This window comes from Triticum aestivum, chromosome 6B (genome assembly GCF_018294505.1).
Source record: "Triticum aestivum cultivar Chinese Spring chromosome 6B, IWGSC CS RefSeq v2.1, whole genome shotgun sequence".
In the NCBI taxonomy this organism is placed as follows: Eukaryota; Viridiplantae; Streptophyta; class Magnoliopsida; order Poales; family Poaceae; genus Triticum; species Triticum aestivum.
In genome coordinates, this window is record NC_057810.1 from 205906508 (window position 1) to 205977610 (window position 71103).

General features: G+C 46.2%; 4 protein-coding genes across 7 annotated transcripts; 3 read left to right on the forward strand and 1 right to left on the reverse strand.

Moving 5' to 3' along the window:
• Window positions 1-10961: 10961 nt before the first annotated feature.
• Window positions 10962-14356, forward strand: LOC123136583 (MEIOTIC F-BOX protein MOF). Its single transcript, XM_044555995.1, has 4 exons — window positions 10962-11467; window positions 12554-13429; window positions 13537-13689; window positions 13796-14356. Exons 1-4 carry the CDS (start codon window positions 11462-11464, stop codon window positions 14165-14167), a joined length of 1407 nt encoding a protein of 468 aa, XP_044411930.1. The 5' UTR covers window positions 10962-11461; the 3' UTR covers window positions 14168-14356.
• Window positions 14357-17170: 2814 nt separating this feature from the next.
• LOC123136585 (FGGY carbohydrate kinase domain-containing protein-like) lies at window positions 17171-27822 on the reverse strand. 4 transcript variants are annotated; one of them, XM_044556000.1, is made up of 16 exons: window positions 27676-27821; window positions 27091-27170; window positions 26879-26996; window positions 26588-26766; window positions 26162-26244; window positions 25935-26068; window positions 25777-25838; window positions 25465-25573; window positions 24986-25105; window positions 24707-24826; window positions 24504-24624; window positions 23639-23795; window positions 23480-23552; window positions 23327-23400; window positions 18703-18777; window positions 17171-17663 (listed from the first exon to the last, which is right to left on the reverse strand). In XM_044556000.1, exons 1-16 carry the CDS (start codon window positions 27731-27733, stop codon window positions 17541-17543), a joined length of 1686 nt encoding a protein of 561 aa, XP_044411935.1. In that variant the 5' UTR covers window positions 27734-27821; the 3' UTR covers window positions 17171-17540. The 4 variants fall into 4 exon arrangements, with proteins under 4 accessions (XP_044411935.1, XP_044411934.1, XP_044411933.1 ...); XM_044555999.1 differs by lacking the exons at window positions 17171-17663; window positions 18703-18777 and having other exon boundaries at window positions 23149-23400; window positions 27153-27170; window positions 27676-27822; XM_044555998.1 differs by lacking the exons at window positions 17171-17663; window positions 18703-18777 and having other exon boundaries at window positions 23149-23400; window positions 23480-23526.
• A 2612-nt stretch (window positions 27823-30434) lies between these two features.
• Window positions 30435-36838, forward strand: LOC123136584 (calmodulin-binding protein 60 B). Its single transcript, XM_044555996.1, has 8 exons — window positions 30435-30791; window positions 32088-32163; window positions 32285-32343; window positions 33756-34249; window positions 34324-34484; window positions 34562-34765; window positions 35645-35834; window positions 36061-36838. Exons 1-8 carry the CDS (start codon window positions 30706-30708, stop codon window positions 36627-36629), a joined length of 1839 nt encoding a protein of 612 aa, XP_044411931.1. The 5' UTR covers window positions 30435-30705; the 3' UTR covers window positions 36630-36838.
• A 1792-nt stretch (window positions 36839-38630) lies between these two features.
• Window positions 38631-42433, forward strand: LOC123136586 (CASP-like protein 2C4). Its single transcript, XM_044556001.1, has 3 exons — window positions 38631-38974; window positions 39071-39218; window positions 42012-42433. The coding sequence occupies exons 1-3, from the start codon at window positions 38796-38798 to the stop codon at window positions 42330-42332; spliced, it is 648 nt and encodes a 215-aa protein (XP_044411936.1). The 5' UTR covers window positions 38631-38795; the 3' UTR covers window positions 42333-42433.
• Window positions 42434-71103: the final 28670 nt, after the last annotated feature.

The following is a 71103-nucleotide window of genomic DNA, read 5'->3' on the forward strand; positions in this document are numbered from 1 at the left end:
TTTGGAGAACTTGGCATAAAGTTGATGCTCTCGTAGCTTTTCCAGCACGAGGCGAAGATGTTCAGCATGTTCCTCTTCGTTCTTGGAAAATACCAGAATATCATCCAGATAAACCACGACGAACTTGTCGAGGTAATCCATGAATATATAGTTCATCAGGCGAGAGAAGGTGGCTGGAGCATTGGTTAAGCCGAAAGACATGACGGTGTACTCGTATGAACCATAACGAGTCACGAATGCGGTCTTGGGGATATCTTCCTCACGAACACGGATCTGGTGGTAACCCAACCTCAAGTCGAGTTTAGAGAACACTGATGATCCAGCCAATTGATCATACAGATCATTGATCCGAGGAAGAGGATACTTATTCTGAATGGTAGCTTGATTTATAGGACGGTAGTCTTGGACCAATCGGTTTGTCCCATCTTTCTTCTTGACAAAGAGAGAAGGTGCTCCCCAAGGAGAGCAACTTGGGCGAATGAAACCACTTTGAAGAGATTTATCGATTTCCTCCTTAAGCTCAAGGAGTTCATGCGGCGGCATCTTATAGGGTCGCTTGGCGATAGGAGTGGTGCCCGGTTTCAAGTCGATGACGAATTCGACAGCTCTAGCAGGGGGAATCCCTGGGAGTTCTTCAGGAAAGACGTCTAGGAATTCACGCACGACGGGAATGTTTTCAATGCCTTTGAGTGGTGTAACGTTCAAGGCGTTTAAGGCATAAAGTCTGGCCTCGGCATTCCGAACCAGATGAGCATCATAGCTAATTATTTCATCGGAAGGGTGTAGCAGATGGACGGTCTTAGTGGCGCAAACGATAGAAGCAGTATGCGCCTTTAACCAATCCATTCCCAGAATGAGGTCGATGTTAGACGATTTCAGTATAATGGGCGAGGCACGAAACTCCAACCCTTCGATTTCCACAGGGACGTCAATGCCAACCATGGAGGTCTGACATTGTCCCGCGGGGGTTTTTACCACTACCGAAGTGTTCATCTGCTCAAATTTAACATCGTGCTTGTATGCAAATTCTTCTGACATGAATGAATGCGATGCACCTGTATCAAATAAAACGGATGCTGGTACTGAATTTACGAGGAGTGTACCCATCACAGTAGCAGGCTGGTCTTGAGCTTCATTCAGATCAATGTGGTTGGCATGAACACGGCCATAAGACTTGGCAATGTTGTTGCGGGCCTGGTTGTTTCCACGGCCAGTAGCTGGAAGGGCCAGTTGATTCTGTTTTTGATTCTGATAGCAGTTCCTGGCAAGGTGACCTGGTTGACCACACTTGTAGCACAGGCCATTATTGGGAGTGGGAACAGGAGCTTGGGGTGGCGGAGCTGGAAGCCTTGGCAGCCTAGTTGGAGCAGTAGGCAGACGAGGTGCAGCGTAAGACTGCCTTAGGGCTGGTGCATTTGGACGGTACATGCTGTTCGGGATCCATATCTTACGCTTCTGCGAGGGCGGGCCCGAAGATGAGCCCGTGTCACGGTTGCGCCTTTGAGAGCTATGGTGTTCTTGAAGACCAGTCTCAACATTGATGGCCTTGTTCACCAAGGTGGCGAAATCGGCAAAGTCATGCACTAGAAGTGCGAGCTTGATGTCAGCTTGAAGGCCTTCACGGAACTTCTCCTGTCTGCGAGCATCAGTTGCAATGTCTTCTTCAGCATAGCGGGATAAATCCAGAAACTCTCGCTGATAAGCTTCAACAGTCTTGTTGCCTTGGGTGAGGTTTCGAAACTCACGCTTCTTCTTGTCCATGATTCCCTGAGGAATGAAGCGGGCACGGAAGGCAGCCTGAAAGTCTGGCCAGGAGATGATTGTCCCAACTGGCAGAGTACGCCTGTGGCTGTCCCACCATTGAGCTGCGGGTCCCTTCAGGAAGAAGGAAGCAAAAGTGACATAGCTGGCAGGGGCTACATCAGCAGACTCCATCTCATAGGTGATGTCACGGAGCCAGTCATCAGCATCCAGCGGCTGGGTTGAGCTGCGGTACACACTTGGGTTGAGGCGTATGAAATCCTGCAGAGTTGTTGTGTTTGGATGCTGGTTCATATTGGGGCGAGGAAACTGAGCCATCATGTTTTCCATGAACTGGCGATTCATCTCAAGCTGTTGGATCATACCAGCCATGTACTCAGGCGGTGGTGGGAAGTTGCCACCACGACCACGACCAGCTGGTCTAACCATCCTGCTAATATATAACAGGGGTAGTTCAGTATTGAGAAATTTGCATAGACAAGAGTCATTCATGATGAAACATGCATAATGAAAGGAGCACGACAGATACCACATAGATAGTCGGCATAACTTACAAAAGGGGTCGGACATAGAGTTCAGTACACAGAGTTCCGTACATAGACTAAGTCATCATAGGCGGCACGCAGGCTCGCGAGTGCATCTAAGACTAATGAACAAGACTACATCAGTCCCAGGAGGTACTGTGAAGGTAGCTGTAACCTGACAGCTGGTAGTGAGGCAACGGATAGTCCTCCACGTCAGTGGCCTGGGGGCCGCGGATACTCTGGTGTAGAACCCGACGCTCAGGTGGCAGAAGAGGACCAAGTGCGGGAGAGTAGCCTCCCACCTCTGGCCATCCGACACCGTGGGGCATTACGGTCCTGGCTGGGTAGATCGCAGAACGCGGCAGCTGTCCAGACCGGACAAAGGGGTGCAACCGCGTCAGAGCCCTATAAAGGTGCTGACGAGTGGTGTACAACTCGTGGCGAAGAGCTCTGTTAGCTCGGTCCAGCCCATCAGCATGCAGGACCAGGCGCTGATGGTGGAAAGGCTCTCGGGTGACGGTGGAGTAGGCGGCAGTGTAGTATCCCTCCGCACCAACGTCAGATGCGATAGGAATGTGCCTGAAAGGGGAAGTGTCCAATGCCTGGTACTCTCCACGAAGACGTGTCAGAGCAGCATGAGCCGCATCGTGGACTGCCATCTCGATGGTCACTCCAACACCATGAGCGGTGTGCAGCACGGTAGTGGACTCATACTCCCGAGTGTAGAGGTGGACGATGGCACGGTACTGCTCCTGGTTAAAGTCCTGGTACTCCTCGTAGACGGTGTACTCAGGGTGCCAGCGATAACCCAGATAGGTCATCATATCAGCTAGCACAGCAGGTGATCCTGAGGCACCAATGGCCGCAGTGTGGCGCACGACCTGCCTCGCGGGTTCCATCTGAAAACAAAGATGTTTCAATGGAGTCAAATGACAACATGGGCACTATTCAAAATGCTATCCTACAGAATAACTATGGCTTATCCAACTTTGGGGTGAGTGTGGTAACGGGATCCTAATGTCAGAGTTAGTAAATTCGTTTAACCCGAGTAGAAAAGAGTTCAGAGTCCCAGAGTAAAGGTCGAGGAGTAAAAGATCCTAGTACCACCCAATGGCGACGTGGGCCCGTAAGGCTCACAGCCATGTTAGTAAAAGTTTTGTAGTGACTAGACTCGACTTCGGCCAAGGAGTGTGGAAGGGGGATTCCTACAGGCAGTCGGCTCTGATACCAACTTGTGACGCCCCCGATTTAATCGTACACTAATCATGCACGCAAATGTGTACGATCAAGATCAGGGACTCACGGGAAGATATCACAACACAACTCTACAAATAAAATAAGTCATACAAGCATCATAATACAAGCCAGGGGCCTCGAGGGCTCGAATACAAGTGCTCGATCATAGACGAGTCAGCGGAAGCAACAATATCTGAGTACAGACATAAGTTAAACAAGTTTGCCTTAAGAAGGCTAGCACAAACTGGGATACAGATCGAAAGAGGCGCAGGCCTCCTGCCTGGGATCCTCCTAACTACTCCAGGTCGTCGTCAGCGGGCAGCACGTAGTAGTAGGCACCTCCGGTGTAGTAGGGGTCGTCGTCGACGGTGGCGTCTGGCTCCTGGGCTCCAGCATCTGGTTGCGACAACCAGAAAGAAAGGAAAGGGGGAAAAAGGGGGGAGAAAGCAACCGTGAGTACTCATCCAAAGTACTCGCAAGCAAGGAACTACACTACATATGCATGGGTATATGTGTAAGGAGGCCATATCAGTGGACTGAACTGCAGAATGCCAGAATAAGAGGGGGATAGCTAGTCCTGTCGAAGACTACGCTTCTGGTCACCTTCGTCTTGCATCAAGTATAAGAGAGTAGATTGAAGTCCTCCAAGTAGCATCTCCCAATAACATCTCATAGCATAATCCTACCCGGCGATCCCCTCCTCATATCCCTGAGGTAGAGCGACCACCGGTTGTATCTGGCACTTGGAAGGGTGTGTTTTATTAAGTATCCGGTTCTAGTTGTCATAAGGTCAAGGTACAACTCCAAGTCGTCCTGTTACCGAAGATCACGGCTATTCGAATAGATTAACTTCCCTGCAGGGGTGCACCACATAGCCCAACACGCTCGATCCCATTTGGCCGGACACACTTTCCTGGGTCATGCCCGGCCTCGGAAGATCAACACGTCGCAGCCCCACCTAGGCTCAACAGAGAGGCCAGCACGCCGGTCTAAACCTAAGCGCGCAGGGGTCTGGGCCCATCGCCCTGAGCACACCTGCACGTTGCGTACGCGGCCGGTGAGCAGACCTAGCAACCTCCATTACAAAGGAAGTTGCGTTAACGCAGTCCAACCCGGCGCGCGCCGCTCCGTCGCTGACGTCTGAAGTGCTTCGGCTGATACCACGACGTCGGGATACCCATAACTACTCCCACGTAGATGGTTAGTGCGTATAGGCTCGTAGCCAGACTCAGATCAAATACCAAGATCTCGTTAAGCGTGTTAAGTGTCTGCGAACGCCGAACAGGGCCAGGCCCACCTCTCTCCTAGGCGGTCTCAACCTGTCCTGTCGCTCCGCCACAAAGATCCACACAGAGGGCCGTCGGGACAAAGGTCCTTTCAGCCCCCAATCCGTGAATCACTCGCGGGTACTCTTCGAGCTGACCCGACTTTAGTCACCATCTGTATAGTATGTATGTATGTATAGTATATACCCGTGATCACCTCCCGAGTGATCACGGCCCAATATTATAGCAAGGCAGACTGACACGAAGGTAGGGCCAACAATGATAAACTAGCATCCTATACTAAGTATTTAGGATTGCAGGTAAGGTATCAACAGGTGTAGCGACAATGTCAGGCTATGCATCAGAATAGGATTAATGAAAGCAGTAACATGCTACACTACTCTAATGCAAGCAGTATAGAGGAGAATAGGCGATATCTGGTGATCAAAGGGGGGGGCTTGCCTGGTTGCTCTGGCAAGAGAGAGGGGTCGTCAACTCCGTAGTCGAACTGGGCAGCAGCAGCGTCGGTCTCGTAGTCTACCGGAGAGAAGAGGGGGAAGAAACAATGAATACCAAGTAAACAGATGCATATCGATGCATGACATGTCAAGAAGCGATGCTAGGCGTGCCCTAACGCGGTATGAGGTGGTACTGGTTAAGGGGGGAAACATCCGGGAAAGTATTCCCGGTGTTTCGCGTTTTCGGACAGATGAACCAGAGGGGGAAAGTTGCGTGTTTGATATGTTAGGGGTGTGTGGTGGACGAACGGGCTGCGTATCCGGGTTCGTCTCGTCGTTCTGAGCAACTTTCATGTTGAAAATATTTTAATCCGAGTTACGGATTAAAAGATATGATTTTTAAAAGATTTTAACAATTTTGGAATTTAATTATTTATTTAATTAATTCGAAAAAATGTATTTATGACGTCAGCATGATGTCATGCTGACGTCAGCAGTCAACAGGGGTTGACTGAGTCAACCCTGACATGTGGGTCCAGTGGGACCCACCTGTCATTCTCTATTTAGGTTAATTAGGGTTTAGGTTAATCTAATTACAGTTTAATTAAACTTAACTAGTTAATTAATTTAATTAAACCAGATTAATTAACTTAATTAATTAATTAATTAATTAATAATTTTATTAAATCATTTTAATTTAATTATTTATATTTATTGTTTTATTTATTTTATTATTTATTTATTTTATTATTTTTTTTTAAGCGTTCTGGGCGTGGGGCCCCCACGTCATTGGCCCCAGGGGGCCTTGCGGTTTTTCGGGCGCATGGACGCGCGGTTGTTGCCCGAACGGGCGCGGGCGCAACGGTGCCCAGCACCCGCTCTTTCGGGCGCACCACCGGGGCGGGCGGAGCCGGCAGATCGCCGGAGCAGGGGGGTTGGTGACCACGGCGGGGCTCGCCGGGCGCCAACCGGGCGAAGGACGGGGAGTGCGACGGCGCACGGAACAGGGGCGGACGGAGGAAGGAGCGGCCTCGGCAGGGGCGCCGCTGTGAGCGCGGCCGAGGCGCGGGCCCGGCGCGTCGAGCGCGCACGCGGGCGCAGGCCGATGGCCGCAGGGGGTAGAGGGGTCCGGGGTGCCGGAGCCCGGCAACGAGCGGGCGAGGCGGTGTGGTCCGATGACCAAAACGCGGCCACGGCGGGTGCGGTGGGGAACGAGGGGGAAGAGGAGGGGGGACGCGGGCGCGGTGAGCCGGCGCGAGCCGGAGCGCGGCAAGCGCGGCACCGGAGCGGGCTCCGGCCACGGCGACCGAGCGCGCGGGGGGGGGGGGGGAGATGGGATCGATCCCAGGGGGGTCGGGGAAGCGAAGGGGGGGAAAGCTCACGGTGGGGGGGGGCGCGTAGGGTCTAGGAGGCGGGCGCGGTGGAGGTTGGAGGCGACCGGCGAGGAGGGAGTCGGGGAGGCGGCCGCCGGCGTCGGGGAGAGGGGTCCGGTGAGGCGGGGGAGGTCGGGGACGATCCCGCGGCGGCGGGTGCCCCGCGCGGGGGGGGGCGACGGTGTGGAGGGGGGGTTCGGACGGCGGCGAGGGGCGCAGGGGGGGGGCGGAAAGGCGACGGCGACCCGGGGCGGTGGCGTGGTCGCCCCGATCTCGATCCAGATCGGGGGAGTGAGGGGAGAGTGGGGATCGGGAGTGGGCTAGGGTTTCGGGGTCTCACCGGTGGGGGGGGGATAAGGAGAGAGTGGGGGGGGCGGGGCCTGGTGGGTGGCCCAGTGGGGCCTGTGGTCAGCTGGGCCGAAGCCCAGGGGGGTTTCTCTTCTCCTTTTTTTTTTATTGTTTTCTGTTTTCTTTTTATTTATTTTCTTTTCTGTTTTTATTTATTTATAAACACTTAGGCATTTTATAAAATTGTGAACCTTACACCATAATTATCTTTGTAATATTTGGCAACCACCGAACATTTTTATTTTAAATTTTTAAAACTTTTATTGTTTTCATCAATTTAAATTTTGAATTTGAACGGTTTCGAATTATTGCGAGGATAGCAACAGTAATCGGGATGTCGTACCATGATTAGCATGGGATTACTGTAGCAAGATCATCCGGGCGTTACATTAAGTATGGCAAAACTTTCAGATTTGTAAAGAGTAACATCATACTTTTCAATCAAAAAAGCAATTTCATAGGCACCCTTAAAAGCAACAAATTCTTAAATTTGCTCAATATCATAGTAATTATAAACACCCTTGGCATAAGAAGGTACGATTCCATTATCCTTAAACTCACATTGGTAGGGAAGGTGTTTCTAGGGTCTTCAGAACAACAAGTAAAATCATGTATTTCGCAAAAATTCCAAGCATAGCAATGCATAGTATTAATATGATGCCATAATAAGCGGTGTCGCACATAATAAGCATGCTCATTTAATGATTTTACCTCGACTATTCAACACAAGCACAAATGGATCAAAGATGATCCAAGTAAAAAGCTTCAACAATGTGATATATTTTGGCTGGTTCTTCAACCATTGGTGTAGTAGGTACAACTATTTTTTTGGTATTTTACGTTTCCTACCCATAACTAAAGATAGAAAACAACTTAGAATAGAAAATAAAATCTACTTAGTGATAAAGAAAACAAGCACACACGAGAATATTCACCCCACGCTATTGCTCCCCGGCAATAGCGTCAAAGGTCTTGATAACCCACAAGTATAGGGGATAAGTTGTAGCCTCTTTCGATAAGTAAGAGTTTCCAACCCAACGAGGAGCTAAAGGTAGAACAAATATTCCCTCAAGTTCTATCGACCATCGATACAACTCTACACACGCTTAACGTTCGCTTTACCTAGAATAAGTATGAAATTAGAAGTACTTTGTAGGTGTTGTAGGATAAGTTTGCAAGATAATAAAGAGTATGTAAATAAAAATTAGGGGCTGTTTAAATAAAGAAGCAATTAAGTTAGTTTAACGAGTGTGGAAAAGTGGTGGTAGGAGTTGCGAAATTGTCCCTAAGCAATTGACTACGTTATTAGACCGATAACAAGTTTTATGCGGGAGGCCACTCCTAGGATGCCATCCCTTACTTGGAATTCTATGCACTTATGATTGAAACTATTAGCAAAGCATCCGCAACTACTAACGTTCATTAAGGTAAAACTCAACTATAGCATTAAGATATATTGGCCCCCCTTCAATCCCGTATGCATCAATTTCTATGCTAGGCTGAAGATGCTATCACCCTTGCCCTCCAATACATAGTCCTATAAACATACAACTAATCCTATGGTGTGATCCACGCGCGCGCTCATATGATGGGCACCAAAGAATAGCAACATAACCACAAGCAAACTAAACCAATCATAGCAATTCACCAATCACCGATAGGACAACAAAAATCTACTCAGGCATCATAGGATGGCAACACATCATTGGATAATAATATGAAGTATAAAGCACCATGTTCAAGTAGAGAGTACAACGGGTTGTGGGAGAGTGGGCCGCTACATATAGATGGGGGAAGGTGATGAAGATGTTGGGGAAGATGACGAAAGTGTTGGTGTAGATCGCCGTCACATGATGATTGCCCCGGCGGTGTTCCTACGCCACCGGGAGAGAGGAGGAGAGAGCCCCCCTTCTTCTTCTTCCTTGCCCCCCCCTATATGGGATGAGGGTTTCCCCTCTGGTCCATGGCCTCCATGGTGGCGGAGGGGCGGGAGCCCCTCCGAGATTGGATCTCTCTCTCTCTCTCTCTCTCTCTCTCTCTCTCTCTCTCTCCGCGCTCCCCGATTTTGGCCTTTCACCATTTCTTTTCTCAAAGATCCGTAACTCTGATTAGGCTGAAATTTTAACACGATTTTATCCGGATATTAGCTTTCTTGTGTCCGAAGGACACCTCCAACCGACCTTCGGGGTGGCCACAAGCCCCCTGGCCGCGCCCTGGGTAGGGGGCGCACCTTAAGGGTTTGTGGGCTCCTCGAGCATCGCCTTGCGTTGATTCCACTTTCCAAAATTCACATATATTCCATAAAAAATCTCCATAAGTTTTTATCACGTTTGGACTTCGTTTGATATGGATTTTCTGCGAAACAAAAAACATGCAACAAATAGGAACTGGCACTGGGCAACGGATCAATATGTTAGTCCCAAAAATAATATAAAAAGTTATCAAAAGTATATGAAAGTTGTAGAATATTGGCATGAAATAATCAAAAATTATAGATACGATAGAGACGTATCAGGGAGCTACTCGATGGCGCGGGGTGGCCAAGGGCAGCAGGAATCGACATCGAGATGTGACGATGACGGCAGCGGAATGGAGGGTGCGAGCTGAAACTTCCGCCCCTCCAAAATTTCCTAGTGATTGGGAAGACAGAAAATAGGGCGGCAAAAACTGGACATATGCAGCAGTAGGTCGAAATATTCCACTTCCCCAATTTTTTTCTAGATCTGGCCATTTTTCCGGAACCTATGCATGTCAATTTTTCGGCCCCAAAATGTAAAATCGACTGTTATCGTAATGGGGCGGACATTTATCATAAGGTTGGTCATAGTGGGAATAACTTATACTAGTGTCATGCATATGACACTAGTCTAAGTTATTATAGTGCAAAGTAACATAATAGTAGTGTCATACATGGTTTCATTTATTAGTTTGTGGACTCACCTCGTCTTGGAAAGCGCTATGTTACATTAACATATTATGTTACTCTAAACACATCTCTCCTCATTAAATACATGCCACATAGCAAATTTGTCTTAGAACGCGCTATGTTACTACTTCCTCCGTCCGAGTTTATTAGGCCTAAAGACAACCTCTCTTAGACCAAGACACATAGTAATTTGCTCACATTAATTTTTTCATTTCACTTCCAATGCACTCTCTCGCATGCATGCAACCAATGAAAAAACACGCATGAAGTGTATTAATTTCCCAGTCATGGCATCAACAACAATGACTTTCAATGCAACCAATGAAATGGTTACATGCATGCACCTTTCCAAAGCGAGGCCTTATAAAAAGGGACATGCTTGTGACGCTGAGAGGCCTAATTAAACCCGAACGGAGGGAGTAGATAAGTACCCCGCTATGGCCCTCCTAAGACTAGCCACAATGGAGAATAATATACAGTAGTAACACACACATATCTCTAGACCATGTTACTATCTTCATAGTCTGTAGTAATATAAGTGTGGTATTATGCAAAGCTTCATTTATTAGGTTATAGACTCATATTGTATTGGGACATGTGATGTCACAATAACTAGCTAAGGGCATCTTGAATGATTGTAAGATAGTTGTTGGTATACTTCCAACAGTTTGTATGTTAGCTTGTTGGTAAAATATGTCATGTTCTCAACCAACAGCTTAACATACAACTCCAATAGGTTGTATCTAGTTTGCCCAATAGGATGTGAGATAATAAATAAGGTGTTCTCTCATTTTACATTGGAGCTTGTGCAAGGGGTGTTGGTTCATGTACATACAACTTTTCTTTCTTCCCTCATCTATTGTATGACACATCATCAAAAATCCTATATAGCAAAGTTACCAACAACTATCTTACAACCATTGAAAATGTCCTAAATTACTCAAACAACCTCTCTCATTAACTCATTGTTACATATTTCTTTTTGAATTGTTTCGATTGCTTATCGCATGTGTCAGGTAAGCCAACTTACGGAGTTGACTTCATCTTACTCCCACCGTGGCTGGCTTTTGGCCACTCAAACGGACTAATTTTGTGCGTGTTTAGGTCGGCCGTTGGAGTGCCCTAAAGTGGATCGAAGATCAGATATGCGCCGGTTCCCCCCGCCGCCTGCTGTGTACCGTCGCCATCGCCGTTGAGGTCCTCATACGAGGATCGAGTGGTGCTTGAGAAGAGACGACCAAATAAGAGCTGCAATCCCGAATCGACGCAACAGCTCCTTGTCGAGCTGCGATCCAAAATCGAGCGGCTCCTATCGGAATCGCAGTCCGCGATCAAAGCGGCCACCCGTTTAGCCGCAATCCGCAATCGAAGCACCGCAATCAGAAACAGGTCCTCTTTCGATTTCATTCTCCGAGTTGCCACCGGAGGCGGGATCCAAGCCGCCGCATATCTGCCCAAGCGGACACCGCGGGAAGCCACTTGTTTTTAGTGGAGATCAGCAACTCCCCTTGGACATTTGGCGACCGGTGGCCAACCCATCCGTCTCGGCCCTCGGCAAGTCCTCATCTTCATGGTGGTGAGTTTCTCCTCCTGATCTTCTTCCTTTCGCTAGGTTCTCTTACAACATCACCCGTAAAATAAATTACTATCAGCAATGATAATATGTACTCCCTCCGTAAACTAATATAAGAGCGTTTAGATCACTAAAGTAGTGATCTATATGCTCTTATATTAGTTTACGGAGGGAGTAGTAACCATAATCAGAAGTCGTGTTCAAAATTGTGTCTTTACTGTGAAAATTATAAAATCTGTTTGATTAAAATTGTTTTTTTTCCTGTGGGTAAGTACAAAAATTGCATTTTTTATGAGTAATTATTACCTATATAAATCTAAGACAAGCTTTTTGGGATGGACGGATTATAAAATTCATACAATCAAATTTCCATCTTTTTGTTGTAAGTACTCCCTCCGTTTCTAAATATAAGCCTTTTTAGATATTTTATTTAATACGGATTACATACGGATGTATATAGATGTATTTTAGAGTGTAGATTCACTCATTTTGCTCCGTATGTAGTCCATATTGGAATCTCTAAAAAGGCTCATATTTAGTAACGGAGAGAGTAGTTGTATAAACACTGTACAATCGAAACTGTATCTTTCTTTGGTAAAGTATAAAAATTGTATTGTCAAAACTGTGTCTTTCGGTGCGTAAGTATAAACAAAATTTGTGTATTTCTATTGGGTAGTACTCCTAAATTGTACACTAAAAATTACTCCTTTTGGAGTATTAATTTTGTATAATCAAAATTGCATCTTTCTGTGCGGTAGTATAAAAATTGTACACTAAAAATTGCGCCTTTCCATCGGGAAGTATTAATTTTGTGTCTTTCTATTGGGGTAGTATAAACAAAATTTGTGTCTTTCTACTGGGAAGTACTCTCTCCCCACGTCACTTATTTTGGGACGGAAGGGAGTATGAATTTTGTATAATCAAAATTGCATCTTTCTTTATGGTAGTATATAAAATTTATACACTAAAACTTGCGTCATCCATGGGAAAGTATAAACTTTTTATCTTTGTTTGTGGGAAATATCAAAATTGCATCTGTGATGAGGCTAATTAGAAATCAACTCTGATTCCTTTCCGTATGAAATGTAGGAGGGCCATGAAGATGATAGGCTCAGCAAGTTGCCTGATGACCTTTTGCTCAACATTGTCGAGCGACTTGATATTGCTGACGCCGCACGAACCACCATCCTCTCCAGACGTTGGAAGGACGTCCTTGCTAGACTCTCAAAAGTCGTAATAAGGGCAGGTTCTTTTGAGTCCAAGCATACAACGAGCAAGAAAGATGATATAGTTCGGTCCAACACCACCATTCTGGATGCAACCCGGAGCATACTGGAAAGGAGGGCTGGAAGTCTATACACCATTCAGCTGTTGTGCATGCAATTCTACTTGGGAGATGAGTCCATTTTCATTGGCCAGACTGTTGCCAACAGCATAGCAACACAAAAGGTTGCTTCAGTTGACTTTACAATCTTGACGAAGGTGCGTAGAAATTGTACCAAGGATGAGCTGCTCACAAATGGGAGGCAGTTCATGTCATTCTTTGATTCATGTCCAAACACATTTGGTTGTCTTGCACGCCTCACGCTAGAGAATTTGAGGTTAGGAGAATCGGCGTTCCCCAAATTTTTTAGTATATGCAAGCAACTGGAGTTCCTCTTCCTCCACAATTGTGACATGGGTATTCAGTCTTTGCTGGAAGTGGAACACCCTCAGCTCAGTGAACTAGTGATTGCCAGCGGCTGCTTTAAGAGGGTTCATCTGAAGTGGGCACCAAAGCTCACAATACTGAAATTTAGTATTTTTAGATCAAAAGATGATCCCTTCTGTCTTGGCTATGTCCCACTGCTCCAGACTGTGAGCATCATTAATACTGCTCTCTCTTGGCACAAGATGCTCAAGTTAAGTGAGTTGCTTGGTAAGACTGCCATAAGCAACCTGCATTTGAACTTCAGAAGCGAAAAGGTTAGTTAAAAGGTCCTCAATGTTGTCGGTGATGTGTGTATGTTTGGCTGGCATGTTGTAATCATTATTTGTGGATAAAATAATTCTGGATTATCCCCCTTTTGCAGATTTGGGTCAAACCGGAAGGTCGAAGGCAATTGTTACCTGTGTTCCACAAACTTAGGATTGTGAATTTGCTTAACATTCCTGAAGAATGCGATCTGACTTGGACAATGTTCCTACTCCAAGGTGCACCCAACCTTAAGGAACTACGCATCGTGGTGAACTCTTGTACCGATTCTCCTTTTCATTGTCTCATTTTCGAAGTTCAAACTTTTTTTAATAGTTAGGAATTAAATTATTATTTTTTGACCTGATTGAGTGCAGGTGCGGGATCATTTATGTTTAATGGTAACAGGGGAGGAGAGGAAGAATGGTGCATTTAGTGAGGAGAAGGACAAGGGACTGGAGTTGGAACCATCTGCATCTGATTTCAAGCACCACAACCTCGCTGGGCTCAGTATCTATGGGAGGTTTCAAGCAGAAGACAAACTCGTGAGCTATGCCAGGAGCATCATGCAAGCAGCAGTGAATCTGGAGGACATAAAGCTATACAAGAGTCCAGTGTGTCAAAGGTGCAAGCACATGCGCCAGGAGTGGACATTGGAGGAGAAGTCATCGCTTAGCTACAAAATAAAAGAGGGGATGCCCTCGCTTGTCCGGATTCACTTCCCGAGTTTAGGGGAAGTCTATTTTTAGAAAAAAAATGCTCTTGGGCTGCAAGCTGCAGATGACAGGAACTGTTGTACTATGCATGGATTAATTGTTGCAGTTGAACCTTTTCAGTCAGATGGTACTGGGTCGAGGAGGATAAGGTGTACTCTTATCCTTATTATTAAGTATATTTTGTCCAGTGGAAATTGTGGATATTTCTCTTATTCGTTTTCATTGTGAAATCTCTTAAAACACTGGATGTGGTTGCCGTGCTTGATGGATGTGGTTGCCGGCGATCTCCAGTGTGAGAGCATCTCCAGCCGTTCGGCCCCCCAGGGCGCATAAAAATCGCCCCCTGGGGGCGAGCCGGCGATTCTTTCGGTGCTGGGGGCGGTTTTGCGCCCAGTCGTCGCCCCAAGCTCGCCCCCAGTCGCCGATTTTGACCCCCTTTTGAAGCCCCATTTCGGCGAAAAAGGCCCATATGGGCGAGAATAGGCCCATATTCGGCATGGTTCGCCGTGGCTCTGCATTCAATTATCAACATTAATTACCCTAAAAAAATCAACATAAATAATTTTTTATCACATATTTCATCATAGAAATTTCAAGGACTTCAACAAAATAGTACAACAACAAATAGTTCAATACAAATTATATAGTTCAACAAATAAAAACTCATATTTCATCACACGTCGCGCCCGGTGTCGCCCTTGAGCCTCCATAGGTGCTCTATCAGATCTTGCTGCAGTTGATGATGCACCTGTGGGTCTCGGATCTCCTGACGCATACTGAGATAGGCAGTCCAGGTTGCCGGTAGCTGGTGATCAACTTGGGCAAGAGGACCCTGCCGGTGGTATGCTTCAGTGTCAAACATTGGCTCCTCCTGCTCGCTCTCAATGATCATGTTGTGCAAGATGACACAGCAAGTCATGATCTCCCACATTTGATCTTTCGACCAGGTCTGAGCGGGGTCCTCGTCATCCGAGTCCATCGCCGAGGCAGGCAAATCGCCGAACACCTTGCGCGCGGTGGGCGTGCACCTGCCGCCAAACTGCCCCTCCGAGGCCGGAAAGGGCGGCCGGAAACGCCCAGTTGGTGCCGGAGGGGTTGTCGCCGGGATATACCTACTTGCGGCCGAGAGCGCGGGGGGTGGGAGGCGGTCGAGGAAGAAAATCTTGACTTTTCACCTGACGGCGTGGGCCAGCCGCGCTTTTCCCTTGCGCCGGAGCCCCCAGGCGCCCCCAGCGCGCCGGGTTCGGCCTGCGGCCGCCGGGCAAAAAAAGGGCCGAACCGGCGCTTTTTGTCGTCCTGGGGGCGCGACTGGGCCGCTTTTTTTGCGCCGGCGCCGAAAAAGTGGCCTGGAGGGCCTGTTGGGGGCGCGGCTGGAGATGCTCTGATGGAGCAATGCCAAGACGCCATATCTTGCATGTACTACTTGTTGCAGCGTTACCCTTCTAAGTTTACCGCTCGATAAGGCATTAAGTGTCTTTAAGATTGCTGTTAGGACAATACTGCAATTCAGGTTGTGAGCTTAATCACTTATTCCTGAGCAGAATGGTAGTATTTGCTTTAAGCAGAGTAGAAAAATGTTCAGTGTTTATTTTTGTGTATATACGAGTAGCTCAAAACTTGTTGCCAAAAATAGAATAACTCATGTCTTGCTCGAACTAGACAAGACCCATTGATCTTTCCTTGAGATAGATTGTCTTTGTCGCGTAAGGACTATAGAAAATTTGGATTAAGACATGGCAAAGCTACAGGATATAGAGTACAGTTTTATTTGGTCTAAAATAAATACACGGACAAACTTTTTCACATATGTAATTTGTATGTACTGCCTCATAAATCATTTATGTTTCGTAGAATGGATGGTCCATCGTGTGGAAGCATCACGCGGAATTGTAGTCATCGATGAAGGACTTATGATGGTGTCCAATGACTCTGACAATATGAAAAATTAATCTATTTTGCAGTTGGTTATTGATTGCTGGTTAGAGAGGAACAACTACAATGGTTGTCTACAAGATGTTTCTAGTTCATATTTCCTGGTTGATGTATTCAAACCCCTCTTTTCTCCGTGAACGTCTGCAATTATCGAACATGTAAAAGTTTCTGGAACTTCAGCCAGGTACTCCCTCCGTCCGGAAATACTTGTCATCAAAATGGATAAAAGGGGGTGTATTTAAACGTATTTTCGGACGGAGGGAGTATGTATTTAAGAGGTACTAATATTTAGGCCACCCATTAGTAGTGCATATAAAGGCATGGTCCTCAACCAGACAAACAAACAATTTTTTAATCGATATATACGCAGGACTACACTGAGCTAAAACCACTATGATACAGTTAACATAGCTGCAATCTAGGACATGCTGTTGTAGATTGATGTGTTTAGAAACATAAACAAATACAATTTCCTGATGCGCCCTATGAGCCTTCCCCAACCCTGCCCATGTTATTTGGGCATCACAATTGCTACAAACCCCTTTCTTTTAGAACAGTTGCCGATTTCGTTTGCAGCCTAGAGAAGTTGATCACCATAGCATCTGTGATAACAGTGAACTGTAAATAGCATACCGAGGAAGCATATTATTGGATATATTTGTTTTGGTGCTATCTCTATGAATAGACGAATACTAATCCTCATCGAGTAAAATAATAATGACCATATTGTCTTTATTTCTTTTGTCATATTGGATTTATAGCTGACCGTCTCCCATAAGTAAAAACAGATGAACCTGAAGCATTATGTACAATAAATTGTTGTCATCCTTCAGATGAACACACTGCATGTTTTGGTTGGATTTATTCAACAATCTGTCCTGATAATTGCCAAAATCGTGTGACATATGTCATGTTTGGTAGATGTGACCATCTATTTGGTTATCCATATGTTGGTCTCCAATTCTTCTATTTCGGCAGTAGTTCCGAATAACTAATAATGATGAACATCTGTATGGCAGATTGAAAGTACCGGGTTTTAGTTATTTGATTTTGTTTCCTACAGTTAAAAAGCAGCAGGAATCATGAGAAACTAAAACATCCCAGTGTCAATTAGGTTTCGCGGAGCTTCAGGGACCTGTTTATAGGTACTACTTCAAAGCAGGAGTGATTGTTCCATACAGCAGGAATCATGTTGCTTTATATGAATATATATATCAAGACAGGAGTGGATTGTTCCATACTTGGTGGTAATGACGTGGTCATTTTTGTTTATTTATAAGCTAGACAACCTTCCAAAACCCACAAAGGGGCTAATATGTTGGTCCACTAATAATTCGTCGCTACCACCAAAACCCACAAAGGGGCTAAGATGTCTTTCCACAAATACATGGTTTTGAATACCAAGGATGCAAAAAAAGAGTACCAAGGATGCAGCCTCCAGCTCATTGGCCACCTCATTGGTCACATATCCCTTCTAGTGCAATGCCTGCGCCATGGTTGAGCGATGGGAGAGCTGTTGCTCATACAGGGACCTAAATATCTTATACTTGGCGTCATGGTATTTCTTCACCCTAGGATCCGAAGACGGGCGCACAACCTGGAAAGAGCATTTTTGTGATTCATCAGATAAATCTTGTAATAAAACAAGAGAATTCCATCCGGTTTCGCCAGGCCGACTCAGACATGCACGCGAAGCTAGCAATATCTATCTATTCCGACTAATAAATGAAATATGTATTCTTGGTCCGTCATGCTATTTTATAGAAAAAAAACCTGATGTCCCCGGAAGCAACCCACAGTTCAGTTTTAAGTCAGATTTTTTATTTTTCCAAGCGCCTGATGGTCGAGCGGAGCGAGCTGGAGGCGGCACAATGCGTCCGCAACGACTACATCACATGAGGTGCACCCTCACATTCTTCGACGAGAAGAAGCACAAGAGGCAGCAGCGGGCTGCGGCCAGGGCCGAGTGGTGCCGCCGGCTCAAAAGAAAAATCTTCGACAGTAGTAATCTTATTAATCTTAATCTGGGGCTGGTACTACCAAAGTGCCACTCCTCCAGGTCAACAAGCTTGGAGTCCAAGGCCGACAAGGTCCGGCCAGGCCCGGTAATGTTTCTCGACACCAAGGAGCAACATCAGCGAGAAGAGACGAAGAAGATAACAACAATGGTGGAGGAGATGGCGTGGGCCTGCACACCGCCAACAAGTCAGATTCTGTAGCGTGGGCCTGCGCACCGCCAACAAGTCAGATTCTGTCTTCCAAACCGCGCGGACAAATCTCCTAGTACTCATGCTGTGTGCAATACATATTTGTTTCAGAAGATTCGCTTAATGTAAAGATGTTATGCTATATCAACTGTATCACATCACTAGAATTCAAGGTAAATTGTGTTGCACACCTTGTTCTGCGTACGTGATCCAAGACAATCAAAATGTTCAACGAATTTGGGTGGATTTCTTAGCCAAAATCAAGAGCTTCAAGTCAAGAATTCTCAAAATTACTGAGTCCTTTTCTACTTTCTCTTTTAGTTTTTTTGGCTGTTGTCTTTTTTTCTGTTCGCATACCTTTGTCATTTGGACATGCTTCAAATACAAACAAACCTGCATTTTTTATGCATATTCGAGAAAAGAATATACCTTCCCCGCTGCATTCAGTGCTTTCATTGCGTCACGAACACCAGCAAACTTCTTTGCAGCAACACCACCCAGATCCTACCGGAACAGGGCCATACCCCGACGGCCAGAACAATGCCGACGGCCCCCGTCGGCTTCTCCGGAGATATGCCGACAACCTGGTTCTGGCCGTCGGCGTACAAAGGCCGTCGGGTTACGCAGAGATAAGCCGACGGCACCCGTCGGCATAGAACGGCCGTCGGCCTAGCTACATACACGCCGACAGCTCCCGTCGGCTTACGAAGGCCGTCGGCATACACGTGGGGCCCGGCCACCCCCTGGCAAACGGCGTCAGAGCTATGTCGACGGCCTAGACGGGGGGCCGTCGGCATAGGTCCGCAGGCCACGTCATTGATCCAGGCCGCACCATGCAGAGGCTATGCCGACGGCTGCCGTCGGCATATCTGCCACGTCAGTGATCCGCGGCACGCTGGTTGGATCTATGCCGACGGCTAGGCCGTCGGCATAGTTAGATTTTTTTCCGTACATATTTTTTAATGCTTTTTTGTGTATTATTATATCAACTAACATGTAGCATGTTAAATATAAACATACATATGAATATATATGTAGTTTGTATTTTTTTCATATATTATGAATATATATATATATAGTTTGTATTTTTTCGAGCACGTTAATAATGTGCGGTCATGTTCTTTTAAATATAGATCCTTATATTTTATTAAAATCAAAAACAGCTATGCCGACAGAAGTTTTGTGGCAGTTGCAAACGCCCGACACCCGTCTCCAGAGAGCGACCCCCCTCACATCCGCGGTGTGCCCCCCCTCATGGACGGCGCCGCCGCCGGCACCTGGAGGGGGGAAACGGACGCGTCGGGTCTACACGGAGTGGATGTAGCTGTGGTTTTGGCCCGGATGTTGCTCCCGGGTGTCCCTCTGGGCCGACCTAACACAACCGGGTGGAGAGGTCCACTGGTCAAAGCCCGTCCGTGGGAAGTCAAAAGGCTAGATCTCGTGGTCAACCGCTCCAGGGTTAGGCGGGACGGGGGCCCTGGGGGGTAGCAATGCCACCAGAGCGTCGTAGCGGGCCCTCATACATGCGGGTGGTGTTGTGGCATGTCCGAAGAGGCGGCACGCGTCTCCGGTGCGTGCCCCCCCCCCCCCACGGACAGCGCCGCCGCCGGCACCTGGAAGGGGGAAACGGACGCGTCGGGTCTACACGGAGTGGATGTAGCTGTGGGTTTGCCCCGGATGTTGCTTCCCGGTGTCCCTCTGGGCCGACCCGACACAACCGGGTGGAGAGGTCCACTGGTCAAAGCCCGTCCGTGCAAAGTCAAAGGGCTAGATCCCGTGGTCAAACGCTACAGGGTTAGCCGGGACGGGGGCCCTGGGGGGTAGCAATGCCACCGGAGCGTCGTACCGGGCCCTCATACATGCGGGGTGGTGTTGTGGCATGTTCGAAGAGGCGGCACGCGTCTCCGGGTTGTGGCCCCCCTCACGGACGGCAATGAAACGGTAGTAGACATTCTGCGGTAACGATGCAGCGTGAATATTATTAAATACTTGGAGCGCGATAAAATCATGAGTTTTTTACACAACGTGGGCACATGTGCTATAGGACTGATGGTAATTTTTCATAATTTTTTGTGATGGAGAAGTATCTGAACACTTCCCTCTACGCGGATTGCTCTTCGCACGTCTACGACTGTGGCCGGCGGCCTCCGGGGGCTAGCATACCGTCAAATCTTGCGTAGGCGGCCTCTTACAAATCTGGAAGTGTTGAGGCGGTTGCAAATGCCCAGCACGCGTCTCCGGTGCGTGCCCCCCCCCCCTCACGGACGCCGCCGCCGCCGGCACCTGGAGGGGGGAAACGGACGCGTCGGGTCTACACGGAGTGGATGTAGCTGTGGGTTTGGCCCGAATGTTGCTCCAAAGTGTTCCTCTGGGCCGACCTAACACAACCGGGTGGAGAGGTCCACTGGTCAAAGCCCGTCCGTGCAAAGTCAAAGGGCTAGATCCCGTGGTCAAACGCTACAGGGTTAGGCGGGACGGGGGCCCTGGGGGGTAGCAATGCCACCGGAGCGTCGTACCGGGCCCTCATACATGCGGGGTGGTGTTGTGGCATGTCCGAAGAGGCGGCACGCGTCTCCGGGTTGTGGCCCCCCCTCACGGACGGCAATGAAACGGTAGTAGACGTTCTGCGGTAACGATGCAGCGTGAATATTATTAAATACTTGGAGCGCGATAAAATCATGAGTTTTTTACACAACGTGGGCACATGTGCTATAGGACTGATGGTAATTTTTCATAATTTTTTGTGATGGAGAAGTATCTGAACACTTCCCTCTACGCGGATTGCTCTTCGCACGTCTACGACTGTGGCCGGCGGCCTCCGGGGGCTAGCATACCGTCAAATCTTGCGTAGGCGGCCTCTCACAAATCTTGCGTAGTCAAGCGCAGAAGCAGCGACTTACCTTGAACAGGGAGCAGTTCATGATGGTAACTATTACTAACTTTTCATTGTTTCAAGCAGTCAACTCTATGTTTCGTGCTCACATGTCATGCTTCCAAAATTTGCATAGGTTGTTCCTCGTTGGTGCTATGGAAGGCATGACGGATGGGCGAGTTTGGTGGATAGGTGGCTCGGCGCCGATGCAGAGTTTGTTGCCAAGAGCATCAAGGGCCGGGCTAACCGTGGAGCCGACGGGACACACGGCCAAGGAAACAGGAACCACTGGAGCTTCAAGGCCATGAAGGTATATCTATGTGCATGATGCATTTTTGTTCTTCTTTACCGTCATGTTCTTATGTATGGCTAACTTCTATTTGACGTTGTAGGAGGACAAGTTGAAGAGGCCGCTCTCAGACATGGAGTCGTGGAAGCTGGCCCGCGAGCGGAGTCGTCGCAAGGAGGGCGAGAGCCAGTACTACGGCAAGACCGAGGAGCACCTGGGGTCTTACATTCATCACTATCAGGAGTTGCATCCGGATGTTCCTGTTGCCGAGGTCGCCCAGTCTCAGATCGACGACACGGTGGTGGTGGCCATCCAGGGGAAGAAGAATGGCCGGTATCCGTGTTTCGACGGCTTGATCACTCCTTCGATCTCGTACACACAGCTTCGGGCTAGCAACCCGAGCCAGTTAGAGAGTACGGGGCGTTCACAGACTCCTTTAGCCCGCCAGCATGCTGTAAGTACTTCCTCTTTATCTTTTTCTATCTAGCATTCTCAGTTTATTTTCAGCATTGCTCACTTAGAAACAATCTAAATTATGTAGGCATATAAGGAGTTTGTCGAGCATAGGAATCTCGAGGTGCGGGAGTACTTGAAACGAGTGAAGGCAAACGATGATTACAACCGTCAGATGATGACGGTTAGTTCTGCCCTCTTAAAACCAAGCTAAATTTTTGCACTTTCATTCCTTCTGATCTTCTAGTTTGCTTGTTTAACTAACATTCAGGCTATGTTGGCGACTTGGAGTAACGGCACGGGTCCACCACAAATGGGACCCCCACCACCACCTGCGGGAGAACCCCCACACGTGCCCACGTTCGATGAATGGGTGACACTAGGCAGTGATGGTCCGGTTAGTACATTTGCCTAACTACTAACAAACTAGTTCTCGTTCATTCAACACTATCATATCATATTTACTGTTAGAATCTTTTCTGAAACATGTAGGGGACCGGTGGCTCGACTCCTGCTCCGTCGACCCCAGTCACTCCGATCTGGCAGAGTGGTGGTGGTTTTGGTGGAGGTGGTGGTTTTGGCGGAGGTGGTGGTTTTGGTGGAGGTGGTGGTTTTGGCGGAGGTGGTGGTTTTGGCGGAGGTGGTCTTGCTTGATGATTCCGTGCATGTGGCCGTCGTGCCATGCCTTTCATATTCCTACTTTTATGATGTTTCATGTCTTGCACAACTTTTATGTTCATGAACTTGAGTCGGTGATGATCTTTAGATGATGTGATGAACTTGAGTATGTTTAGATGATGATGATGAACTTGAGTATGTTTAGATGATGAACTGTCATATTTCTGCATAATTTCATATTGTTCTGTTTTGAAATGCTGTCAAATGAATTAGAAAAGAGAAAAAACAGGGAAAATAAAAAAAAACTATGCCTACAGCAAAGCCGTCGGCATATATAAGCCCAGGAGTCACCAGGGCTCACCACGTGGCGGATCTATGCCGACGGCTTTGCCGTAGGCATAGATGAAAATCTATGCCGACGGCAAAGCCGTAGGCATACCTCTGCTGCCAGGAGTAACCAGAAGATGACACGTGGCAGGGCTATGCCTACGGCAAAGCCGTCGGCATAGATTCATCTATGCCGACGGCTTTGCCGTAGGCATAGCCCTGCCACGTGGCCTTGCGTGATTCGTCCCCGTTTTTGACGGCGCCGTCCGTTGCCGTCAGACGAAAAAGACTGCCGACGGCTATACTATGCCGACGGCTGACGCCAGGCCGTCGGCATAGGCCCCTATGCCGACGGCTTTACTATGCCGACGGTCTGACAAGACTACGCTGACGGTATCTACGCCGACGGGTCTATGCCGACGGCAGCCGTAGGCATAGACCTATGCCGACGGCTTGGGGGCCTATGCCGACGGCCCTTGGCCGTAGGCATAGACCGCGAGTCCGGTAGTGAGAATAGCAGCACCCAGAAGCACATTCTCGTTTTCTCTAGGCAGTATTATTGGACAACCTGTAAAGAACAAGTTAAATTTCAGAGAGCAGCGAGAGGAGGAAAAGGAGGGAACTGGCTGCAGGAAGAGGAGACTTGCCCGTGATATCTGCATGTTCTTGGATATACAAGGAGTTCTTTGCAAGTCTGCCACACGCAAGAAGGGTGTCGATCTATTATACATGACGGAAAAGATATATATTCTAGCACCGATTCTATACCAAGTTACTTTTTCAGATCATTGATATCAAATAAATACCTTGTGCCCGTGAGCATTACAATGCTCCACAATATGACGAGTACCATAAGCAATGCCTTGAATTGTTGCTAGGTACAGAAGCGCCAAATGTTTTTCACTTGTATCAAGTGTCAAGCCACAAATCACCCCTTTAGATTTTGGATCAGCCACAGGGGACCTAACCATAACAATAATTTTGCATTCAAGTCAACCGTGTTGGAAGTGTGTCACTGGTGGCAAATAAACATTCACCAAAACACTGAGGGAGAAATAATAATTTGCGCACAAGTGATAGCATGATAAATGATAAAATTCTGGTAATCCCTCTGTCCCGTAATATAAGATCGTTTTGCAAGCTTCTTTCATCTTATATTATGGGACGGAGGGAGTATGATTTAGTCTTGAAATGAGATTGCTAGCTGCCCGAGTGATAAAACCTGTTACCACATTGTTAGTTGAGTATATCTAATTAGAATGGCGAGAAAAGAGATATACTAATAACCTGTTTTCTAAAGAAGAAGATGCATAAATACTTATAATTACATGGCATAAAAGTTGGCATTATAGATTCAATTTAACCACCCAGAGTGAAAAAGATGATGTATATGTCAACGGCATATTAATTTTACATAACGTCTGGTTGAGGTTCATGACAGGAAAAGAAGCCTGGTTGAAATGTTCTGAGATCTTTGTGTCATACAGTAGTTGGCTAGAAACACAATTGCCCAGCCCACCCGCGTTTGAGACATGGCCTACATGGCGTGTGCTCACGGTTGTATCTTCTAATTAAAACCGACATACCATTTTTGGTGTCAAATAAACTGTAAAGAAAAAAATATCTAGATAGCCAACATTCTTGGTTAAGCACCAAATGCTTAACTCTTACCGATTTCCATGAAAATCTGGAAGGACATTGGTGTCCTGACTCAAGGCAGAAAGAAAAGGCATATTCTGTTCATGTGCCATCGAAAGCAATATCTTGTTCATCAACTCATAAATGGACATACCTGGATAATTTGAGAAGAATATTACACACCTTTACATGGTACAACATCAAAGATAATCTGCGTCAGCAAACATGAAACTTACTTTGAGAAGCAGCTTGATTAGCCAGAAGGGGAGCCGCAGCATGGTTTTGAACAATGTAATCAAGTAAAGCACCAGTTGCACTTTGGCCACATTCCGTGAGCCAAAACTCAGGTGTCATCGCTGAATGCGGAATGGAAAGATAAGCATTAAAATTTCAAGAAATAAAAGCATTAACTTAACATAGTCAACATAAGATTGTGGAGAGCCAACCACAGAGATAAATTAACAGAGATTCTGGCAAGGAACATAAGGAAGTAAAATATATGAAGACAACTATACCAGACAAAAACGGTCCCCAGACACCAGGGATAAATAGCTTATTCTTTGAAACAACCATGTGGCATGTAGATGTTCCGCAAACCAAGACCATGCGATGGCATATTGCTTCTTCATCAAACACTGCAAACAAAATGCTCCACATAATCTTGTGCATGGTGTTCCTATCTTAGGCTTGTACTCCCTCCGTTCCTAAATATAAGTCTTTGGAGAGATTCCACTATGAACCACATACGGATGTATGTAGATGCATTTTAGAGTGTAGATTCACTCATTTTGCTCGTGAATCTACACTCTCATAGTGGAATCTCTCCAAAGACTTATATTTAGGAACGGAGGGAGTACATATTAATTTTCTCTATCAATGCATCGAGGCACGAGCTTTTACATTTTTCTCAGGAACAAATGTTTCACATAAATAAATGTGAAGCTTTAGAAGGAGTCGTAGTTTCTTAGAAAAACACAGGGGAATCAACACTTACTGTCAGCTTTCAATTCTGCATCTGGCATACTTTCCATGACTCCAAGACCCCCGGCATAAGCATCAATAAGCGAAGTTCCAACAGGAGTCCCAGTAAGCAAGCCTAACTCCTGAAAATTGGAGGTAAGCGACATTACAAAGTCAAATACTGGAAATTAACAGCACAGACATTTATTCTCTTGTTTCAAACATAAGGACTACAAAGAAAGCACTTAGGTAATTGATTGTACCTTTGTTCACTCATGAAAACACTTAGCATTAATGCAGCTCAAACAATGTCAGTTTAAATCAAGAGCAAAAGTGATTTGCTTGCCTTTGCAGAAGTAGGTGTCAAACCAGAACCTAGAGGATGACCAGGAAACACAACGGAGTGTCCTATTTGGGTTGCATAGAATGGTGTATTAGAAAATTAAGAACTACAAATGATACATCACCTTTAGTACAAAAAAGAGAAATGGATAGGCATTCAACCTATTTTTGCCTGGCTCCCTTCATAAAGGTCTCCCAAACCTATTTCTGCCCAAAAGACTTCATCCATACCACGTGGATTTGATTCCCTCCACTGTTCCATGTGTGATAAGCTGCGGGTTTCATCACCAGTTGCCCTAGCAAACAAAAATAACAGCGGAAGCAAAACTTGTTAGAAATTCAACTCATAGATTATTGCAGGCTTAGAGAGCTTGTGCGTTGAAACTCACCTATATGTTAACCAGTTGCCGAGGTCCATCCACCTATATACCATAGACCAAGTTTTTTGCAGATTTTCCTTTACCCATAAAAGCTGTAAAAGGTAAAGTCAAAATAGGATACCATCAATGGAGGTAACTGTAAAATACACAACAAACCTTGTCTAACCCCCTTCGCATTCAAAACAATTCAAAACTATTTATCAGCATTCTGTAAGCAAAGCATCTTTTTAGGAACATTGTGTTGTTCAGTTTTTGAAATGCTGGAATTCTGTCATTCTGAGATTTTCAAGCAAAACTTCTAGGATTGTAAAGTGACAACTGACAACATGGCAACCAACACAATGGTTCAGATGTCCAACAACATCATTAGAGGTATTTTACAAAAAATGAATCAGGAACTAGGAGAATCATATGCATGGAGAAAAAAACAGATACCTTTGGAGCTTGCATTTCAGGGGAGACACTCCCACCATAAAATTGCAATACCGGTGAACTGTGAGAATTAATTCGTTCAGTCTGGTCGAGAGCCCTATGGTCCATCCACACGATGATGTCCCTTCTTGAATCACCATTCCAAGAAACCGAGACAGGGGAACCATCAGCACCCACAGCAACTGCAAGCACCATCCTCTGTTAACAAGTCGGTAGAGCTCTACTCACCTCAAACACAAAATTCTCCATTCAAACCACAGAAGGCACGCGGCTAATGTGGAGATCAGGGCAAACCAAGGGAGCAAGTAGCGGTGAAGCCAAGGCTGACAACATCCTCGGGAGCAACATTTACCAACGAGCACGCAGATTTTACAGCAGCACACACTGCGTGCCAGATATCCGTTGACGATTGCTGTTGGTAAAAAACCCAAGAATTATCAAGATGGCATTTACTTCCTGTACTGATCATGCAGTACAATGAATCGGTCACCATAGAAGTTGCCAACCTCTACACAATCTCTCTCTTTCCATATCTGTATAGGGCTGCTTGCTGACCCCAGCAACTTACCCTTGTCATCGAAGATTCCTGCATCAACAGATAACGAACAATTTATAACACTAACCCAATAAGATGAACTCCTGCTTTAAGTTCAGTTCAAAATGAAAAAAAAAATAACAACTCAGATTTAAAGTTTGTATGATATGTTCAGTGGCAAGGAAGTCTGTAAACACTATCCCATATTACCCGCCATCACAGTATGTGAGCTAGTGAGGGTTACCGAAAACCAAACATATTTCCTTGCATTTTTTCTGTTGAAAAAAAATACTTCCTCTCATGAAGCTAGCATTTCAGTTCATCACCAAAGTGGACTCCCGCAAAACAGTCTTCCTTGAGTTACTCCCATTTTCTCTAGCAATGGTTACTTGGGTACAAAAGCAGTACTAATTATTATCATTTTTTTTGCGGGAAAATTATTATCATATCTACTCTAGTAGGCTGCCAAATCTCGCCCTAATATGGAAATGCCGAGGTTACTACTACTAGTAGACTAAAAAGAATAGTGAGAGGAGTGGTTTTGAAGGCAGCAAACCTGCACGAGCGCTGCCGGTGCCGACGTCGACGCCGAGGAAGACGCCACCGCGGGACATGATGCCGGCGGCGGCGATGGGGAGCAGCCGGAGCCGGGGACGAGGAGCAGCTATCACTTCCTCGTGGGCCTCTCGTGGGTCGCGTGGGTTTGGGTGGGCGGGGCCGTTCCGGCGTGGATCTGGGCCCACTGCCGAGCTTAAACTACCCTACCTGGGCTATCGCTCCACGTGTGCTAATCATTATCCTAACCCATGCCGGACAAATTTTCTGCTTTAACCTTTTGTGCTAACAAATTCCAGAAATGACCTCGTTTGTAAAAAAAGTTCGAATCTGACCTTTTTTGGTCACGCCAACATCCTTGACGTTTGGCTTACACAGGAGACGCCATGGTCCATGGCGTCTGGACCTGGCCTGCATGAGCTTAGTTGGCGCTGACGTGGCAAAGCGAAACGCCATGATCATTGGCGTTTGGGGGAAACGCCACACATCTTGGCGTTTGGTCCTTGGGCGCTCAGATTTGACTAGCTGCCATAGCTGCATGCATGCACGTTGTCTGCCTGCCATAACATGCTTAGGTGAGTGACATAAGACGTAGGTTCTATGCGTGCATGCATGCATGGGTAACTAGCTCGTTATGTGCGGAGCACATTGATTATCAGCGATATGAGTCGTGACAGTGTCCCTAGTTTTTTCATGATCTACTTTATGTTAAGAATATTCTCTGACCCACGACTGGTAAAATCGATATATACTCCACCATAAGTGCTACTAGATAGATTCCTTAATCAAGTCTTGAGTATTATCATCACACTCCTGTATGCAACTGTACTACAATGTTAGAGCATCTACAGCCGGACACCTCAAACCATGCCTCATACGCCCGCGGGCGCGTCTGGTCAGTGACCGGACATGAAAGAGAAGAAAAAACACAACCCAACCGGACCCCTCGTATCATTCATGTACGCTTGGGCTGTCTGCGAACCCTCATATCCATCTTAAATATGGGGAGGATATGGGGGCTCGTGGACGCGCCTGGGTATTCCGCAACGTAGGATGCGGCTCCACCCCGGACCATCTTTTTTCTTTCTTTATTCATTCTTTTATTTCTTTCTCTTCATCTCCACCAATCATGTGCAAGTGTCCGGACATATGAGAAAAAAATAGTGTGGTTGCGCAGACAGATAAATAGGGACTCAAAACGGACACGCGCGGTCACTGACCGGCCACGTCCGTGGGCGTTTAAGGGGTCATATTTGCTATGTCTGGTTGTAGTGCTCTTAGCATTCTTTCACGGTAGTTCCCTTTCAGAGTACGGAGTACATAGCGCCAAAATCACTGAGGCGTTCCTCTTTGGTTCTGAATCGAGTGAAATGCATAAAACCATTACAATCATGTCCGTAAATGCAGAAAACCATCACAATCGTGTCCGTAAATGCAGTAAACCATCATTTTATAAATTATAACAAAACACACAACACGTAGCTCTTGACAGTGAAAAAAAACACTCACAAAAATTTGAATCTCATTTTGACGTGGCAAATCATACGTGTGACAAAGGGATATACAACGCTGACAAACATCTTCTTTTGTGTGGATCACCATTACGGCCTCCTCTGATGCGTGTGGTGGTTGGTGAGGTGATTATTGTGTAGGCTTTGGAGCGATAGATGATGTGTCGGGTCTTCGTTTTATCTTGAAGGGGCTCACCCTTGGTCATATAGGCGTGCAGTGGTTGGGTCCAGTCTTGGGTGTGGATCATCAATACTGTCATTGACCCATCGACTGGAGTTGGTTCCTCGGGAAGTTGCGGCTGGCGAGAGGTCGCGTCGATCAGCGTCGCCCTCTGTCCGGTCACATCACGCGGCATCAATGTCGGCTGCTCCGTGCTATGGGCCGGCATGACTGCGACACGGTAAGCAGAGCGTGCATAAAAAGGAAAGCATGGGAGAGGCGGGGGGTGGCTGGATGGGCCATGGCGGTCAGAAGAGGGCTTGGGAGCAGTGGGAGAAAATACGTCCGGACCGCACCACGGACTGATATAGGCGCGTTGGATGGCTTCCGCGGTCTGGACAGTGCAGTCCGAACGAATGCAGAAGGTTTGCGGATCAGTGTTAGAGATGCCCTTACCGAGGCTCTAATATTTGATTAAGGGGTCATATATGCGTTTACGTAGTGAAAGATAATGAACGACAAATTAAACTAGATGACCTTGATAATGGGCGTGCTACAGCCAACAACGACCTACGAGTAGTTATCTAAGCCACCACAGGGTGCATGTATACGTGCACGCACTCAGAGAAGCTAGCGGGCGGCCGAGCATGCATGCAGCGATGCAGCCGGTCAGCAATTAGCAAATCTTAGTGACCAAACGCCAAGATTATGTCGTTTCCTCCAAACGCCAAGAAGCATGGCGTCTCGCTTTGCCATGTTAGCACCAACTAAGCTTATGCAGACTAGGTCCAGACGCCATGGACCATGGCGTCTCCCGTGTAAGCCAAACGCCAAAGATATTGGCGTGAACCAAGATCAATTCTGAAATTTGTTAGCACAAAAGGTTAAAGCAGAAAATTTGTCCACCCATGCCCCAGCGAAAAGATCCGCCGACCGACCCGCACCGCGCCACCACTTGCCAGCCACGGCGTGTTGGGCTTTCGGATAGAATATATTTACACCACGCTTGGGCCCGCGGACACGTCACCAATCAGGCGGCGACGTCACACTGCCGCCGTGGGCCCCGCGCGCTTTTCGTCAGTGGATGGTACAATCTCTATCTGTCTCGCCAAAAGGATCTCTGACCCATCCGCCCCGCCGACGCCGACGCGCCGTTGCCTTCTCTCCCCTCACCTCCCAGACCTCATCGCCGCGATCCCCCTCCCTCCACCCGACCCCGAATCCAGCCCCCGGCCCAGGCGACCGCGGTCGATCGACTCCTCCGGCTCGCCGAATCGGTGAAGCGGCGGCGGTCAGGCGGAATCTGGACGCGGGCCTCGCTCGATTCGGTGCGGGTGCCGGCTAGGGTTCGCTGCCGGCGATGAACGAGAAGCGCGGGCTGGAAGCCGCCGCCGCCGGCGACAGCCGCCCTGAGGCTAAGCGGTCGCGGCCCCCGGCTCTTGCCAGGTCAGGAATTCGGGGAGTTTCGGTGCCCCTTTTAAGTGCGTGATGTGATTTTCGTATAGTCGTGCTGATTCGGCCGCGCGAGTGCTAGCCAGTGGAGTTGCTTGGGTTTGTATGCTGGATCGTACAAAGGCTTTCGTGATATAGCGCCGTCTTACGGTGCTATATAATTGGGATTTGGGAGTTCTGTTCAGATTTGTTGCTCGCGATTTGGTACCGTCTGGCTGAAAATCTGAAGACATGTTTGTTTTTTCATGGACAAGCGGTGGTCAGGTTGTTATTAGCGGGGTGATGATTAGTCTTCTAGTTGCTGCGTCTAACCATAACTTTGGAATTTCTGTTATGGTTTTGATGGCCATGGGCGTTTTGAAGTTGCCTTTTGGTGTTATACTGCTCAGTATTAGAAAGAATTTGAGCTGGAACTGATGTGACCTGCTGGGAAATGGCTGAATTCTTGGTAACTTGGTAGTTAACTGTTGAAAGAAAGGACAGCATCCGTTATAAGTAGTTTCAGGAGCAAACTCGTGACCTTGTTATAGACATCAAGGATGTACACAGGGACGCCTATGCTTACCACTGAAAACAATTTAAGAAAAGTGGTATACATCATCCAGCACACATACAGACAAACTCAAATTTAACTCCAGGCTTGTCATTCACTCTATTCATTTTTTATAATATTTTAACCTCATGCACATAAGTTAAGAAAATACATAAAATTAGCACTCTGGCCATGTTAAAATTGTATTATTTGCTATCTCATCGAACTTGTTCGTTTACAAAATACCCCAACTGGCCAACTGACAAGAATCTCCCTAGTTAATGGCAAGAACCATCCCTAAAGCGCTATCTCTGGGCGTCATGTTTATAGGCATAATCTCCATACCATTTTCCTATTTATTTGAATAGCCAAAGCTTAACATTGTTTAGTGTGACCATACAAACATATGAAAGTGTTTCCAGTGCATTTGGCACATGGCACATTCTTGGTTGTGGTCTGTGTGAACATGCGGTGTTGGATACTTAGATGTGCTACAGACTACGTAAATCATTGTAGGACAATTAAGAAGTATTATTTTACCATCTTTTAGTAACCAGTTTGCCTCTTTTGCTTTCATGTATCTGTACTCGTAATTCTATATCAAAATGCTAGAAGACTGTCAAGTGCTGTAACATTATGATGTTGAGTTGTGGCCTGTTGAATATTAGCTAAGTATTATCTTAAATGGTTTTACTGAACATTTTTTGTTGGGTTTACCTTTCAATTGGTTTTTGTACTTATTCATTCTAATTGTACAGTGTTATTGTTGAAGCACTAAAGGTGGATAGTCTGCAGAGGCTTTGCTCATCATTGGAACCAATTCTCCGTAGAGTGGTAAGAACAAAGCAAGTATTAAAAAGGAATACTGTTATGACATATCTTAATGGAGTTGCAAAATGTATATTGTCATTTTGTGTTTCTTTCTGTTGGTTGTAATTTCGTATTTTGCTTGTAGGTTAGTGAAGAAGTGGAGCGCGCCTTGGGAAAACTTGGTCCTGCTGTAATCACTGGGAGGTATGACATCAAACCAACAATGAAGCAAATATATTAGTTTCTTTGTTAAAAAGTCAATATGTTACTTTCCATTTAAGATGCACTGAACCGTTTGTTTGGTGCTTTCTCCTTGTTCTGATACGTACCTGACATGGATATGCCTTCTGTGGTATGTATCAAAGGTGTATCAGATTATTCTTGAAATATTTAGGCACACTGTATATGGCTATGCAGCCCTCTGCCAGAAAAAAAAGCTCAGAGGACGGGGCGTCGACCCGTTGGCTGGGCAGCTGGGGTAGCTACCAGCCCACCCGAGTTCGAGCCTCGGCTTTGACGCGGTTGCTCGCAGAGTTTCTCCTATAAAAAAAAGCCAATGAGGGTTAGCCCTTGGGTTGGTCTCATTTTTTTTAGAAAAGAAAGCTCATCAAACAACCTAGGCATGACCTCTAACCCTACCTTGACATAGGAGTATGCGAGCAGCCAAGCCATAGCTTACCTCTCCTATTGACACCCACATACATTCCTCCCCCATCGACAGGTCCATCTCTTGGCGTAAATGGGGCACAATCGGTTCCGTTCCGTTTATAATTTCTTTCTATGTTTCTCAATCTATAGACTCATGTTACACCTGACTTCAGGACTGCAATAAGGAAGTGGGATCTTTTCTTATGGTTGATTTGCATAGAAATCGAAGATACTTTATGTGGCTTATTATGTTTTACTTGGAGATTCCATGTGGTCAGTGTCAATTCTAGACTAGAGGAACTACACTATTGAATACTTCATAAGTTTTCAAATGTATATGTAGCTTTGTCAGTGTGTTAAGGAAAAAATCATGTACTCCCTCCGTCCGGAAATGGATGTATCTAGACGTATTTTAGTTTTAGATACATCCATTTTTATCCATTTTTCCGACAAGTATTTCCGGACGGAGGGAGTATCACTGTAGCCTAGTTTTTCCTTATACCTTCTAGTTGTGCACTTCATTCCTTTCAAAATAGATGTTCGTCTAGGGTTAGACATAGGAGTACCTCTTTTTCCTCCCCCAACACATGCGAGCAAAAGATGAATTATTTGGGAAGTGCAAACATCAGGACGAGTTAACTAGCTCTATCTGCTATGACCTTGTTGACGGGAAAAAAAGTAATTAAAGTGGCTAAAAATGTTTGGAGCTGCAGGAGGACATTATTTTGAAAAGGAGTATGACACATAACACCCTTTCCTTACTGAATTGTAAAATATATCAATATAGTGCAAGTAACACATGATGGTCTTACAAGTAACTTGATGTTTGCGGTGTGCAATGTAATTTGGCTTCACGCATCATGCTATATCCTCGCAAAGTATGTAAACTTTGAGGCCTAAAAGGTGAAATGGCCTTCTTTGGGAGCCACCTTGATACTAATTATCTGCTACTGATTGGAATAATGCAGGTCTTCTCCAAAGCGAATTGAAGGTCCTGGTGGAAGAAATCTGCAACTCCAATTCAGGACAAGATTGTCCCTTCCCCTTTTTACCGGAGGAAAAGTTGAAGGGGAGCAGGGGGCTGCAATTCATGTTGTCTTGCTTGATACCGGCAATGGCTGTGTTGTATCATCTGGGCTGGAGTCATCTGCCAAGCTTGATATTGTTGTTCTAGAAGGTGATTTCAACAATGAAGACGAGGAAGGCTGGACAGAGGAGGAATTTGACAGTCATATAGTGAAGGAGCGTGAGGGAAAACGACCTATTATAACTGGCGATATACAAGTCACACTGAAAGAAGGTGTTGGCACAATCGGGGAGTTCACGTTCACAGATAACTCTAGCTGGATAAGGAGTAGGAAATTCAGACTTGGTTTGAAAATTGCCTCAGGGTTTTGTGAGGGTGTTCGCATCCGTGAGGCAAAAACTGAAGCTTTCATGGTTAAGGACCATAGAGGAGAATGTAAGTTTTCTGTAATGGTAATCATGTGCTTCTGCTTGACATATGTCTGAACAATTTGAATTTCACTTCTTTAGTGTACAAGAAGCATTATCCACCTGCATTGAAGGATGAGGTCTGGAGGTTAGAGAAAATAGGAAAAGATGGGTCGTTCCATAAGAGGCTGAATAAATCTGGAATTTTAACTGTTGAAGATTTTCTTAGGCTTGTGGTTCGGGATCCACAGAAGCTGCGTACTGTAAGTTCGTTTCTTTTCCACGGCCTTTGATCTTTTGTTGTTTTAGTTCTAATTTGTATACTGTTCTGTTGTTTTAGATCCTCGGAAGTGGCATGTCCAACAAGATGTGGGATTCCCTCGTTGAACATGCAAAAACCTGTGTCTTGAGTGGAAAATATTACATATACTATTCTGATGAGAACAGAACTGCTGGTGCTATCTTCAACGACCTCTATGCATTCTGTGGGCTGATTTCTGGCGAGCAATTCTATTCGTCTGAGAGTCTTGATGATGGCCAAAAGGTTTGTGCTATGGGCATATGTTTGGGTGCATTTGATATCTAGTGTTATGTTTTGTTGAACTTAAATGTTGTTCCCATTCATTTTAACATCCACCCGTCCTAGATAATGCAATTAAATTTATCCTGTTTTGGAGTTTTGAAATTGGTATGCTCTCTGTTCCCAATTCTAGGGTGCTTTAGTTTGGGCGTCAATATTAAGGACTGTGGGCATGGGTGTGATTAGTTGAGAGTTGGTCGATTTTGCTCTCACACTCGTCTGAGAAGTTCATCTCATGCAGAGTCTGCATACCTTTGCTTGCCCTGATCTCTGTTCACCAATATTCCGCCTACCATTGAACAGGCTACATGGAAGGAGATGTCCCAGAGATTTTTTTTCCAGTATATGGCTGGGACGTTTAGATTTTGGAACTTGAGGGATTGTTAGCGCTTTTACTATGGTAGGAGAACAGGAACGTCACGTAAGCGATTGAGGGAGTAATATGTTGAGGTCTGACTTCATCTTATATCACATTGGTCTTGATCTGTCCACACACCCTTTATATTCAAGAATGATGGCCATGGATAATGTGTATTAACAACTACGTATTAAATTTCTGGTACAGTTATATGTTTTTAACGCACTGAATGCTCATTAGGTACGTTAAACCCTTAGGTATAGCCAGTTTCTCCAATGTATAATAGTTTTTCTGGCCTTCCTATTAACTGCAGTAATTTCTGAGATGTGCTACACTCTATGCTTAGGTGTGTTTAAGTAATCTGGGGCACTTGTTTATTTTTCATTTTTTCAAGGAGCGAGTTCGGCTTTCTCTGCTCTAATCAGCAGAAGTGTTTTTTTTAAACATAAAATCTTGACTGATTAGAATGTTATTGTTTGCGACAGCATTTTGCTGATGGGCTGGTGAAGAAAGCATATGATAATTGGATGTATGTTATTGAATATGATGGCAAAGCTCTCTTGAACCCTAAACCGAAGAAAAAGGCTGCATTAACTAATCAAGCTGAGGCTCGTGCTCCTGCTGCATATGTACAGCGCATTTCTTCAACGAGTATGCCAGGACCATCTACAACAGGTAAGCACACAAGTGCTTAGATACAGAATTCTAAGTATTTTTGCCATTTTATTTCTGAAGTAGGAAAATATGACTTAATGTGTTGGAAAAACTGAAACATTGATTTTGGATATAAATATATACATACAAATAAAGCAAAGGGTGTATGAGATGTATGAAATATTTCATGATGTCACTCTGGAATAGAGGTTTCTCAAAACCATATGTTTTGTTTCATTCATTTCAGGCACAAATGGTTCTATAGGGTATGATGGCAACCAGACAGCAACACAGTTTGTTCAGCTTCAGAGTTCATCTGCTAATGTGCCTGTGCCATATGATGACGCCTTTTCATTTTTGCCGCATACCATGTTGATGGGGTCTAATCAGGGAACAGCAGGTGATGGCATGGGTCTGGAACTCGGCCAGTTGCATCACGCAATTTCTCAAGGCCATCCAATTCAGCCAGCAAATTTCGGCTACGATAATTGGCATCACAACCGTGATGGTCAGTATGCTGATGATTTCACTGAAGACATTCGCCTGAAAAGCCACGAACTGCTCGAGGGTGACGACATGCAGCAGCTGCTCAGGGTCTTCAATATGGGCGGAGCTTCTACTGGTTTGCCAGACGAAACGTTTTCCTTCCCTTTGCAATCTCCATTGCCAAACCCAGACTTGGAAGGTGAGCCCAGCCGTCCATCGGGCAAAGCCGTTGTCGGGTGGCTCAAGATAAAGGCTGCTATGAGATGGGGAATATTTGTCAGGAAGAAAGCTGCCGAAAGAAGGGCGCAGATTGTTGAGCTGGAGGATTAAGATCTTGGCGTGTGCTCACCGTTAGACGTTACTGTTGAAATCTCAAATACCAGCTGCTGTTGCTGCGAACTAGTTCTTTGGCTCACATATTCGTCGTGATTGCCATTGAAACTAGTTTTCTGTAAATCTACAGCGAGTAGCTCTGCTACCTTGTAAAAAAAAAATGTCGACTCGCTTCCTTGTATAATTTCAGCATAAATTCTTGTTTAGCTTGTTTCCGTTTAGCTTAATTTGTGCAGAATATTACTGTAGAAGACGGTGTGAATTGATGTTAACAGTATTATGCTTTTTTTTGGTTTGCTAAGTGCACGTACCGCGCACGGGACCACCAGAACACGAGTCTCCTCGTGCTCGGGGTGTGCCTCCATTCGGCACAACAGTATTATGCTTTTGTGGCTATTAATCGGTTGGGGTCCATAACTTCTGGGAGAACGTTTTTGTGATGCTATAAATTGTTTTGTTGGGGTGGTACACCGGCATTATGTTATTGGCCTCTTTTGTCAAGTGATCATACAGTGAGTATTTGTTGCAATCAAGTATGCCATTTATGAGAAGTTGAGCTGAAGGGACGTGGACATCTTCTAGTCGAATGGAGGGCAAGCTGGAGCACATTTCAAAAATATCAATTACTTTTTTTTTAGAAAATGTAATCAACGAATGCCAGCTTACGGACGGAAGGTACGGAGGTACGTGTCCACACTTTTTGTTTTGACATCAGGTACGTGTCCACACCTGATTAGCCCCTACCCCCCTTGATTTTTCTTCTAAGCCTTCAACCTCAGTCCGATACCTTTCCTCCCTAATTAGTAGATGTAGCATCTCTTGTTTTGTTTTTTTTTTGAAGTTTTTAATCATGGTTGATGTTTCAAGCTGCTATGCATCGTATTCGAGGTGGTTGACCCTTTATGCATTCTCGTTGACGCCCAAAGCTGCGAAGGCTACCCGTAACTGTAAGCAAACGCAGATGGCTACACCGGCTTTCACACCATGATCACAATCTCTGTCAATGTAGCATATAAGTTCGAGTAACGCATGTACTATTACAAGCATAAACTATGAGGGCTAGAGAGGTAAAATTGGGAACCTTGTTCAGCATGTTTTATAGCGGTGAAGCTCACACGCTACATAATTGTTTGGAGAACTACCTTCACCATGGGTGAATTCCAATATCAGTTGTACAACTTCCGTATACAAAATAGGATTCTGGATTGCTCTTCACTTCATCCAACTTATCTGGTTAATTCCAAAATAGCATCAACTTTGTTCTCTTAGTTCTGAGCGTATTTTCATATGCTCATGAGTTCGAGCTTTGAATTTTTCGTTTGTCTTTCTTCAGTTTGCTGCCTGAAACTCTGCTAATCGCAATCAGACCGTGCTTGCAGATCTATGTGATCACAATATAAAAGATCCGCAGGACAATCCCATACGGGATCCAGGTGGCACAAATCATTGTCAATACTGTTGGCGGCGGTAACAATTGTAAAATTTACCATGCAGAATATGTGATGACATGGCAGAGAATAAAAGAGTAGGGAGAGCTCGCTTGTATGCTCATATGCCAGCGAGCCAAGCACATACTCTTGGTGAAAAGATATACTACCTCCATCCGGAATTACTTAACGCTGAGACAACAGCTTCAAGTAATTCCGGACAGAGGTACTATGTTTTATTATTCTGCCTATAGCTCAACTTAAAATACACGTGATTAGAGCAACTATGTGGTGCATTATTGGCTGATGACATAGACACTAGTACTACCCATAATGAAGCTCACAATTTGTTGGACATGCTCTAGGCCATGACATTTTATAAAGCTGCCCCACGGTCATAAGTATCTCTAGTTATAAGTTATAGTGAAGCCCATGAAATTCAACACAATTTGGTGAGAAATTTTAAATCCCATACATGGTGGCCTCAACGCTCACGTACTTTCAAGTGTTTTGCACCGCCACAGCCCCATTGATGGGAACCGATGGATCGGTGATATAAGTACGCGCGCTGGCCCAACGCTTTCCGCGCGCGCGCGGGACCAACGTCCGCTACTCCGGCTCCACAAAGATCAAACAGTTGGCCAGGCAGCTAGCTCCGCTCCGCCCCGCCAGCGCACTCCGCAGCGAGGCAGAGACCCAGCGAGCGAGGCTCGACCGGCCGCGCGAGCTGGGCGACATGGGGGCGGTGGCGAGGCTGCAGGCGGCGGTGACGTCGGACAGGGCGGAGAGCCTCCTCCGGGGCGCGTGCACGGCGGCGTCTGCGGCGTCCGCGCTGCTCCTGGGCCTGAGCGCGCAGACCAAGACGGTGCTCTTCGTCCGGAAGAAGGCCGTACCCAAGGACGTCGAGGCCCTCTGGTACGTACACGCGCGCGCGCGCGAGATGTACGACCAAGCTTTCACCACGATCCTGATCACTGATCGCTCGCCTCGGATACTCGCTGCGTGTGCCAGGGTGCTGATCGTGGCGGCGGCCGTGGCCGCAGGGTACCACGCCGCGCGGCTCCTCAAGCGGCTATACTCCGGCGGCCGCTTCGCCGGCGGCGAGGACGGCGGGAGCTGCGCCAGGGCGGTCGCGTGGGTATGTTTCCTCCTCGACAAGGTAACCAACAAACCGATTAATTCCCGCTGAATTGATTTTGCTTCCGCGAAACACAGCCGGGGGACAGCGGCAACCTGTAGCTTCAGCGTAGTTAGCTAGACCAGAGAGTCGTGGTGAGTACAGCAAGGAAGGAAGGAGGAAACAGGCCGGACGCGTGCGTGTGCTTGGCGCCCAACCGTTTCCCATTAATACGCATCGAGTGGAATTACCGTGAGCCGGCTACAACGACGGGCGGGTGCGAGCGTGGGCACTGCGCGGTCGCTTTTCGCCACGGCCAGGTAGCAGCAGGAGGACGGTAAGGGTGGATGTGGATTTTTCTGACTGTCGTTTTTGATCGGACAGCCAAACCTTGGCCAATTAAGGCTTTCTCTGTCGACCGCCGTTCCATTTCCTCTAGTACATTTCCTTTTATCGGTAGCCTTGCTTTGCAAGCACTCCATGTCGCTTTTAAGTTTCTAATTCTATCCTATCCTTGGGACATGGTTTTTCGATTTCTGATGAATCACGCCTACTCAACTGTTCCCCTGTGAAGTCCACGTCTTAGAAGATAATAATCTGGCGCGTCATGTCGGCACTGAACATGTGCACTGAACGGCGGAGAAGAGTGTCGCTGGTGTGACCTGCTCGCCATACATAATTCCGTATTACAGTACATCGTTTGATGGAGAGAGGGGGGGGGGTCATAACTCATGCGGTTGCAACCGTAACGGGGTCGTTTCTCAAACTTAACTCGCGACGCGTAACAAGAGTCTTGATGGACTGATGGCCGCACTGCCAACGGCAACAGCAAAACACATTAAGAGCAACTTCAGTAGACGAGTCATATTGGCCCAGTCGGCATAATAATCATCAATATGAATGTTTTTTTTTTTGGGGTATCAATATGAATGTTCTGACTGAAAAACAACTCTACGAGAGCTGTCGTCCCGTTCTCGGTTGCCATTATGTAGCGTGCTCCGTATACGTCCCACAAGCCTTCATATTTGAAGGCTGGAGCATTGAAATGGAGCGGCCTCCATCCCTCAACCGCTCCTACGGGAGGGTAGTTTCAGCTCCCTCCTCGTTCTCCCGCGTGACCCATCTCTTGATCCTGCCAATGTCGCAGACTGCAGAAGATGCCATGGCACCACAAAGTGTGTCAATTAATGGCGATCGACCCTCGTGCTAAATTCTCCTGTCCATTAATATTAATATCACGTTTTCAACCATATTTTTCCGCCATCTGCCACTCTTTTTGCACGACCAGCCGCTCGCGGCTATAAAAGGATTGTCGCCATGGACGAATAGCTCACAAGCTCCAATTCTCGTACCGATGGCCGAATAGCCCTTACCCTGCAGCCCACAATCTCCACTTCCCTCTCATCATCGCCATGCCGCTTCCTTGTCCGAGCTGCGTGCCACTCTCAAGGAGGAAGAGTGGAACGAGGCGACAGTGGAGGAGGAGGTCAACCTCATCGCCCAGGAAGTGGAGGAGGATCGCCTTTACAGGGTGGAGGCCACGAAGGAGGATCCCGCCCTCGATGAGTGGTCGGATTAGAATACGAAAATAGGCACCATCGAGTTCGACTCGCTGCTAAGGAGGCATGTGATGAGTGGTATGAGGCCTACATCTCGGCCATCTGCCCCGGCGAAATCTTCAAGCATACAGCCACTGGGAAGGTTATGTGGGTGACTACGGCGTCTGGCGCTCCATTACAAGGAGAAGCAGGCAGACTTGGCGGAGAAGAGGGAGTGCATCAGATGGTGCTCATTCAACATGAACATGGTGATATTTACCGAGACGGGTCACACCCCATTAGGCATTCCTCCACTTGAAAATGCCGCCCCCAACCTTGATGATGACTGGTAGGAACGAGATGAAGACGAGGTCCCTGGACCGGCACACTACCATGCGTAGACGATGAGGCGAGTCGTCACATATGCATGTGCTCCGTGCAGTACATTCACAATGGTCATAGTGGGGAGCAACTAGTGCTTCTTCCAAGACGTCGAAGGTTATCAGTTTTGTACAAAAATCTCATCGAAATACATTACAACCAACTCCATTAGGAATGCATCGTGTGTATATATTGACATATGCAACCGAGAAAACATGATGGAATCAAAACATGGAATTTATGTGAAGGTAACTATTTTATAAAATGTTATGTGAGCAATTACGCAATTAGGGGGGTAACAAGTGCAAGACTAATTACAAGATGTATGGCCTGCTTTAAATTTTGATAAAGATAACAATACTTGTGTTTAGTACTCCAAACGAATTTCAGAAATAAACATTGAACCGGAGATTTGTCTCCGTTGGATCTCGTGGGATTCGATCGACGTTTATCTTCGGTGGATCCACTTGGATCCGGTAGTTGTTCGTGTGTTTATCGGTTGAATCCTTTCAATCTAAACTTCTCTTTAATGGTGGCGGTTGCTGTTTTGGTGCATTTGTTCTAGTGTCTTAGCACGATAACTCCTTGACTGTCTACTACAACAAGTTTTGCCCGGCTCCAGTGAAAGAGGGGCAATGATGGCGACGTGCCTTCGGCTCGCTTCAAGGCTTGCAGTCGTCGCAAGGTGGTCTACGGATCTGGATCTAATTTTTATTATTTCTAGTATTCGTTGCACTATCATAATTAATGATGAATAGATTAGAAGTTAAGAAAAAACCAAAATAAACATCGAACCGACAACTAGGCCTGGTGTGACTTTTTTTGGCTCAAAATGGAGTTGTAAAAAAGGAAGTGTATTTTCTTTTTAGGGAAGGAAAGTGTATGTTGTTGACACATGTATAATTTAACTTTGCAGGGGTGTGCGTACGTGGTGTTCGCGAGCGCCGTTGCGGCGCTGCAGGCATGCTTCGTGGCGCTGATGGGCGTGGAGCCCCTGCAGTGGAGCAGGCTCTGCAACATCTACACCCGCTTCTGTGTGCAGGGCGCCTTCGGCATGGTTTGTGGCCTCGCGGCCGCCGTCGGCATGGCCGTCCTCTCCGTCTTCTCCGCGCGCGACCTCTTCCGGCTCTACTCGCCGGCTGGGCGCAGGCAGGCGCGGCTGAGATCGGAATCAAGTCAGACAGGCCTCATGATGAGTAGAAATGAGATGGCCAGAGAAAGCGCGGGAGATGATTAGGCTCCTTCAAAAATTCTCATCGCCTTGCTGTTAGTAGGTCGCAAGGTCTGACAATGCAACCTGCAAGATTATATATAAATACAAAAAGTGAAGTTGGATCATTTTAGAGCAGGCAAAGAAAATTAAGTGACGACTGTTTCTACGTATTCGTGATCATTTATATAGTCGTTTTTGGGGAAGAAAATATGATGGGGGGCAAATTTCTTTTGATTGTGAGCAAATAGAATTGCTTGGATTGTTTAATTAAGTTCAACTTCAAACTTATAGAAATTTTTGCAAAAGAGAAAAAAATGAATTCCTCCATTGAAGTTATTTTATTTTATTTTTAGGCTAGTTGAATAGGTTTGATTAAGGTTTTATTAGTGATGGAGGGTGTAACTCTAGAGGCCGATCTTTCACGATTTGAAGGGGATCCCACGAAGAACACACGAGAGGGAAAATGAGAGAAAACACTCAAATCAACGAGATTCGATTACACATGTACTAGACCCAAGTACACAATGAGACACACGGTCCAAACACAACAAAGGACAATACAAACGGTCGGTAGTTCTTCCCAATCCGTGAGGAGATGGGGGCTTGAATCCGTGAGAATATTTAGAAAGACCTTTGCATTCCTTGCGTCCCATATCTTCCAAAGAATGAGCATGAGGATGAAGCTCCAAATTGCTCGTTTAGAGGCCAAATGTGCGGTCCATTCCCACAGGTGATCGACTAATGGTGCTGGAGAGATCTCTAGGAGTAGTGTCACACCTTGTGTTTTGCATAACTCCACTAAAGATAATAACGGTCATTAGTTACTATCATAAAAAAATCATGAAATAATATTGCTTTGTTTATTTCAAGTGTTTATTTTAATTGTTTTATTGGGTGTTTTTTAATTTAATTCACAGAAAACCCTATAGACATCCTCTTCCAATCCTCTGGCCAAACTCTTCCCAATGACCATACCATGTGGGTAAACCCAAAAAAATATACAAATTTATTTTGGCTAGAAAAACAATGAAACCCATTTTCTCTTTCAAAACCATAAAATAGAGCTTTCAACTAAAAGTGTTTATTTCCAACACAAAAGTGTATTCAAAATAATTTCTGAGGTGTACCATGTATAAGACCACTATTCTCTTAAAAAATATTAAGTTGAAAGTTATTTAAGCATTTATTTTAAATTGCTTTTTCTAAAGGCCGATGGATTTTAAATAGAAATAAATACGTATGTTGTTTTAAAATTTCTAAACAAATTACTCAACCCTATTTGGACCATTTTGGGTCGCCGCATAAAATTTACACTACATTGTCATGTGCATCATCTTGCCCAAAACATCATAAATCGGATTCTGTCAATTTCTAGGATTTGAAATGTTTCAACATTCAAATTCCTTTGAAAATTCCCATAAAATTTCCCTAACACGATTTTCAATCTATCTTCACCCCAATCAAGTTTCACTGACCATATCATTGTCGAAATATGGTAAAATTGAAAAAAAAATCACCTTCCACAGTAATGAATTTTACTGTTTGGACCACTTAATCATATCCAAATGACCCCAAATTTTTACCATAGCAACCTCTCATCCCCTACCTTACTCCAACTACTTTGCCTTGGCCAACCTCAATGACTTGAAGGGTAAAACCCACAAGTCCACCCCCATGGCAACCCCACTACTTTCCCCCCATTTCTTTTATCCAACACGCCTTGTAGCTCCTCTATCCTCTAGTGTATATTCTAAGCCCCATGGACACAAGTGGCCGCACCCCCACTCTTTAATTTTGCCAGGCCGGCCAAACTCGTGCTCTGGATGCGCTACAGTGCGCTCCAGCACTGTGATAACTCACAAGTATATATATGGGGTCAATTGTAGCCTTTTCGATAAGTAAGAGTGTCAAACCCAACGAGGAGCAGAAGGAAATGACAAGTGGTTTTCAACAAGGTAATGTCTGTAAGTGCTAAAATTGTTAGTAGCGAAGTAGTTTGATAGCAAGATAATTTGTAATGAGCAAGTAACGATAGTAGTAACAAAAGTGCAGCAAGGTAGCCCAATCCTTTTGAGGCAAAGAACATGCCAAATGGTCTCTTATGATAAGCAAAGTGTTCTTGAGGGTACACGGGAATTTTATCTAGTCACTTTCATCATGTTGGCTTAATTCGTGTTCGCTACTTTGATAATTTGATATGTGGGTGGACCGGTGCTTAGGTGTTGTTCTTACTTGAACAAACCTCCTACTTACGATTAACCCTCTCGCAAGCATCCGCAACTACGAGAAAAGCATTAAGAATAAATTCTAACCATAGCATTAAACTTTTGGATCCAATCGGTCCTTTACGGAGTAGCGCATAAACTAGGGTTTAAACTTCTGTCACTCTCGCAACCCATCATCTAATAACTACTCCACAATGAATTTCTTTAGGCACAAATATGGTGAAGTGTCATGTCGACATTCACATAACACCACTAAGGGAATCACAACATACATATTATCAAAATATCAAACACATATCAAGTTCACATGATTACTTGCAACATGATTTCCCCCGCGACCACAAGAACAAAGTAACTACTCACAAATGATAATCATGCTCAAGATCAGAGGGGTATTAAATAGCATAATGGATCTGAACATATAATCTTCCACCAAATAAACCATATAGTAATCAACTACAAGATGTAATCAACACTACTAGTCACCCACAAGCACCAATCTATAGTTCTGGTACAAAGACTGAACACAAGAGATGAACTAGGGTTTGAGAGGAGTTGGTGATGTCGAAGATGTTGATCAAGATAGCCTCCCCCAAGATGGGAGACTTGTTGGTGATGATGATGACGATGATTTCCCCCTTTGGGAGGGAAGTTCCCCCGGCGGAATCGCTCCGCCGAAGGGCAAACATGCTCCTGCCTAGGTTCCACCTCGAGACGACGGTGCTTCGTCCCGGAAGTCCTCTCCTTATTTTTTTCTAGGTCAAAATTACTTATATACCAGAAGAGGGGCACCGGAGGTGGGCCTGGGTGAGCACAACCCACCAGGGCGCGCCTGGGCTCCCTGGCGTGCCCAGGTGGGTTGTGCCCACCTGGTGGGCCCCCTCTTGTACGTATTGACTCCAAAAATTCTTATTTATTCCATAAAAATCCTTGTGAAGTTTCAGCTCATTTGGAGTTGTGCAGAATAGGTAGCCTGACGTAGCTTTTTTAGGTCCAGATTTCTAGCTGCCAGAATTCTCCCCCTTTGTGTATACCTTGCATATTATGAGAGAAAATGCATTAGAATTACTCCAAAAAGCATTATTATACACTAAAACAACATAAATACCAATAGGAAAACATGATGCAAAATGGACGTTGTTGGGTAATGTAGTAATTTCAAAAAAATTCCTACGCACACGCAAGATCATGGTGATGCATAGCAACAAGAGGGGAGAGTGTAGTCTACGTACCCTTGTAGACCGTAAGCGGAAACGTTTATCAACGTGGTTGATGTAGTCGTACACCTTCACGATCCGTCCCGATCAAGTACCGAACGTACGACACCTCCGCGTTCAGCACACGTTCAGCTCGATGACGTCCTTGCCTTCTTGATCCAGCAAGAGGGGCGAAGTAGTAGATGAGTTCCGGCAGCACGACGACGTGGTGACGGTGTTGGTGAAGAACAATCTCCGCAGGGCTTCGCCTAAGCACTACGATAACTATGACGGAGGATAAACTAGAGGGGACGGGGTTGTCGGCACATGGCTTGGTGTTTCTTGATGTGTCTTTGGTGCTAGCCCTGCCCCTCTATTTATATGTTGAGCCCTGGGGTCGAAACTTGGAGCAAAAGCCTCCTCAAAGTCGGTTTTGCACAAAAGGCAAGAGTCCCACTCGGACTCCAGGACCAAACGCCACAATCCTTGGCGTCTAGTCCAGACGCCATGGGCCTCGGCGTCTGGCCCAGGGCCATACGCCAGGGTCTCCGGCGTTTGGCCCCCTGGCCTCCACAAAACTCCTTTTGCACTGACCTAAAGCCTCATGGGCTTGACCCCTTGGCCTAACCATATCATCCAATATATGAATCTTTACCTCCGGACTATTTCGGAGCTCCTCGTCATGTCCGTGATCTCATCCGGGACTCCCAACAACATTCGGTTACCAACATACACAACTCATATAATACTATATCGTCAACGAACGTTTAAGCATGCGGACCCTACGGGTTCGAGAACTATGTAGACATGACCGAGACACCTCTCTGGTCAATAACCAATAGCGGAACCTGGATGCCCATATTGGCTCCTACATATTCTACGAAGATCTTTATTGGTCGAACCGCATAACAACATACGTTGTTCCCTTTGTCATCGGTATGTTACTTGCCCGAGATTCAATCGTCGGTATCTCGATACCTAGTTCAATCTCGTTACCGACAAGTCTCTTTACTCATTCCGTAATGCATCATCCCGCAACTAACTCATTAGTCACATTGCTTGCAAGGCTTATAGTGATGTGCATTCCCAAGAGGGCCCAGAGATACCTCTTTGATAATTGGAGTGACAAATCCTAATCTCGATCTATGCCAACTCAACAAGTACCATCGGAGACACCTATAGAGCACCTTTATAATCACCCAGTTATGTTGTGACATTTGGTAGCACACAAAGTGTTCCTCTGGTATTCGGGAGTTGCATAATCTCATAGTCATAGGAACATGTATAAGTCATGAAGAAAGCAATATCAATATACTAAACGATCAAGTGCTAAGCTAACGGAATGGGTCAAGTCAATCACATCATTCTCTAATGATGTGATCCCGTTAATCAAATGACAACTCATGTCTATGGTTAGGAAACTTAACCATCTTTGATTCAACGAGCTAGTCAAGTAGAGGCATACTAGTGACATTATGTTTGTCTATGTATTCACACATGTACTAAGTTTCCGGTTAATACAATTCTAGCATGAATAATAAACATTTACCATGATATAAGGAAATATATAATAACTTTATGATTGCCTCTAGGGCATATTTCCTCCAGACTCCCACTTGCACTAGAGTCAATAATCTAGTTCACATCATCATGTGATTTAACACCAATATTCACATCTGTATGTGATTAACACCCATAGTTCACATCGTCATGTGATCAACACCCAAAGGGTTTACTAGAGTCAATAATCTAGTTCACATCGCTATGTGATTAACACCCAAAGAGTACTAAGGTATGATCATGTTTTGCTCGTGAGAGAAGTTTAGTCAACGGGTCTGTCACATTCAGAGCCGTATGTATTTTGCAAATATTCTATTTCTACAATGCTCTGCACGGAGCTACTCTAGATAATTGCTCCCACTTTCAATATGTATCCAGATTGAGACTTAGAGTCATCTGGATTGGTGTAAGAGCTTGCACCGATGTAACTCTTTACGGCGAACTCTTTTATCACCTCCATAATCGAGAAACATTTCCTTAGTCCTCACTAAGGATATTCTTAACCGCTGTCCAGTGATCTACTCCTAGATCAAAATTGTATACAATAGGTCTGGTACACGACATAGCATACTTTATAGAACCTATGACTGAGGCATAGGGAATGACTTTTCATTCTCTTTCTATTTTCTGCCATAGTCGAGTTTTGAGTCTTACTCAACTTCACACCTTGCAACACATGCAAGAACTCCTTCTTTGACTGTTCCATTTTGAATTACTTCAAAATCTTATCAAGGTATGTACTCATTGAAAAATCTTATCAAGCGTATTGATCTATCTCTATAGATCTTGATGCTCAATGTGTAAGCAGCTTCACTGAGGTCTTTATTTGAAAAACTCCTTTCAAATACTCCTTTATGCCTTCCAGAAGATTCTACATTATTTCTGATCAACAATATGTCATTCACATATACTTTATCAGAAATGTTGTAATACTCCCACTCACTTTCCTGTAAATACAAGCTTCACCGCAAGTCTGTATAAAACTATATGCTTTGATCAACTTATCAAAGCGTATATTCCAACTCTGAGATGCTTGCACCAGTCCATAGATGGATCGCTGGAGCTTGCATATTTTGTTAGCACCTTTAGGATTGACAAAACCTTCTGGTTGTATCATATACAACTCTTCTTTAATAAATCCATTAAGGAATGCAGTTTTGTTTATCCATTTGCCAGATTTCATAAAATGCGGCAATATGCTAACATGATTCGAACAGACTTAAGCATCGCCACGAGTGAGGAAATCTCATCGTAGTCAACACCTTGAACTTGTCGAAAACCTTTTTGCGACAATTCGAGCTTTGTAGATAGTAACACTACTATCAGCGTTCGTCTTCCTCTTGAAGATCCATTTATTCTCAATGGCTTGCCGATCATCGGGCAAGTCAACCAAAGTCCATAATTTGTTCTCATACATGGATCCCATCTTGGATTTCATGGCCTCAATCCATTTCGCGGAATCTGGGCTCATCATCGCTTCCTCATAGTTTGTAGGTTCGCCATGGTCAAGTAACATGACCTCCAGAACAGGATTACCGTACCACTCTGGTGCGGATCTTACTTTGGTTGACCTACGAGGTTCGGTAGTAACTTGATATGAAGTTACATGATCATCATCATTAGCTTCCTCACTAATTGGTGTAAGAATCACAGGAACAAATTTTTGTGATGAACTACTTTCCAATAAGGGAGTAGGTATAGTTACCTCATCAAGTTCTACTTTCCTCCCACTCACTTCTTTCGAGAGAAACTCCTCCTCTAGAAAGGATCCATATTAAGCAACAAAGATCTTGCCTTCGGATCTGTGATAGAAGGTGTACCCAATAGTCTCTTTTGGGTATTCTATGAAGACACACTTCTTCGATTTGGGTTTGAGCTTATCATGCTGAAACTTTTTCACATAAGCATTGCAACCCCAAACTTTAAAAAATGACAGCTTAGGTTTATTGCTAAACCATAGTTCATACGGCGTCGTCTCAACGGATTTAGATGGTGCCCTATTTAACTTGAATGCAGCTGTCTCTAATGCATAACCCAAAACAATAGTGGTAAACCGATAAGAGACATCATAGATCGCACCATATCCAATAAAGTGCAGTTACGACGTTCGAACACACCATAATGCTGTGGTGTTCCAGGTGGCGTGAGCTGTGAAACTATTCCACATTGTTTTATACGAAGGCCAAACTCGTAACTCAAATATTCTCCTCCACGATCAGATCTTAGAAACTTTATTTTCTTGTTACGATGATTCTCCACTTCACTCTGAATTTCTTTGAACTTTTCAAATGTTTCAGACTTGTGTTTCATTAAGTAGATATACTCATATCTGCTCAAATCATCTGTGAAGGTCAGAAAATAATGATACCCGCCACGAGCATAAACACTCATTGGACCGCATACATTGGTATGTATTATTTCCAACAAGTCAGTAGCTCGTTCCATTGTTCTAGAGAACGGAGTTTTAGTCATCTTGCCCAAAAGGCACGGTTCACAAGCATCAAATGATTCATAACCAAGTGATTCCAAAAGTCCATCTTTATGTAGTTTCTTCACGCGCTTTACACCAAAATGACCCAAACGGCAGTGCCACAAATAAGTTGCACTGTCATTTCAACTTTGCATCTTTTGGCATCAATATTATGAATATGTGTATCACTACGATCAAGATCCAACAAACTATTTTCATTGGGTGTATGACCATCGAAGGTTTTATTCATGTAAACAGAACAACAATTATTCCCTGACTTTAGATGAATAACCGTATTGCAATAAACATGATCAAATCATATTCATGCTCAACGCAAATGCCAAATAACATTTATCTAGGTTTAACACTAATCCCAAAAGTATAAGGAGTGTGCGATGATGATCATATCAATCTTGGAATCACTTCCAACACACATCATCACTTCACCCTCAACTAGTCTCTGTTTATTCTATAACTCCTGTTTCGAGTTACTAATTTTTAGCAACCGAACAAGTATCAAATACCCAGGGTCTACTACAAACACTAGTAAGGTACACATCAATAACCTGTATATCAAATATACCTTTGTTGACTTTGCCATCCTTCTTATCCACCAAATATTCAGGACATTTCCGCTTCCAGTGACCATTTCCTTTGTAGTAGAAGCACTAAGTTTTAGGCTTTAGTCTAGCTTTGGGCTTCTTCACGGAAGTGATAACTTGCTTGCCATTCTACATGAAGTTCCCTTTCTTTCCCTTTGCCCTTTTCTTGAAACTGGTGATCTTGTCAATCATCAACACTTGATTCTCTTTCTTGATTTCTACCTTCGTCGATTTTAGCATCACGAAGAACTCAGGAATCGTTTTCGTCATCCCTTGCATACTATAGTTCATCACGGAGTTCTAGTAACTTGGTGATGGTGACTAGAGAACTGTGTCAATCACTATCTTATCTGGAAGATAAACTCCCACTTGATTCAAGCGATTGTAGTACTCAGACAATCTGATCACATGCTCACTGCTTGAGCTATTCTCCTCCATCTTTTAGCTATAGAACTTGTTGGAGACTTCATATCTCTCAACTCGGGTATTTGCTTGAAATATTAACTTCAACTCCTGGAACATCTCATATGGTCCATGATGTTCAAAATGTCTTTGAAGTCCCGATTCTAAACCGTTAAGCATGGTGCACTAAACTATCAAGTAGTCATCATATTGAGCTAGCCAAACATTCATAACATCTGCATCTACTCCTGCAATAGGTCTGTTACCTAGCGGTGCATCAAGGACATAATTCCCCTATGCAGCAATGAGGATAAACCTCAGATCATGGACCCAGTCTGCATCATTGCTACTATCATCTTTCAACTTAGTTTTCTCTAGGAACACATATAAAACATAGGGAAGCAACAACCCGAGCTATTGATCTACAACATTATTTGCAAAATACTATCAGGACTAAGTTCATGATAAATTAAAGTTCAATTAATCATATTACTTAAGAACTCCCACTTAGATAGACATCCCTCTAATCATCTAAGTGATCACGTGATCCAAATCAACTAAACCATGTCCGATCATCACGTGAGATGGAGTAGTTTTCAATGGTGAACATTACTATGTTGATCATATCTACTATATGATTGACGCTCGACCTTTCGGTCTTAGTGTTCCGACGCCATATCTGCATATGCTAGGCTCGTCAAGTTTAACCTGAGTATTCTGCGTGTGTAAAACTGTCTTACACCCGTTGTCGGTGTCAAAACCGGCGGATCTCGGGTAGGGGGTCCCGAACTGTGCGTCTAAGGCTAATGGTAATAGGAGGCATGGGACACGATGTTTTACCCAGGTTCGGGCCCTCTCGATGGAGGTAATACCCTACTCCTGCTTGATTGATCTTGATGATATGAGTATTACAAGAGTTGATCTACCATGAGATCGTAGAGGCTAAACCCTAAGAGCTAGCCTATGATTATGATTGTTCTTGTCCTACGAACTAAACCCTCCGGTTTATATAGACACTGGAGGAGGCTAGGGTTACATAGAGTCGGTTACAGGGAAGGAGATCTAACATCCGAATCGCCAAGCTTGCCTTCCATGCAAAGGAGAGTCCCATCCGGACACGGGACGAAGTCTTGAATCTTGTATCTTCATAGTCCAACAGTCCGGCCAAAGTATATAGTCCGGCTGTCCGGATACCCCCTAATCCAGGACTCCCTTAGTAGCCCTCAAACCAGGCTTCAATGACGATGAGTCCGGTGCGCAGATTGTCTTTGGCATTGCAAGGCGGGTTCTTCTCTAAATCCAGAGTACTTGTTGTAGCAAACAGTGTCTGGCTTCTCATTAATGTTGTACTCCTCGGCTTCTGTGCTCCAATAATGGCCATCTCCACGTGTCGAGCGAATACGAGGAGCCGGAGCATTTTTACATTTGCCACCCTGACCCTGTAAGCAAACCGTCTATTTGAAGAGACGGGGATCCTCAGATCCAAACCTCACCTTCTCCCCTCAAGCAAGCATTCATCAGAGCGCATCCGGAAAAAACCATTCCATTATGGCCGGTCGCCGCAGCTCCTCTTCTCGCTCCCTTAGCTCTAAGCCAGGTGATTGGGAAAAGTGTTCTGTCCCCCACAGCCGTTTAGTAGAGTTGCAGACCCAAGGGTTTCTTCCACCTGCATACATGGTCCCCGTCCGAGCCGGACTAGCCACCTATAATGGCGGGGCACAAGTGGAGAGATCTCCTAACCCATCTCAGGGGGAGCGGGTATGCGTCGTCCCATGTTTGCTAAGAGGAGTTGGGTTTCCAATCCACCCATTCCTCCGTGGGATCTTGGAGTTCTACGGCCTCCAGTTGCATAACTTTACCCCCGCCTCCGTGCTGCACATCGCAGGATACGTTGCCCTCTGCGAGTTATTCCTGGGCTGCGAGGCTCACTTTGAGTTATGGAAGAGGTTATTCTGCCTCATCCCTCCTAATCAGGGGGGATCTATATATCAAGTGGGCGGAGCTGAAATATGGCGCATCGCCCAGACCGGATACCTATCCGGCACTCCAAAGAAGGCATCTGAAGACTGGCCCTCCGAGTGGTTTTATGTATATGACGTTCCCCTTCCAGACCCAATCCGGACGGGCCTTCCTGAGTTTAATAATGCTCCGCTGAAGAAACGCCAAAGATGGCGCCCTCGGAGTCCCCAGGAGGAGGATGACAGAGAAGTCCACTTCCTGATGGGCAGGATAAAGACACTGGCCCAATCAGGACTGACAATAATCGAAGTTATGTCAATATGCATAATGCGGGGGGTGCAGCCACTTCAATATCGGGGGAAGCCCATGTGGCACTTCAACGGGGAAGACGATGCCACCCGCTGCGGCCGTAAAGGTCCAGACTCCGCCACCGCTCTGGCGAGAATACTATCCGATTTATATAAAGGAGAAGAAGAGGAGTTCCTCCGTATTAAGCCGCGGGATGGATTTTCCATGTACAACTCCCCAAGCTGGGTAAGCCGTTACTCTTTACTCAACTCTATCCATTCTTGCATCCTTCATCACAATCATTTACCCTGCTGTTTCAAAGCAGGAACTGAGGAAGGCGGTGAAAGAGTTCAACAACCCCTCTCCGCAGCCAGAGGATCCTGGCCAGGCTCTCGACCCCGGACTTGAAGAAGGTCCGGATATATCTGTAGAGCTTGTCGATGGGACATTTTATCAGGCAAGCTGCGACGGCACCTTGGTGGCCATTATTGCCGATTATGCCAAACTGCTCCCTGCATCATGTGTAAGCGAAGCTGAAGTCCTAACCTCCAAAGAGGATATCCTTCTTTATACCATACCTTATGCACATATATCATATTTTTATAGAGACGACCATTGGGATGCGGCGCCGAGCCCCTAGGGGCTCATCAGCAAAGGGCATCCGGGCCAGGCAGGCTCAAGAGGAAGGCGGTCAGGGTTGAAACACCGTCGTAGAGGTATAATTTAAAATCTGCTCTGTGATTATCATCTTTGAAATGTAACAACATCCATCATGTCCTGGCAGAAAAAGTAGTCGCCGGACTATATTCGGAGATCCTGCCGGCCAGGCCTCCACCAGCCGGATTCCAGAACCGGCCTCGCGAGAGGAGGCTAATGTGGGGACGACACCGAATTGTCCTCCGACAGAGGATGCGGATAGGCTCTCCGCCACAAATTCTGAAGTAGAGAGCGCCATGAATCACCGGCGCTGATGGGTCGTACTCCGTGATGGTATCGTTTCCGAAGAGGCATTCAATGCCTTCAATTCAGGAGACGCATACATCCGAGCTGCTCAAGATGGATTCGCCCGAGCGACGGACCAGTATGCAAAGGATATACGGGTAAGAAGATTTGATAAGCATGTATATCAGTAGCCCCTGAGACTTGAAATAGTTGGAACAACTGATTTAAGGATCATTGTATGCACAGGTTTTTGTAGAGAAGAATATCCATTTATCTCAAGAGCTAGAGGAATGCAAGACCCAGCTAAGGGTCGCAGTTGCCAAACTAGAGTAATCCCAGAAGGCCTCATCTGGTAATACTTGTCTTCAATAGAGAAAGTTTAAGGACATATACCAGTTAGTATTCGGCATGCTTTATAAGTCTAACAGAAGGTTTTGCAGACAATCCCGGAGAGAATTCGGAGATCGTAAAAGATAGCGAGTCACATCTCCAAAGACAACTAAAGGCTGGCGAGCGTGTGCTTACGCAGGTTAGGCAGGAGAAAAACAATCTCCAAGATGCCAACATACGGCTGAGCGTCGAATTAGCAGATGTTCGAGCTCAGCTTGCAGACTCCGTGAAGGAGAACATGAGGCTTTGTCGCGACATTTATGGTAAGTGCTTAAACAAACTGCAGTACAGTTCGGCGAGGAAGCGTATTAATAGAGTTATGTTTGTAGGTATGCTAATGGGCCGTCCTGAAGAGGAGATGCCCGGGTCCGCAGGCGATTTGCTGCAAGATCTCTCACAACTGCACGAACGAGCTCGGCAGGTGATGCAGGGTATTGCCCAGGCCTTGTGGCCATCTGCTTCCCTGCCAGGAGGCATGGGGGAGCTTGTGGGTATGCTCAAAGGAGCACGGCGGCGCTTCCGGTTATGGAAGGTATTAGCCTGCCGACAAGGTGCAAGGGAAGCTTGGTCCATGGTGAAGACGCGATACGCTAAGGCTGACCCGAACCATATGGCCGAAGTCAGACCTGTGGGGCCAGATGGGCAAGAGATTCTCGTAAGTCTGGTGTATGACCAAATAGCATTAGCCACAAAGTATTCCCAACAGGATTGTAGGCTAGACAACCTGTTGGATGGTATAGAGGAAGAATATAGCCAGTCCAAGTGACTATGTAATTCAATCGACATATGTAGTCCCTAGCCAGATTGAAAATCATTTGTCATGGCGGACCTTTTCACTTCAGCCCCCGGACCCGACAGTCCGAAGTGTATCCGAATACCCGCTCAGTTATGTAAAACCGGGGTATGCGTGGAAACCAGGCGTAGGGGTCATAAGTGCTTGAACAGACAAGTACCCAACTAGTTATGTTATATTACATGGGTAGTAAGAAACATCTTCCAGAGAGAATAGTTCCATTAGGGGTTCCTTTCCCTGGATACGCATGCATCGATGTGCATGTCCAAACTGCGAACTGAAGCGCAGGATACAAAACATCTGGGGATTCACGTTGTAATAAACTAAAAAACATATTTTGTTCACCGATCGAATATTCCCTTAAGAACGCTAGCTTTCGGCTTCACCCAATCTGAGGTACACATCCGGCTGAACCGACAGTAACAATCGTAGAGGTGCTCCCCTTATGCCCTAGCCGAATTAACGAGAACGTAGGGCATAAACACAAGAGCAAGTCAACCCAGCATGGCCAAATCTGAAGTCATATCGATGCATATAATGGTGAAGAAAAGGCACATATGGAAAAGAGACGCATATGTGGTAGGCAGGAAGCCATAAAAGTGAGATTATTTAGCTTCTGTATAGGAAGCCCCCAGGTATAGTGAGCACACATCGTGCGACCAGAGCGATCCAAGCGTCCGCACATTATTTAAGGCCTTATGTGAAGAAGGTAAAGAGGGCGAGAAAGGAAAAAGGAGAACATAATTGAAAGAGCGGAGGTAAGGAGACGAACACTGAGTTCGGCACTAGGCGTAGAATCTCCGGAGTCTGGCCGTGTTCCATGGGTTCGGCTTGAGTCTGTTATCGGATGTATTGCACAGACGGTACGCTCCTCCAGTGAGAACTTTATCAATGATGAAGGGACCCTCCCACTTGGGTTTGAGCTTGTCCTTCTTCTTCTTCGGTAGGCGTAGAACGACTTCGCCAATGTTATAAGTTTTGGCCCACACTTCTCTGCTTTGATACCTACGAGCCTGCTGCTGATAGAATGCGGAACGGGCTTTTGCGACGTCACACTCCTCCTCTAGGGCATCTAAGTTGTCCTGCCGATCTAGCTCGGCTTCCTTCTCTTCGTACATGCGCATGCGAGGTGAGTCATGGATTATGTCGCAGGGTAGTACTGCTTCTGCACCGTACACCATAAAAAATGGTGTGTATCCGGTGGTATGATTCGGCGTGGTCCGCAGCCCCCATAGTACGGAGTCGAGCTCCTCGACCCAGTGCGTGTCCGATTCCTTCAAGGATTGCACTAGTCTGGGTTTGATGCCGCTCATGATGAGACCATTTGCATGTTCGACTTGACCGTTTATTTGGGGATGATAGACGGAGGGGTAATCGAGCTTAATGCCCATGTTGCCGCACCAATTTTTCACCTCATCGGCTGTGAAGTTTGAGCCATTGTCAGTGATGATGCTATGGGGGACGCCATAACGGTGTACAACCCCTGATATGAAGTCTATCACTGGTCCGGATTCAGCCGTTTTAACTGGTTTGGCTTCTATCCATTTGGTGAACTTGTCCACCATGACCAATAAGTATTTTTTCTTATGGCTTCCCCCTTTAAGAGGTCCGACCATATCCAGCCCCTAGACCGTGAAGGGCCAAGTTATGGGGATTGTTTGGAGAGCGATAGGGGGCATATGGCTCTGATTGGTGAAGAGTTGGCAACCGACGCAATGTTGGACAAGGTCCTGTGCATCTGCCCGGGCTGTTGGCCAGTAAAAACCCGTACGGCCTTGCTTACAAGTGCTCGGGCTGCAGCATGGTGCCCGCCGAGTCTGGCATGGATTTCAGCCAAGAGCTGCCGCCCTTCCTCTTCGGAGATGCATCTTTGGAGCACTCTGGTGGCACTTTTCTTATAGAGCTCTCCCTCATGGACTTTGTAGGCCTTGGAACACCGCACAATACAACGTGCCCCATTTTGGTCCTCGGGGAGCTCTTGCCTATTTAGGTAGGCCAAGAAGGGCTCGGTCCACGGGGTGATGACAGTCATGATTTCGTGGGCCGAAGGTGTTATTTTGATGGCAGAGCCTCTGATTACGTCAGATGGTTCGAAATCTGGGGTTGTGTTTGGAGCCGGACTGGTATTGCCGGTCTCCCCTTCCCATACCACGGATGGCTTGAACAGCCTTTCCAAGAAGATATTAGGTGGGACGGGGTCGCGTTTAGCCCCGATGCGGGCGAGGATATCCGCCGCTTGATTGTTTTCTCGGACCACATGGTTGAATTCGAGCCCCTCGAACCGAGTTGACATTTTTGGCATCAAAGTCTCCATTTATTTGTGATATTGCGAGGTTCGAGTCCCTGCGCACTTCTAGGCATTGAATGCCCATAGAGACTGCCATCCGAAGACCATGCAACAGAGCCTCGTATTCAGCTGCATTGTTGGAGTCTGTGTATAATATTTGGAGTACATATTGGACCGTGTCTTCGGTCGGGGATGTCGGGACAACACCCGCTCCCAATCCGGCCAGCATTTTAGAGCCGTCGAAGTGCATGATCCAACTGGAGTACGCGCCATACTCTTTAGGGAGTTCTGCTTCTGTCGATTCAGCGACAAAGTCAGCCAGTACTTGCGACTTGATGGCTCGCCGTGGTTTGTATGTTATGTCGAACGGAAGGAGCTCGATAGCCCATTTAGCAATCTGGCCTGTGGCGTCGTGGTTGTTTATTATGTCATTGAGTGGTACTTCGGAGGCCACCGTAATCGAACACTCTTGGAAGTAGTGTCATAGCTTCCGGGATGCCATGAAGACCGCGTATGCTATATTTTGATAGTGTGGGTATCGGGATTTGCATGGAGTGAGGACAGTGGACATGTAATATACCGGCTTTTTGAGCGGGAACTTGTGTCTGTCTGCTTCTCGTTCGACGACGAGCACTGCGCTTACAACCTGGTGTGTTGCAGCTATGTATAATAGCATAGGTTCGCCAGTATTTGGCGCGGTCAGGACTGGATTGCTGGCCAATAGGGTCTTTATTTCTTCCAGTCCGGCCGTGGCCGCATCCGTCCACTCAAAGTGTTTGGCGCGTCGAAGAAGGCGATAAAGAGGTAGTGCCTTTTCTCCTAATTGGGAGATAAAGTGGCTTAAGGCAGCCACACATCCAGTTAGTTTCTGGATCTGCTTGAGGTCTGTTGGGATAGCCAACTGCAACAGAGCTTGGATTTTTGCTGGATTTGCTTTGATTCCTCTATTGGAAATGATGAAACCGAGCAACTTCCTGGAGGGTACGCCAAAAACACATTTTTCCGGGTTGAGCTTGATGTCGTATGTTCGGAGATTGTCGAACGTGAGTCTCAAGTCATCTATTAAAGTTTCGACGTGTCTTGTTTTGATGACCACGTTGTCCATGTATGCCTCCACTGTTTTGCCGATTTGCTTCTCCAAGCATGTCTGAATCATGCGTTGATAGGTTGCGTCGGCGTTTTTTAGCCCGAAAGGCATAGTGTTGAAATAGAAGGGGCCATATGGTGTTATGAAGGCCGTTATGGCTTGGTCGGATTCTGCCATCTTTATCTGATGGTATCCGGAGTATGCGTTGAGGAAACATAGTGAGTCGTGTCCTGCGGTGGCGTTAATGATTTGGTCAATGCAAGGGAGGGGGAAGGGATCCTTAGGGCAAGCCTTATTGAGGTCTTTGAAATCGACACATAGGCGCCAAGATTTGTCCTTCTTTGGTACCATTACCAGGTTTGCTAGCCAATCCGGATGTTTTATATCTCTGATGAATCCGGCCTCGAGTAGCTTGGCTAGCTCTTCTCCCATGGCTTGCCGCTTAGGCTCTGAGAAGCGCCTAAGAGTCTGCTTGACTGGCTTGTATCCTTTCAGTATATTGCGGCTGTGTTCGGCCAGCCTGCGTGGGATGCCCGACATGTCTGAAGGATGCCAGGCAAAAATGTTCTAGTTCTCGCATAGGAAGTCTCGTAGTGCGGTGTCCATTGTGGGGTTCAACTGTGTCCCAATGGAAGCTGTCTTTGTGGGGTCCGTTGGGTGGACCTGGAATTTGACTATCTTGTCCATGATCTTGAAAGAGGTGGACTTGGGTCGCTTGTCGAGTATCACATCGTCTCTGTCCACTATGGCATGCAGCGTTGTTAGTTCTTCGGCCGCGAGGGCTTCGGATAATGCCTCCAGGGCTAGTGCGACAGTTTTATTTTCGATGCGGAGTGTGACGTCCGTATCACTAGCTAGAGTGATGATTCCATTGGGTCCGGGCATTTTGAGCTTCATGTACCCATAATGGGGTATAGCTTGAAAGCTCGTGAATGCGTCCCGCCCTAAGAGGGCGTGGTATCCGCTGCTGAACGGGGCCACTTGGAACGTGATTTCTTTGGACCTATAATTTTCCGGCGTGCCGAATACCACATCCAGTGTGATTTTTCCCGCACACCATGCCTCCCGACTAGGGATGATTCCCCTGAAGGTCGTGCTGCTTTGCTCAATGCGGCTTTTGTCAATTTCCATCTTGTTGAGGGTTTCCTCGTAGATGAGGTTTAATCCGCTTCCGCCGTCCATGAGCACTTTAGTGAGCCAGAAGCCGTCCACGATTGGGCTAAGGACCAAATCGGCTTGTGCCCGGACTGTTTGGAATTGAGGTTCGTCACTGGCACTGAAGGTTATAGCAGTGTCGCTCCACAGATTTATTTTTGCCACGTGGAAAACTTCAGCGAAACTGCGATGAGCTCACTTGCGCCTATTATTTGAGGCAAACGTCTCGAAGACTATTAGTACCGCATTGTTGTCTTCGGCGGGATGTTGTTCTGCTCTATGGTTTACAAGGAGATCCTCGCCGCTCTTTGCTACCTGCCGAAGTATCCAACATGCTCTAAGGCTATGCGTTGGCATGGCATCCGATGTGCTATGAATTTTGCATGGCCCATTGAGCCATTCCTCCAATACGGTTCCATGCCCTAGAGCGGGCTTTGGTTTTTTGGGAATTGAATCGGGTGACTTACGAGAGTTTACCCTTTTAGTTTGGACGAAGGGTTTAGTGAGAGCCGGATTATCCCAGAAGTTTGTTTGGGTTTTCCAGGCGCTTTCCATCGCACAATACTTCTGTACTATGGCCGCTAAGTCAGCAAAGTGTACTATGTCACGGCAACTTATAGCGTTGAGGATCCCTTAGTTCGTGCATTTTTTGCAAAAAAGTGAGATTGCATCTTCCTCGCGATAGTCCTTGACCTTGTTTATCACAAGGAGGAATCTGGCCCAGTAGTGATGTACTGTCTCTTGGGGCTCTTGTCTGATATGGGAAAGATTGCATAAGTCTGGGTGGGTGGGCAGATTTAAATCCGAATTCTGATCTGATCTGACACCCAGGGGCAGATGAGCTTCCGGGCTTGGCAGCTCGGGCTTCGGGATGTTGCCCAATTTTTCTGGCCCGCCGCCCGATTCTAGGTTCGGGGTTTGGGTCATGTCCTCCCGCAAACGGGTATCCGGCTCAAAGTTCTCGGTAATCCGGACATAGTTCATCCTCAAAATAGAGGGATAATCCATGTGTGGCTCTTCCACTACTGCTATCTCATGGGTGACCGGTGGAGAGTTAATATCCCTTTGGTCGGGATTAAACCCAATCCGATCATAGTCCCTAGCGATTTCCAGAGCGACGATGCAATCCAAGAGCTCATTAAGGGAGGAGAGCTCCATTGGATCCATCTATTCAGCGAGTTTCGAATTGACATGGATGCTGTTTTTGATGACCCGAGAAGTCATTGTCGGCACGGCAGCCGATCGGGCGGTCATGACGAAGCCGCCTAGTCGGAGAGTTTGGCCTAGAGCCAGGGCTCCCCCAGAGGTGATGTTGTCCTTGACAACGAGACGAGCCATCAAGCCTTATCGCGACGACACAGTAGAACTCTCAATGAAAGCACCTATGTCAGTATCAAAACCGACGGATCTCGGTTAGGGAGTCCAGGATTAGGGGGTATCCGGACAGCCGGACTATATACTTTGGCCGGACTATTGGACTATGAAGATGCAAGATTGAAGACTTCATTCCGTGTCCGGATGGGACTCTCCTTTGGGTGGAAGGCAAGCTTGGCGATTAGGATGTTAGATCTCCTTCTTTGTAACCGACTCTATGTAACCCTAGCCTCCTCCGGTGCCTATCTAAATCGGAGGGTTTAGTCCGTAGGACAACAACAATCAGAATCATAGGCTAGCTCTTAGGGTTTAGCCTCTACGATCTCATGGTAGATCAACTCTTGTAATACTCATATCATCAAGATCAATCAAGTAGGAAGTAGGGTATTACCTCCATCGAGAGGGCCTGTACCTGGGTAAAACATCGTGTCCCCTGCCTCCTGTTACCATTAGCCTTAGACACACAGTTCGGGACCCCCTAACCGAGATCCGCCGGTTTTGACACCGACATTGGTGCTTTCATTGAGAGTTCCTTTGTGTCGTCGCTGCAGGGCTCGATGGCTCCTCCAATCATCAACAACGACGCAGTCCAGGGTGAGACTTTTCTCCTCGGACAGATCTTTGTGTTTGGCGACTTCGCACTGCGGGCCAATTCGCTTGGCCATCTGGAGAAGATCGACAGTTATGCCCCTGGCCATCTGGTCAGATTTGGAAACTTGAATTACACGGCTGATATCCGCGGAGACTTGATCTTCGACGTATTCGGGCCTACGCCAGGAGCGCCGAACAGTCACGACGAGCACGACTTAAATCTGCTGTCGGACAGTATTCGGGAGAGCGCACCTGCAGTAGCTCTGGACCTAAATCCAGGGTAGATCGCGTCACCTGAGGATGGGTGGATGGACCCCGCCATGGAGGCCGCATACCCATCGGCGGTAGAGCTGAACACAGACTCCACCTCTAAGGAAACCTGTGTTGGGGAACGTTGCAGAAAATAAAAAATTTCCTATGGTTTCACCAAGATCAATCTATGAGTTCATCTAGCAACGAGGGAGAGGAGTGCATCTACATACCCTTGTAGATCGAGCGGAAGCGTTCAAGAGAACGGGGTTGAGGGAGTCGTACTCGTCGTGATCCAAATCACCGAAGATCCTAGCGCCGAACGGACGGCACCTCCGCGTTCAACACACGTACGGTCAGCGTGACGTCTCCTCCTTCTTCATCCAGCAAGAGGGAAGGAGAGGTTGATGAAGATCCAGCAGCACGACGGCGTGGTGGTGGATGCAGCAGGGATCCCCGCAGGGCTTCGCCAAGCGTCTGCGGGAGGGAGAGGTGTAGCAAGGGGGAAGGGAGGCGCCAAGTGCAAGGGTGCGGCTGCCCCCCTCCCCCCTCTATATATAGGGTCCCCAGGGGGGCGCCGGCCCTAGGAGATGGGATCTCCTAGGGGGGGCGGCGGCCAAGGGGGGTGCCTTGCCCCCCAAGGCAAGTGGAGGCGCCCCCTCCCCTAGGGTTCCCAACCCTAGGCGCAGGGGGCTCCCAAGGGGGGGGGGCACCAGCCCACCAGGGGCTGGTTCCCCTCCCACTTCAGCCCATGGGGCCCTCTGGGATAGGTGGCCCCACCCGGTGGACCACCAGGACCCTTCCGGTGGTCCCGGTACAATACCGGTGACCCCCGAAACTTTCCCGATGACCGAAAGTCGACTTCCCATATATAATTCTTTACATCCGGACCATTTCGGAACTCCTCGTGACGTCCGGGATTTCATCCGAGACTCCGAACAACTTTCGGTTTGCTGCATACTAATATCTCTACAAACCTAGCGTCACCGAACCTTAAGTGTGTAGACCCTACGGGTTTGGGAGACACGTAGACATGACCGAGACGGCTCTCCGGTCAATAACCAACAGCGGGATCTGGATACCCATGTTGGCTCCCACATGCTCCTAGATGATCTCATCGGATGAACCACGATGTTGAGGATTCAGGCAACCCCGTATACAATTCCCTTTGTGAATCGGCATGTTACTTGCCCGAGATTCGATCGTCGGTATCCCAATACCTCGTTCAATCTCGTTACCGACAAGTCACTTTACTCGTACCGTAATGCATGATCCCGTGACCAGACACTTGGTCACTTTGAGCTCATTATGATGATGCATTACCGAGTGGGCCCAGAGATACCTCTCCATCATACGGAGTGACAAATCCCAGTCTCGATCCGTGTCAACCCAACAGATACTTTCGGAGATACCCGTAGTATACCTTTATAGTCACCCAGTTACGTTGTGACGTTTGGTACACCCAAAGCACTCCTACGGTATCCGGGAGTTACACGATCTCATGGTCTAAGGAAAAGATACTTGACATTGGAAAAGCTCTAGCAAACGAACTACACGATCTTGTGCTATGCTTAGGATTGGGTCTTGCCCATCACATCATTCACCTAATGATGTGATCATGTTATCAATGACATCCAATGTCCATAGTCAGGAAACCATGACTATTTGTTGATCAACGGGCTAGTCAACTAGAGGCTCACTAGGGACATATTGTGGTCTATGTATTCACACATGCATTACGATTTCCGGATAACACAATTATATCATGAATAAAAGACAATTATCATGAACAAGGAAATATAATAATAATCTTTTTATTATTGCCTCTAGGGCATATTTCCAACAGTCTCCCACTTGCACTAGAGTCAATAATCTAGTTACATTGTGATGAATCGAACACCCATAGAGTTCTGGTATTGATCATGTTTTGCTCGCGGAAGAGGTTTAGTCAACGGATCTGCGACATTCAGATCCATATGTACTTTGCAAATATCTATGTCTCCATCTTGAACATTTTCACGGATGGGGTTGAAATGACGCTTGATGTGCCTGGTCTTCTTATGAAACCTGGGCTCCTTGGCAAGGGCAATAGCTCCAGTGTTGTCACAGAAGAGAGTGATCGGCCCCGACGCATTGGGTATGACTCCTAGGTCGGTGATGAACTCCTTCATGCATATTGCTTCATATGCTGCCTCCGAGGCTGCCATGTACTCCGCTTCACATGTAGATCCCGCCACGACGCTCTGCTTGCAACCGCACCAGCTTACTGCTCCACGATTCAACATATACATGTATCCGGTTTGTGACTTAGGGTCATCCAGATCTGTGTCAAAGCTAGCGTCGACGTAACCCTTTACGACGAGCTCTTCGTCACCTCCATAGACGAGAAACATGTCCTTTGTCCTTTTCAGGTACTTTAGGATATTCTTGACCGCTGTCCAGTGTTCCTTGCCGAGATTACTTTGGTACCTTCCTACCAAACTTACGGCAAGGTTTACATCAGGTCTGGTACATAGCATGGCATACATAATAGATCCTATGGCTGAGGCATAGGGGATGACACTCATCTCTTCTTTATCTTCTGCCGTGGTTGGGCATTGAGCCGAGCTCAATCTCACACCTTGCAATACAGGCAAGAACCCTTTCTTGGACTGACCCATATTGAACTTCTTCAATATCTTATCAAGGTATGTGCTTTGTGAAAGACCTATGAGGCATCTCGATCTATCCCTATATATCTTGATGCCTAATATGTAAGTAGCTTCTCCAAGGTCCTTCATTGAAAAACACTTATTCAAGTAGGCCTTAATGCTGTCCAAAAGTTCTATATCATTTCCCATCAGAAGTATGTCATCTACATATAATATGAGAAATGCTACAGAGCTCCCACTCACTTTCTTGTAAACGCAGGCTTCTCCATAAGTCTGCATAAACCCAAACGCTTTGATCATCTCATCAAAGCAAATGTTCCAACTCCGAGATGCTTGCACCAGCCCATAAATGGATCGCTGGAGCTTGCATACCTTTTTAGCATTCTTAGGGTCGACAAAACCTTCCAGCTGCATCATATACAGTTCTTCCTTAAGATAGCCGTTAAGGAATGCCGTTTTGACGTCCATCTGCCATATCTCATAATCATAGTATGCGGAAATTGCTAACATGATTCGGACGGACTTCAGCTTCGCTACGGGAGAGAAAGTCTCATCGTAGTCAACCCCTTGAACTTGCCGATAACCCTTAGCGACAAGTCGAGCTTTATAGATGGTAACATTACCATCCGCGTCTGTCTTCTTCTTAAAGATCCATTTATTTTCTATCGCTCGCCGATCATCGGGTAAGTCTGTCAAAGTCCATACTTCGTTTTCATACATGGATTCTATCTCGGATTACATGGCTTCGAGCCATTTGTTGGAATATGAGCCCGCCATCGCTTCTTCATAGTTCGAAGGTTCACCGTTGTCTAACAACATGATTTCCAGGACAGGGTTGCCATACCACTCTGGTGTGGAACGTGTCCTTGTGGACCTACGAAGTTCAGTAGCAACTTGATCCAAAGTACCTTGATCATCATCATTGATTTCCTCTCCAGTCGGTGTAGGCACCACAGGAACATTTTCCTGAGCTGCACTACTTTCCGGTTCAATAGGTAGTACTTCATCAAGTTCTACTTTCCTCCCACTTACTCCTTTCGAGAGAAACTCTTTTTCTAGAAAGGATCCATTCTTGGCAACAAAGATCTTGCCTTCAGATCTAAGGTAGAAGGTATACCCAATGGTTTCCTTAGGGTATCCTATGAAGACGCATTTTTCCGACTTGGGTTCAAGCTTTTTAGGTTGAAGTTTCTTGACATAAGCATCACATCCCCAAACTTTTTGAAATGACAGCTTAGGTTTCTTCCCAAACCATAATTCATACGGTGTCGTCTCAACAGATTTAGACGGAGCCCTATTTAAAGTGAATGTAGATGTCTCTAGAGCGTAACCCCAAAATGATAGCGATAAATCGGTAAGAGACATCATAGATTGCACCATATCCAATAGAGTGCGATTATGACGTTCGGACACACGGTTACGCTGAGGTGTTCCAGGCGGCGTGAGTTGTGAAACGATTCCACATTTTCTTAAGAGCGTACCAAATTCGTGACTTAAATATTCTCCTCCACGATCTGATCGCAAGAACTTTATCTTTCGATCACATTGATTCTCTACCTCATTCTGAAATTCCTTGAACTTTTCAAAGGTCTCAGACTTGTGTTTCATCAAGTAGACATACCCATATCTACTTAAGTCATTAGTGAGAGTGAGAACATAACGATATCCTCCGCGAGCCTCAACGCTCATTGGACCGCATACATCAGTATGTATGATTTCCAATAAGTTGGTTGCTCGCTCCATTGTTCCGGAGAACGGAGTCTTGGTCATTTTGCCCATGAGGCATGGTTCGCATGTGTCAAATGATTCATAATCGAGAGACTCTAAAAGTCCATCTGCATGGAGCCTCTTCATGCGCTTGACACCAATGTGACCAAGGCGGCAGTGCCACAAGTATGTGGGACTATCGTTATCAATCTTACATCTTTTGGTATTCACACTATGAATATGTGTAACATTACGTTCGAGATTCATTAAGAACAAACCATTGACCAGCGGGGCATGACCATAAAACATATCTCTCATATAAATAGAACAACCATTATTCTCGGATTTAAATGAGTAGCCATCTCATATTAAACGAGATCCAGATACAATGTTCATGCTCAAAGCTGGCACTAAATAACAATTATTGAGGTTTAAAACTAATCCCGTGGGTAAATGTAGAGGTGGCATGCCGACGGCGATCACATCGACCTTGGAACCATTCCCGACGTGCATCGTCACCTCGTCCTTCGCCAATCTCCGCTTATTCCGCAGCTCCTGCTTTGAGTTACAAATATGAGCAACGACACCGGTATCAAATACCCAGGAGCTACCACGAGCACTGGTAAGGTACATATAAATTACATGTATATCACATATACCTTTAGTGTTGCCGGCCTTCTTGTCCGCTAAGTATTTGGGGTAGTTCCGCTTCCAGTGACCCTTCCCTTTGCAATAAAAGCACTCAGTCTCAGGCTTGGGTCCATTCTTTGACTTCTTCCCGACAAATGGCTTACCGGGCGCGGCAACATCCTTTCTGTCCTTCTTGAAGTTCTTCTTACCCTTGCCTTTCTTGAACTTAGTGGTTTTATTGACCATCAACACTTGATGTTCCTTTTTGATTTCTACCTCTGCTGACTTCAGCATTGAAAATATTTCAGGAATAGTTTTCACCATCCCCTGCATATTGTAGTTCATCACAAAGCTCTTGTAGCTCGGTGGGAGCGAATGAAGGATTCTGTCAATGACCGCCTCGTCCGGGAGGTTAATGTCCAGCTGGGACAGGCGGTTGTGCAACCCAGACATTTTGAGTATGTGCTCAATGACAGAACTATTTTCCTCCATCTTACAACTATAGAACTTGTCGGAGACTTCATATCTCTCGACCCACGCATGAGCTTGGAAAACCATTTTCAGCTCCTGGAACATCTCATATGCTCCGTGTTGCTCAAAACGCTTTTGGAGCCCCGGTTCTAAGCTGTAAAGCATGCCGCACTGAACGAGGGAGTAATCATCAGCACGTGACTACCAAGCGTTCATAACGTCTTGGTTCTCTGGGATGGGTGCTTCAGCTAGCGGTCCTTCTAGGACATATGCTTTCTTGGCAGCTATGAGGATGATCCTCAGGTTCCGGACCCAGTCCGTATAGTTGCTGCCATCATGTTTCAGCTTGGTTTTCTCTAGGAACGCGTTGAAGTTCATGTTGACATGAGCGTTGGCCATATGATCTACACTACATTTTTGCAAAGATTTTAGACTAAGTTCATGATAATTAAGTTCATCTAATAAAATTATATAATGAACTCCCACTCAGATTAGACATCCCTCTAGTCATCTAAGTGTTACATGATCCGAGTCGACTAGGCTATGTCTGATCATCACGTGAGACGGACTAGTCATCATCGGTGAACATCTCCATGTTGATCGTATCTTCCATACGACTCATGTTCGACCTTTCGGTCTCTTTGTTCCGAGGCCATGTCTGTACATGCTAGGCTCATCAAGTTAACCTAAGTGTTCTGCATGTGTAAATCTTTCTTACACCCGTTGTATGTGAACGTTAGAATCTATCACACCCGATCATCACGTGGTGCTTCGAAACAATGAACTATCGCAACGGCGCACAGTTAGGGGGAACACTTTCTTGAAATTATTACGAGGGATCATCTTATTTACTACCGTCGTTCTAAGTAAACAAGATGCAAAAACATGATAAACATCACATGCAATCACATAGTAGTGACATGATATGGCCAATATCATATAGCTCCTTTGATCTCCATCTTCGGGGCTCCATGATCATCTTCGTCACCGGCATGACACCATGATCTCCATCATCGTGTCTCCATGAAGTTGCTCACCAACTATTACTTCTACTACTATGGCTAACGGTTTAGCAATAAAGTAAAGTAATTACATGACGTTAAATCATTGACACGCAGGTCATACAATAATTAAGACAACTCCTATGGCTCCTGCCGGTTGTCATACTCATCGACATGCAAGTCGTGATTCCTATTACAAGAACATGATCTCATACATCACATATATATCATTCATCACAACTTTTGGCCATATCACATCACAAAGCAATTGCCGCAAAACCAAGTTAGACGTCCTCTAATTGTTGTTCCATCTTTTACGTGGATGCAATAGGGTTCTAGCAAGAATGTTTTCTTACCTACGAAAAAGCCACAATGTGATTTGTCAACTTCTATTTACCCTTCATAAGGACCCTTTTCATCGAATCCGCTCCAACTAAAGTGGGAGAGACAGACACCCGCTAGCCACCTTATGCAACTAGTGCATGTCAGTCGGTGGAACCTGTCTCACGTAAGCGTACGTGTAAGGTCAGTCCGGGCCGCTTCATCCCACAATACCGCTGAAGAAAAATAAGACTAGTAGTGGCAAGAAAGTTGACAACATCTACGCCCACAACAGATTTGTGTTCTACTCGTGCAAAGAGAACTACGCATAGACCTAGCTCATGATGCCATTGTTGGGGAACGTTGTAGAAAATAAAAAAAATTCTACGGTTTCACCAACATCAATCTATGAGTTCATCTAGCAACAAGAGAGAGGAGTGCATCTACATACCCTTGTAGATCGAGCGGAAGCGTTCAAGAGAACGGGGTTGAGGGAGTCGTACTCGTCGTGATCCAAATCACCGGAGATCCTAGCACCGAACAGACGGCACCTCCGCGTTCAACACACGTACGGTCAGCGTGACGTCTCCTCCTTCTTGATCTAGAAAGGGGGAAGGAGAGGTTAATGAAGATCCATCAGCACGACGGCGTGGTGGTAGATGCAGCAGGGATCCCGGCAGGGCTTCGCCAAGCGTCTGCGGGAGGGAGAGGTGTAGAAAGGGGGAAGGGAGGCGCCAAGTGCAAGGGTGCGGCTGCCCTCCCTCCCCTCCTCTATATATAGGGTCCCCAGGGGGGGCGCCGGCCCTAGGAGATGGGATCTCCTAGGGGGGGCGGTGGCCAAGGGGGGTGCCTTGCCCCCCAAGGCAAGTGGAGGCGCCCCCTCCCCTAGGGTTCCCAACCGTAGGCGCAGGAGGGCCCAAGGGGGGGGGGGTGCACCAGCCCACCAGGGGCTGGTTCCCCTCCCACTTCAGCCCATGGGGCCCTCCAGGATAGGTGGCCCCACCCAATGGACCCCCGGGACCCTTCCGGTGGTCCCGGTACAATACCGGTGACCCCCGAAACTTTCCCGGTGGCCGAAACTCGACTTCCCATATATAATTCTTTACCTCCGGACCATTCCGGAACACCTCGTGATGTCCGGAATCTCAGGACTCCGAACAACTTTCGATTTGCTGCATACTAATATCTCTACAACCCTAGGGTCATCGAACCTTAAGTGTGTAGACCCTACGGGTTTGGGAGACACATAGACATGACCGAGACGGCTCTCCGGTCAATAACCAACAACGGGATCTGGATACCCATGTTGGCTCCCACATGCTCCTTGATGATCTCATCGGATGAACCACGATTTTGAGGATTCAAGCAACCCCGTATACAGTTCCCTTTGTCAATCGACATGTTACTTGCCCGAGACTCGATCGTCGGTATCCCAATACCTCGTTCAATCTCGTTACCGGCAAGTCACTTTACTCGTACCGTGACGCATGATCCCGTGACCAGACACTTGGTCACTTTGAGCTCATTATGATGATGCATTACCGAGTGGGCCCAGAGATACCTCTCCGTCATACAGAGTGACAAATCCCAGTCTCGATCCGTGTCAACCCAACAGATACTTTCGGAGATACCCATAGTATACCTTTATAGTCACCCAGTTACGTTGTGACGTTTGGTACACCCAAAGCACTCCTACGGTATCCGGGAGTTACACGATCTCATGGTCTAAGGAAAAGATACTTGACATTGGAAAAGCTCTAGCAAACGAACTACACGATCTCGTGCTATGCTTAGGATTGGGTCTTGTCCATCACATCATTCACCTAATGATGTGATCCTGTTATCAATGACATCCAATGTCCATAGTCAGGAAACCATGACTATCTGTTGATCAACGGGCTAGTCAACTAGAGGCTCACTAGGGACATATTGTGGTCTATGTATTCACACATGTATTACGATTTCTGGATAACACAATTATAGCATGAATAAAAGACAATTATCATGAACAAGGAATTATAATAATAATCCTTTTATTATTGCCTCTAGGGCATATTTCCAACAACCTGTGTCACTGGACCGTCGGACTTGATAGAGGCAAAGGTGTCCCATCTTTCGATGAGATGGTGGATATCGCTTTGGTGGAAGCCGACTTTGACGATCCGACTACGAATGTGCAAGGATGTCGCGCCTTAGCAATCGCTAAACCAACTCCGAGAGGTTATTGACCACGCCGGAGCACGATCAACCTGACCACGAGGGTCTGTTTCCTGCGAGCAAACGAAGAACAAGCAAGAAACTGAGATTGCAATCTGGATATTGCGAATATAAGATGAAAGCTTTATTGATCAAGGTGGGGTTCTGTGACGCCTTTGTCTGGTCGTTGAACACAAACGAAGTACGCGAAGTTGCAGCTATGGCGAACTTTAATCTAAACAAAACCC

Bases quoted from the DNA above. Each gene is read 5' to 3' on its own strand.
- LOC123136584 (XM_044555996.1), top strand. From the start codon at position 30,706: ATGAACGAGAAGCGCGGGCTGGAAGCCGCCGCCGCCGGCGACAGCCGC. The intron at 34,250-34,323 runs GTAAGTTTTCTG...TCACTTCTTTAG, and splicing joins TAAGGACCATAGAGGAGAAT to TGTACAAGAAGCATTATCCA. The intron at 34,485-34,561 runs GTAAGTTCGTTT...CTGTTGTTTTAG, and splicing joins ATCCACAGAAGCTGCGTACT to ATCCTCGGAAGTGGCATGTC.
- LOC123136585 (XM_044556000.1), bottom strand. From the start codon at position 27,733: ATGTCCCGCGGTGGCGTCTTCCTCGGCGTCGACGTCGGCACCGGCAGC. The intron at 23,553-23,638 runs GTATTTATTTGA...CATGTATAATAG, and splicing joins GTAATGCTCACGGGCACAAG to ATCGACACCCTTCTTGCGTG. The intron at 18,778-23,326 runs GTCTATGCCTAC...CTGTTCCGGTAG, and splicing joins TTCTCACTACCGGACTCGCG to GATCTGGGTGGTGTTGCTGC.
- LOC123136586 (XM_044556001.1), top strand. From the start codon at position 38,796: ATGGGGGCGGTGGCGAGGCTGCAGGCGGCGGTGACGTCGGACAGGGCG. The intron at 38,975-39,070 runs GTACGTACACGC...TGCGTGTGCCAG, and splicing joins AAGGACGTCGAGGCCCTCTG to GGTGCTGATCGTGGCGGCGG. The intron at 39,219-42,011 runs GTAACCAACAAA...TTAACTTTGCAG, and splicing joins TATGTTTCCTCCTCGACAAG to GGGTGTGCGTACGTGGTGTT.
- LOC123136583 (XM_044555995.1), top strand. The intron at 13,430-13,536 runs GTTAGTTAAAAG...CCCCTTTTGCAG, and splicing joins TGAACTTCAGAAGCGAAAAG to ATTTGGGTCAAACCGGAAGG. The intron at 13,690-13,795 runs GTGAACTCTTGT...GATTGAGTGCAG, and splicing joins TTAAGGAACTACGCATCGTG to GTGCGGGATCATTTATGTTT.